General features: G+C 42.9%; 1 protein-coding gene across 1 annotated transcript; it reads right to left on the reverse strand.

Annotated features, from left to right (window-relative positions):
* Window positions 1-17,263: 17,263 nt before the first annotated feature.
* On the reverse strand, window positions 17,264-17,712 carry LOC308505927 (thymosin beta-10). Its single transcript, XM_081068752.1, has one exon. The coding sequence runs from the start codon at window positions 17,643-17,645 to the stop codon at window positions 17,511-17,513; it is 135 nt and encodes a 44-aa protein (XP_080924878.1). The 5' UTR covers window positions 17,646-17,712; the 3' UTR covers window positions 17,264-17,510.
* Window positions 17,713-72,089: the final 54,377 nt, after the last annotated feature.

Here is a 72,089-nt window from a genome sequence, read left to right on the forward strand (position 1 = left end):
CGTGTGCGAGGCCAGACGAATTCAAGCTACTCTGACAGTCTCTTGGTGTAAAGGAGGAAAAAAGTATTGGATGACCTTGTGTGTATGTGATGAGGAGAAGGAGCCCCGAGAGATTAGAAAATGAAGAGGGGCTGGAATTTTATTTTAATTGGTCTCACATTTCCCGGGAGAACTTTTCTGATAATAGGATCTATCCCATTTACATCTCTGCAGCAAAGCTTGGAGAATTACCACACTGAGGAGGAAGAGAGGACAATGTCGACCCAAGCGAATTCTGAAGAAAACCTGGCCCTAGCTTCCAGAAATCCTAATTGTAGGCAACGTTTTGGCCCAGTCTCCAAGAATAAAACAGAAGCTGAATCCATTACTCAAATTTTCAAATTAACCAGAGGACACATTGAAAAGCCGTTTCTTGAGTGAGAGTGAAAACCTGGTTCAAAGGTGATATGTTGGGTCTTCTCTTGACAGGACATATGAGGGCTATATCCTGGAATCTTGAGGCCCAGGTCACGTCTTCAGCTACTCCTGGATCATACTGCAAGGGACGGTAGAACAGGAGCTGGGAACGGGTCTGCAGAATCAGCAAAAGCAGCAGGGGAAGGGGGCAGGAAGAACCCAGAAAACATGCCTTGGAGACAGTAAGTCTCCACACACACAAGAAGGCACCCACCTGAGACAGAAAGGGTTATTACGTCCTTCCCTGCACCACACCACTGATGTCCTCAGACAGTCTCCAACTCTCTGTAGCAATCTATAGCATGCGTCAGTATGGGTGGAAAAGCTCCTTCTATCAAGTTTAACAACTTTCTGGTGTAACTTCTGAGAGGGCTGATTGCTTATTCATGCAGAAGCAAGACGCCCAGTTCATTTTGCCTGGTTTTGCTGGTCTTTGTTGGGTTTGGGGCGCTGTTACGGTAGCTGCAAATGGCTTCTCAAGTGACATTTGCTGACATTCAGTGAAGTACATTTATCAGTATTCACCAGCTCACCTCTACACATGCAATCCATTTTGTTTTGTTCTTCATAGTAACCTCCTTTCCAACAGCCATGCCCTGAACATGATAAATGGCAAGGTGGCATATTTCTCAAGCTGCACTCAAATGTCACTGTGAAAAATCTTTAATGGACTAAGTGTAGCTCTTCACGTTACAACTTGTCAGGTACTGAGAAATTCTAGAGTTTCTCCTTAATCCACAAGTCTTTGGAACCACACATCTGCAAGCAGAGACTAATTATAAGCTACACCAGTCAGCCCTGGCAAGCAAACACCAAGGAGAAAACATCTGATATCAGCTAATGCTTTTTTTATTATTATTCTCATTCCATTTTTGCTACTTCCTTTCCTACTCAGAGAATATGCCAGGTCTGAGCAATCTGTTACTCTCCTTAAGTGGGTGACAGCCCCCACCAGCCCCCCATGCAGGTTTGTAATCCACTTGTACCCTCAGCTTTCTCCATAATAGCTTTACTCTTCTCCAAGTCTCAAAATCACTAGGACTTCACCGCCCCCCCTGCTCCCTGAAAAAAACCAAATACCATGATTCTGAGCCATAATTCCTGGATCCTAATGTTGGCCATAACGGGGTAGCTCAGAGGCATTTGAGATGTCTGGCTAGAAGAGTCCTTTCTCCTGTCTCTCTAGCCATCCCTTGTCAGAGTGCATGGCCCTCCTTCCAGAGGGCTGAGAGTTTCACGTCACCACCTAAACGTCCTGCTGTTTTCCTCCCCTGCCTGGGTGCTTGTCCACCATCATCATGAAGCTCTCAGGGGAGGTGCCTACAATCACTCACTCACCCCTGAACATGGCTTGCTCACTCAGTTCTCTTCTTCCAAGTGGTTTCTATTCCCTGGTGTGTGCTCAAGGGGAAATCAGCTCTCGTCCATCCTCAGGGGAGAATCTGTTGATTTGCATGTGTCTGAAATGTGTTCTCAAAGAGCATCATCATCAATTTACACTGATTTTTACAATCAATGTTTGAAGGTCAAAGGGGTTGGGACAGGGGGTAACCTGATGCCAACAAAAACAACCTGGTATTACACCAAACTGTGCCAGCCAAGTTCATCTTTGGCCAGATGCTAAAGATTGAGATGTCATTGTTTTACTCCTGGTTCAAAAAAGCCCTACCCATACTCGAATCTTGACATCTGCTTTTAGACCCTTTGTCTGTGTACCAACAGGCTCTCCTGTTTTTCCCCAAACTTTGTCCTTAGCTTTTCTTCTCCCTTGGGTTTGGCTTCCTGTCTCTTGTGTTGAGTAACTGTCCCCTTTGGCTCTTAGCCCTCAGGACAACCCCCAAGTACAGGTTTTGGCCACATAGAGGCTCAAAAATTTAATAGTCTAAAAATACACAATTTCTAAATATCTCTACTTGTACGTTTTTGTGTTTATTGTGTCTCCGTTTTTAGTTCTTTTTGAAATCTTCCTCTTACGCCAGATCTGGGCTAACAACTTTGCTTTTTCTCACACCTTAGTTAGGCTAAGGAAGGGCAATCAGTGGTGCCTCCAGCAGCCAGGTATGGTCGGGCAGAAAGAGTGTAGGCATCTGCGAAATGTGGGCCCAGTGAGGGTGAAGGGCAGAGGACCCAGGTAACTAAACTACCTGGAGATGGCATGCATACCGGACTGACTCAGGCCCTGGTATGGCCAGACTGATCACTCTTAGCAGGCAAAGGCTTATGACAGAAGAAGAGAAATGTGTCGGTTGTCCATGTAATTTGAGCAGGGCAGACCATCAAACCAGATAGGAGAGGGGGAAAATGTATTATAACTTTGGAACCCACTAAAAAGCCAAGTACAGGATTGGAAGTGATTTTTGAAGGCAATGGCTATGTATTTATCTGCATGGATGTTTTGTGCATTCCTGTAAGCTGTTTTGGATATAGAGGGCAAAATATAAGAGATAGGTACATCCTGTTTTCATTATTAGCTATTCAATAATGAAAATTAATGTTTCATTAATTTTAAAAAAAAGCTTGAGACGTTCTTTCCAAAATCAGTGGAGATTCCATTATGTCTCATCTGATGATGAAATATCTGGGTTGGGTGTTGGACTTCAGATGACACCTGAGTATCCTGGAATGAGGTGTGTGTGTGTGTGTGTGTGTGTGTGTGTGTGTGTGTGTGTATGTACATGTGGGAAGTGGATTCTGGAAGGATGAGGAGTAGAGATGAGAGGGGGCACCTTTCAGAACGCAGGAAACTATAAGGATGCCTGGCATCCAGTTTTTCTCACCCAACAAATAAAACAGCCTTCATTTTAATCTATAATTATAGTCTGCACATAATAATTAATACAAAATTGCTTTGTAGACATTCTCATAAATTCTAGATATTCTTCCTTTTATTTAACTATTTCAGAACACATTTAACTATTAGGAGGAGTTTCACGAAGTCCTATGGTTGGGTGCGTTCTCTGTATGGTGAAATCATCCATTACAAATAGAGCAAGGTTTGCTGCCTCTTGTCACCCTCCAATGGTATGTCCTGGCTAAGGCTGACATCAGCACTCTGAACCCAGGACCTCTCTATCCACCCTCGAATGCAGAGAACAGCACAAGCAAAGGCCAGGAGGTGTGCAGATGTCCAAAGAAGGTATTTTACAGCCCCTGTCTGCAGTGAGGGACATGGGAGGGGCTATATCCACAGGAGCAGCAAATACCATGAGGGTCTTTGCCGGTTTCTGACCCTTCCACAGAGGGTGGTGGAGTCTGATGGGGGTTGGGGGCACTCACACAGGAGCCTGTGCTGATCGGTCCCATCAATAACCACCTGCTTCAACACAATCAAATGAACCAAATCACCACCATCACAGATTCCTCCCTTGAATCTTATGACTCCTTCCAGAAACCGTCCCATTGACCTGCTTCTCTGACATAAAACAATCCCAAAGAGCTAAAGATGTTGTCCAGTCTGTTTCCTGTTCCCACTCCTTCAATGAGTGCTGTTCTCAAGGATGTGCCAGTCACACAGGCCTTCTATTTTGGAACATGACAACCCCCCCCATCCTTCCACCTTAATGCCTTTGCATAGGCTCCTCTCTCTGCCTGGAGTGCTCTTTCCTTACATTTCCAGAGTTGGCTCCTTCCTGTTGAATTGTTCAAATGGCACCTTCTTAGGCTTTTTCAGAGGAACCCATCTAACTTGGCTCCTAAGGTCACTCCATCACATCAGCCTGTTTTATTGTCTTCACGGCACGTCGCTTCTTTGGAAATGATCATCTTTTATTTGTTAACTTGTTTATTTCCCATGTCCTTCATCTAGAATGCAAGCCCGTGGAAGCAAGGACCTCACCTGTCTTCTTTACTGCTATATCCTTAGCATCTAGAACTGCCTTGCTCTGTTAGTGGGTGCCCAATAATTATTTGTTAATCAAATTAGCCTTTACAGAAGAACTCTTCGACTCAAGAACACACGAGGTAAGAATCTGTCTACAGGGATAACTAGGAACTTCTTCAGCCCTCCACCAGGAAGCCCTAGGGACACCATAAAAATACACAGGGCTCAACAGTAGACTAAATCAGAATGTTCAAGGATGAGTCCGGACTTTCATGCTGAACAAGCATCCCAGGCAATTCATACGCAGCTGGCCGGTATGGGTGATCAGTGGCAGCTGCAAGCCACTGAACTAAGCATCAATCATTTGTTCCACAAAGAATCACTGGAAAAATCTGTGGTACACAGCTCAGTGTGGGACTCAAAGAATGTCCTGGTGACAAGCAAGAGAAACTCAGTGAAACAGCATCATTAAAATGATGGGGACTTTTGGTTAAGGACACAAGATTATCTCAGGAAGCCAAGTAGCAGAAGGAGTAGTTGCCTTGGAAAAGTCTGGGGTCACCTGTGGAAGAGGCACCAGAACAGAGGTGGCCATTCTCTCCCTCACTTTCACCTCATTCGCTCTTGCCTCTGCTGAGTTCACGCCTCTGCTGAGTGGTGTTCTCTGCTTCTTTGTGCACTTGGTGGACCAAGGTGCCCTCAGTCCTAGGACTTCAACTTCCTCACTTGGGATGATTAGCAGACCCCTACTTGTCTATCACCCAACTCCAAACTCCCTGGAGGGAGAGTCTCTTTTTCTCATTGGGTCAGAAGTTGACCCAGGGGACTGATCCCTTATGTGGTGGGGACCTATTCTCAGAAGAGAAAGTTGTGGATTAGTGTACAATAAATTTGGAATGAATAGCTAGCACTGGGGTGTGGAGTCTTTAGCTTATATCTTCCATGGGATGGAGATGCCAGAATTTATCAGCTTTCTTTCCTGGGGATGGGCCTCAGGGAAGTGGAAATAACTACGAAGGCATTGATTGTCTAACGGAGGGTACGAAGGATGCCATGAGAGTTGAAAAGACTGCACTACCCTTCTGTGGGTTTCACGAGGCATGGAGACAAGACAGGCAAGACATTTGGGCAGCTATATGTCATGAGAGCCATTTGAACTTGAGGTGAGAACAGAAGGTCCTTGGGCGACTGAATCTACATGGCCTGGTAATTGCTTAGTAAGTTCACAGATGACTTTAACAGAATTGAGGACCCAGGAACCCTCTCTGGAAGCCTTTTCCTCATGGCCCTGGGAGATTCCCTTGTCTATCTGTTTGAAAGCTCATGCACACTGTTTTCTTCTTCTTCTCATTCCTAGAAGATCAACTGGCCAGGCCTGGGGGGTCAAGGGAATGAAGGGTACATAATTCAGATCTAGGCAACAGGGATCCATAGGTCTGCAATCAGAAGCTTTGAGGACCAGGACTTTTTTGGGGGGGAGCTTCACAGGACCCAGTCATTTAACCTGAAGGACCCACCTTCCAGCATCCTCTCCTTAGAACTCCCCTTTCCAGTGAATCAGATTTCAGCTTCATTTTTCCAATTCACTAGCTGAGTTAGGGTTATTGGGCAGGGAATCAAACACCCAGACAGGGGCTTGGTTCTGCCTCAGACAATGGTAGGGTTTATGAAAGCAATGGAAAGAATTCCTCGTGGGGTTTGGGCCTGGTCAGTCCACTGGGCTAGGGACAAACAAGCCAGGTTGGCTCATGGCTTGGGAGCAAGGCTGTGGGAGTAGTGCTGTCATACTCCTGAGGGTCAAGCCATAGGATAAAATGTTTCAAGCCCCAATTGTTGGTCCTCTCCCAAAGCAAGAACCAAGCAGTAGTCCTTCCCTACTTCTCCATCCGTCTCAGAACAAGAGAAATCACTGGCAGAGTAAAACAGAATTAAGAGACTTCGTTTCTAGTTCTAGCTCATTCATTGCATCACTCAATCATTCAGCAAATAGTCACTGGGTGCTTATTCAGGGGCTAAACTCAGGGGATACACATTGAGAGAAGCAGCACAGTCCCTGCCATGACCTAAAGCACAGGCTCTTCCCAGCCTCAGTTTCCTCGTCTGTAAAATGAAACGGTTGGACTAGATCAATGGTTCTCAGAATTTAGCATGCATTCTAATTACCTGGAGAGATTGTTAAAAGCGTTTGGTTGGCTTTACCCCCAGAATTCCTGATGCAGTAGGCCTGAGAATTTGTCTTTCTAATAAGTGTCTAGGAAATGGTAATGCTGCAAGGCTGGGGACATACTGTGAGAATCACTGGCGTAGGTGATCTCTTAGGCCCCTTTTAGTTGTCACAATCGTGATGTAGATGGTTGGTGGTCACTGGGGTGGCCAAAGCAGAAAGGGATTGTGGAAAGAGCCTGCACCCGGAAAAACCCCATGTTTCCATTTACCCCTGCCCTGCTTAAGGGTAAATAGATCAGAGATAAACCTCAACAGAGCCACTAAAGCATTTGCCTCATTTTTTAAAAACAATGATTAAAAAGTCATTTCTTAACATGGAAGTTCAATCAGATGCTGGAGAAATTATTTCAACTTTCCATAGGGGAAAAAAAATTCTCCACTAAAAAGCTGCAAGGGTATTGATGTCTATTAAATATTTGCTTTTCTCTCTAACCCACACTAGACTGAGTAATTTGTGTTTGGCAGTAACCAGCTGCAATTACATTAGTCAATCCAAAAGCCCAACTTGCTCATACAAAATGCAAACAAATTAGTTAAAATGGCCTAATTAGTGGACTGTAAAAATACAAACTGAGGCTGGCAGCTTGATGCGTGTTAGTCCAAAGCACCGTCTCCCCTCACTGGGAAGTCTGGAGCTAAGGGACCATGGGACTCAGCTGATTGTTCCCAGCTGATTGAAGGTCTTCTCTTGCAACTTCTGATAGCCAATGACCCAGCTGAACCCCAGTGATTTTGCCTTAGGTAACTACATCCTCTGCTGGCCCTGGACAGGGTCTCATCTTTAGCCAAGTAGGTGCAATGGAAGAATGTGGAGTTTGAATCCAGATGAACTTGAGCTTGAATCTCAGCCCCACCAACTCACCAGCTATCACTTTAATCAAGTCACTTAATTTCCTGGAGCCTCTAATTTCCTTTTCAAAAAAGGAAATAATGCACCCTGTGTTGAAAAGTGGTTGTGAGGCTTAGCAATTATATACCTACGTGCTTGTAGTCGTCGCTCTGTAATTAGTTTAGGTCTGGGTTTCCTGTGCGGAATATACCGGAATCAGCATGGCCCTATAGGCCAGGATTCTGATTCAGATTTGGGGTACCCAAGGGCAGTTTTGTAGAGATTGGATAAGTCTGAGCTAACGATCCTCAGGGCATTGACCAAGGTCAAAGATTGAGTTCAGGGTATTGGGATGTAACTCAGACAACTCGTGTGCTGCATCCCAAGGGGCTAGAGGCTGTCGCCTTATAGATGCATGGGGCACGGAATCAGAGAACTGGAAAAGACCTCAGACCTCATGCAGTCTAAGAGTTCAAGCCCTCAGTGTACATCACAATTTCCTGGGGGAGCTTATAAAAAATGCTGGACACTACCCCCCAGAGATTCTGATTCAAACAGACTGGGAGGGACCCAGGCACCAGTGTGTTTTAATGCCTCCCCAGGTGATTCTAAATGAAGCCCAGGTTAAGAATCATTCCTCTAACCAAACCCTTTATTTTTATGGAGAAAACAAAAAACCAGCAGACAGTGAAACAAAAATTTAAGAAACAAACAAATAAGCAAAACAATGACAACTCAGAGACTCAGAGAGACTTAAATTATCTAAGGTCACACAGAATTAAATTTTCCTAGTTTCACTCCTTACCCAAATTGTTGGGTCAGACCAGTGGCTCTGATGAGAAGGAACATTTTCAGGATACCCGTAGAGAATCAGGGCTTTCTACCAGGCTCCTCAAGGAGGCTAGACTTTGGTGGCAATCAACATCTTGTATTTTATAACACCTTCATGCCAAAGCACATTTTCAGCTCAGTTATAGTCACAACATCAGCCAGATTGAGACTGGGAGTCCCAGAAAAGTGCTACCATTTGTTTCAAGATCACATAGCCAATCAGTGTGAGACATTAGACTGAGATACCCAGGGGATGGGTGTCAGAGAAATAGAGAGTCCCTGTCAACTCTGGCCACGAGACTTTGTGAATTATGTCAGAATGGTTCCCATCCACCACCAAATTACACACTTATTTGCAGAGGACAAGAGAAATAAGTTTTCCTGAGTGAGTGGAGAGAATTACTGTGCGACCCTTACCTCAGAAAGAGAATTTAACCCTTCAGGGACTCTGTACCTCGTTTATTTTTGTTTCCTGGATTTAATGGGTGCTCTTCTGAATCCTTCTGCCTCTGTTCTAATGGGCTCTGCCCACTCCAGCAGAGTGGGACACCAGGGCACCCAAAGGCCAGACACAGGGAGAATCTAAGAGCTCCTCATACTGAGGAAAAGGGCACCGAGGGTTGGGTCTGACCCCATTCTCCAACTCCAGGCGCCCCTTATATTCATCCTTGCTAGCCCAATTCCCAGAACCAAAATCTTGGAGAACACGAAAATACAGTGTCATCGATGACTGTATGGCTTCAATAATGTCATAAATACTTATATTTGTGCTTCTGTAAGTGCTCTGAGAAGCAATTTGGTCTTGGACATATTTGTCTCTAATTGTGTCACGAATCAAGCTGAGGTTGGATCCCTGGTTTTACTTACCTTCTTAAGTCAGATGTTTAGCTCCTTAGTACTTAGCCTTTATTTCCTCAACTCTGGTAACACTTAAGGTTAAACATGTCCTTCTAAGAGCTGCTTTAGCTGCTTTCCATAATTTTTGAAATATATATTTAATCTTTCAGAATTTTCTAATTTTCCTTCCTAAAGGTCTTCCTCAGGATCTGTTGGTAGAAAAATCATTTTGTCTGAAAATACTTTGAAATGCAATTTTTTTCTAAGTATAGACTTTTAGGTTGCTAAGTACTTTCTTTCAACACAAGCAAGATACTGTTTTACATTGTCTTCTGGCTTCCATCGTTGCTATTGAGAAGCCAGTTGCTACTCCAATGATCATTCCTTTGAAAACAATGTTTTTCCTCAACGAATGCTTTTAAGATTTTTTCTATTAATTGAGATTCACTTCCTCAAATTTTTAACTTGAGACTTTTTAGATCGCTCAGGGAGTATAAATTTGACATGTAAACCCATGGAAGAGCTGGCTTATGGTTATAAATTGTCAAAATAATTCTCCTCTATTTAGGGTCAAAGTTGGATACACGTGCTTTTCTTTTTAATTCCTGCGGTGGGAATAGAGTCTAGGTTATTTCTTATTTATCTTTATATTGAGGTTGCAGCAATTTGGGCTCTCAGTTTTATGCATAGGTGATCTGTACTTTAGTCCCCTCTTTAGGTAAGTGCTAGGCTTTTCCTCCTCTCTCCCTTGCCCTGTGAAGCTATGAAACAAACCAAAGTTTACATGGTTGGGCAAATGACCTCAAGGTTAAGGCCAATTTTAGTGCTACATTTATTTCTCTAAATTGTCACTTTCATCAGGTTTTTGGACTGAATATCCTGCGTTTCTTTCCAGCTCATTAGCATATTTAAAATGTTCTTTTTATTTTATCCAGAATCTATAGTTGTTTTCATTGGGAAGGTTGATCAGCATGTTTAGTCCACTGAATTGTAAAAAATAGACATTTTCTGATCTGAGAAAAACAACTGGTCTCTCTAAATCTCAGTCTCCTCATCTATAAAATCATCTATTTCCTAAGGCTATTAAAGGATCAATTGAGATGCTGTATAAGAAAGATCTTTCAAACTAAAAAATAAAGCAATAGACCAATATTAGATCATTTCACGAATCTGTAAAAGAATGGTTTTTTTTTTTTTTTCATTAAGAAGAGTAAAGAAAGCTAGCATAGGCTATAATCCAGGTCAACATTCATCTAGTCATTCAACAAATGCCAAGCATCTTCTATATGACACTTTTCTAGCATGGGGATTACCTGAGTCAATTATTTCCTGAGGGGTTAAACCCAAGACAAAATTGTGGTTTATTTAAGAATTTTTTTTAAAAAAAGCGGTTTGCTTATATATCCTTTTTCTTTCTTCATGACTGACATAAAACTGACATGTCTTTTCTAGTACATCTCCATTTCCTTTGCTGGCTAAAAAATATTTGTTTCTTTAAGAGCTCTTTTAAAATCCTGATAGCTTCTGGAACTTTTCTCAAGGACTGTTTCCATCTTAAGCTACTCGTCTGCGTCCAGGGGCAGCCCTGTGAGGAGCTAGGCTGTCAGTCTCAACTGAGAATTGGAAAGCCTGGGTTCTAGTTCCCCTCCCCACTACTTGGCTGTTAGCACACCCCTCAGTGCTAAGGACCACACATCCCATCCTTATAAAAAAGGATGCTAATGACAATAGCATTGTGAGGCTCCAGTGAGGTAATGCATATGAAATTACCTTACACTGTCAGGGAAAGGGATTATTATTGTCCAGCATTAGAAATGATTTATTCTCATACCACCCCTCCCCGTACCACTACCATCATGACTAATAATATCCCAGGCCAGAAAAATTTTTGCAGGGAGCATTCTCTTGGAATCCAGGATCTGGGAATGCTCAAAACTGTGTATAATGGTGGGACACGTTCCTGTCTGGCTGCAGGCCCCTGGCTCCAGGCAAGAGTCGCATTCCTGCCGTCTTTGCTGCAGCACCTGAGTCCTTTCCTCTCCCCAGCTGGGCTGCCTCCCAGGAGAGGAGAGCAAGGAGACCTGCTTCCTCTGTGCTGGACGCAGAGTGCCAGAACCGGCTGATCTGCAAAGGGCTGTGGTATCAGGGGTCAGTGTCAGGACGTGCTGACTGCAGAGGACACAGTGACAGGTTGAGCTGGGGCAGTAATTAGACAGTGAGAGCTTCCTCCAGCAAGTTACAATCAATAGGTCTGCTTACCGAGGAAAAAAAGATTAAAGTAAAGCAGATGGTGCAAGATAATAACATCTCCCTCACTTAACTCGCATTTTCACTGGTCGAAGCACTTTCTCCACCATTTTCTCATTTGGCCCACAGCACCTCTATCCTCTGATCCTCCAGTGTGTGTAGCTGTCCAATTTTACGGGCAAGAAGGCTGAGGCACAGAGATGGCAGCTAAGCAGCCTTGCTGTAAGAGCTGGGACACGCATCTCCATTCTCTTTGTGCTAGCCTTCCTATCACTATCTCAGAGAAAATACAAACATATTACGAATTCCCCACATGTTCATTGAGCACCGACTATGTACCAGTCACTGTTCTAAGCATAACGGATACAGCAGTGAACAAAACAGTCCTATTCTCATGGAGGTTCCATTTTAATAAGAGACAATACACAAATAATTGAACAAGATAAGTTCAGACAGCAGTATGTACTATAGACAATATAGAAGAATGATTTGATAGAAAGGAACCAGGGGGGCTAGTTGAACCGGGAAAGAGCTCTCTGAGCAGGTGACTTCTGAGCTGAGACCTGAATATCAAAAAGTTGCTTGAACATCAAGAAGAGGCAGAATAATGAAGGAAGGGAAAAGAGCAAATACAAATATATAGCAAATGAACAGTGCAATGGGCCTGTGGTCTTTCAGGACTGAAGGAGGAGGCTGAGGGAGAGGAAATTCTCTTGTGTAACACAGGGATGCTGGCCTGGAAAATTAGAACTTTCCTCTGGAGCCCTCTTCACATGCTACCAACGTTTCTTTACTCCTGGTCTCAGATTGCCCATCTGTGAAATGGACGCAGTAGTGTCAGTCACTGTTATTGACACCTTCAATTGGAGGCCACAGTGAGGAGTTGTGAAGTGTTAGATAGATGTTATCCAACCACACCAGCAAGAGACTGGTTTAGTGAATATTAAATATTTCCTGTTTTAAACGATGTTACCAAGACAGCTAAAGGGTAAGCCACTCTATCCCACTCAATTGGAATCGATTCAATTGGACTGTTTGCCACATAACACCATCAGCTTCCTAATGCTTCCTTTCAATGACAACACTATTTCTTAACTGTACATGGTATACCCCACTGTAAAGAGCCCTTTGATAGGTCTTATTAGATATCTACTAGATTCTAAGCCCCCTGAAGTCAGGGACCACTTCTTACTCATGTTTATCTATAGATGAAGGGTGTAATAAATGCAGTGGAATTAATATGTGAAATACACAACTTTATCCCCCTCACAATCCATCTCCCCATCCCCTGCTTCCATGTGGGCAGGGTCATTACTAGCATCCTAACGTATCAGATGAGGAAACTGAGGCACAGAGAGTTTGAGAGACTTGCAGTCTCAACCCAGACTCACCTGACTTGTTGGGAAACTTCTCTTGGTACCTATATCCACAGGAGCAGCAGAAGCATTAACCAAATGTTCAGAGGCAGACACAAAAGTAGACACTTCTCTGCTCAAAAAGTCTGAGTCAGGGAACTTGAATCTAGGGATCTAAGTGGAATTGGCTACCGAGAACTTGCAAACCCAGAACTCAGAAGTTCTGTGCAGGAAGGCACTAATGTCATTATTCAGGTTTGGTGTGCAGCTGGGTAACCAGGCCAGAGAGTTACCCGGGCTTGTCAAAGTCACCAGGTAGTGCAGCTATCATCTCCCTTTACAAAAGGTCCCTGGTGGCCAGACGTTGGGGTTTCATGTCATTTGCATGTGGATTGCCTAGATGTCAGTCAGTTGTCGACCCCTGCCATGAAAGTTGCAAGCCCAAGATTTTCTTTAGGGAGGGAGAAACGGAATAATGAAACCAGGTTAGCTGTGTTCATGATGCTGGATAAAATGCAGGCAGTACATTCAGAAAGAAACACATTTGGACATCATGCATTTTATCAAAACACAGACTCCTTTTGAGTCTTTTAAGATAGTTCAGGCGCTGAATAGACACAGAAGCCTGAGGGGAGCCCAGTCTTCAGAGCTCCTGGAAGGCCCTCTCCTGTGCTCTGGTTCTCAGCCTTAGCTAAGAGGATCTGGAGACTTTAAAAAGCATCGCTGCTTAGGTCCTGATTCAATTGTTCTAAGAAGTGGCCTGGACACTGAGATATTTTCAACCTCTGCGGGTGATTCTAAGGGGCAGCTAAGGTTGAGAGCAATGATCTGTAAGAGGCTCTTCCTCATGAGCAAAGGAGGAGGACACTATTTATATCAAAGAGGAGAAAAGTATCGTTTCTGCCATAGCTTGTCCTCTCTGTGCTGAGACAGTCATGTATTCCAAGGTGACCAAATATCCAATTTGCTTTCCCAGGTTTGACACTGAAAGTCCTACTCCCCAGGAAGCCCCTCAATTCCAGCCAAACCAGAAGGCTGATCACCCTACTACCTCCAGCCCCGACCCAGGTTGGCTCAGTTCTTTTGTACAATGGAAGACGGGGGATTTAGAGCCTCTTGGCATGGCATTCAGGAGAGCGGGGAGGAAGCCTCAAAGGGAGAAAAGAGGCAAGTTGGAAGAGGGCTGGTGCCTGCGATCCTTCCAATGGAAGGATTCATGTAAGTCAAAAATGTTTAATATGAATAATTTTTTTCTTTGGAAAACTGAAAAGGTTGCCAAGTTTCACTCTAGGGTTGAAATAATATTAGATACTAGGAAGTCCTAGAGGCTGAAGTGGCCTTGAATGATCCAGTCCCCCCAAGAATCTACACACATTGCGTGAGAGGGCTTGGAACTTGGTGGAATTGGTCTGGTTTGATGCCCTTTCTCCTTAGACCTTGGAGCAAGGTGGCTCCCAGGTGACAGCTGAGTCATACTGGCATCCATCATACACCAAACCTTTTATCGGACACCTTTTATTTGCCAGGCACTGTGCTTGGGCTCATTCTGAGGGTCAATGAAGGTGGTGGGTACAGGCACAAAGGGATCCTGAAGTGACTGCAGAGAAGGTGAAGGGGTTCTTTGAGGTGGGGCTGAGTTGGGGGAAGCTGGACTGGCAGAGATGGGGTGTCTGGAGAAAGGAAACCAGGTTAGCTAGATTCACAGAGGGCGGGACCTTGTTTTACATCATATTATAATGACAAACCATGCCAGCTTGAAAAGCGTCCATTGGCCAGGAGTCTGACATAATTAAATGTTGAAAAATCACTTACAAAATGACCTCACAGTCTCCATCCTGAAGTTGATCAAACAAATGGTTAGAAATAGACAATTTCTTTCTTCTTTTTTTTTTTTTCAGGCCTCCACGCCATCTCAGCCTTGCCATCCCTAAGGTACCGAATCTGAAGTTTGCGATTAGCCTTTGGTGCTCTGATTTTTTAGAGGAAAGGAAAACACCTATTAAAAATGTTCGTTCCGGGCGGATGGTTGCTTCCTGCAGCCTCTGGTGCCAGAGTAATGCATCTAGAATCCCCAGTCCTTGCCCAAATCTCAATGGCTATTAATTAAATTTCTACAAACAGTTTGTTTTATCACCTCAGTTAGCTTGTTGACATATAATAGGTGCTGCTGAGAGGTACAGCTAGTTAATGATTTTCTTTTACATATTGATATTAGTACCTAGAGTGGGAATAGCTCCTCTTCAGAATATGATTACTATTTTTAAATCTTAAGCACAGGAGGGAAATCCATTTCTAGAAATTAAACAAGAAGTTCTGAGAACTTCTATCTTCCGTTCCTATCCAGACACTAATGCATCTCATTTACTTTGTGCTGTTCCCTCGAGTTATCTGTGTCCCACAGGCGACTCTTGCATGTTGCGTGAACTATCTATTGAAAAAAGCTCGAAGTGTGCTTGTAACCGTGCCCTGAGCCAGGATGCAAGGTAGGGAGCAGACCAGAAAAAAATTCATCGTGGTTATATTTCAAGTTGCTTGGCTATTTTAATTCCAAGAGGAAAGAAACCATGTCAGCTAAAGATGGAGCTATAATTAAACTGATACGGCGTTCACTATTGCCTCCCAACCTGCTGACTTGTTTCTTTCCCCCCTTTTTAAGCTACATGAAATCAATTATCCCCGCAAACCAGTGGTAAAGATTGTTTGCCAACCACTTACTCCTGAAGTGAATAAATTATTTGGAATTCAATATTGCTGTGAATAACTCTTCTGATGGAAAGCCCGGTCCGATTCTCTGGGGATGGGTTCAGGAAGGCACACCCGCTGGCCTCTGTCTGGAATGCCAAGGGCAACATCTTACAAATGCTAGGGCAGGGGAGGAGGGCAGGACAAAGCTGGCTTCACCTCCAGAGTGGCTGCCCCTTAACCTGTGTGGCTTTACACATAGTGACAAATGTGTTCCCAGCATACCCTAGAGTGACAGCTGTGGGGAGAAAGGGGGACAAATGTCTTGGTCTGAAAATCCCTCTTACGTGTGGAGGATGCCAGCCACCTGGAGCAGTGATAGGCCGTGTTGCGGACAGGATCTGAAATGGAATTGATGCGATGTCATTTTGGCTCTCCTATAACGTGGTTATCTTTTGCCAAGACTTCACGTCTGATTAGTCTGCTTGGAGGGGCCAGCGGACTTTATCAGCCTCACTTCCCGACACTCCGTCAACTCCAGAAATGTAGTGAAGGAACGTAAGATGAGGTGTCATATCTTCCTATCAAATTCTTTTGTGAGCAGCCCATGAGTCCGGTGCGTCCTTTGGAAAACATTCATAAAGGATGGGAAATGAAGCTTCAGCTCGCTTCAACCTGATGATGTGTTCTGCAACGCCACCTTCCTGGGTTCGTGTCCCCTAGTTGGCTCTGGCCTGTCTCTCCTGCAAGTTCTCTTTGTCAGCCACACTGGTAGGGGGCAGGACAGCGGTGCCAACGGCAAGCACTGCTCCTACCCCCTTGCAGTTCGCAGGAAGGGTGAGGCCTGCTGGAGATGGGCAAGGCTGACCCTACTGATATCTGTGTCTGTGCATGGGGCAATTGTTCAGTAAACTGCTGACAAAATAAATCCTTCCTAGCTGCCACCTCTTTACTAGTTGGGTAATTTTGCCACTCCAGCACCAGGGTCCCTGGCAGGACCTGGACCACACAGGGTTTTCTAGGGGACTGATCCTGCCAAGCTTCCTGGCAAAGGAAGGAGGCTGGCTCCTGTGCCAGGTTTCACACTCTCAAATCCATCCCTCACCCCTGCAGCTGCAATGGCTGTGCCTACAGCAGCTCTGTGACCTTCTCTCATCCTGAAGAGAAAAGATGTGTGACAGCAGCCTTGACCATTAGAAAAGTTATGATGTCCAAGAAATATAAAATTGGCACTGGTTGGTTTTCCCCCCCGGCAAATGCCTTTCCTAACTCATCTCCCACTTCCACCTGCCCTGTAGTCACCAAGTACTTCTATGACACCGCGTCATTCCATCAGGAACAAGATCCTAAACTCATTTATCATGGCTTGTTAGTGACTCAGTGCATGGCCCTTGACCCTAGACAAACTTTGATTTTGAAAGAAGAACTGCAGAGACCAGTGCTTCATCTGAGAAGAATGAGTCTCTCGTGGCAGAATTGCAAGCACTGAAAGGTCTGACATTTTGGGACCCTGGTGAGGTAGTTGCCAGGGTCCCTTGGATCATGTTCTCTCAACATTAGTGTCGTAATTGGGAAAATGGGGATTATAATAACAGGGTTACTCCTTATTCGTGTCACTCCTGTCGCTTATAGGATGTGGTGACTGAGCACATGCAGAAAGGGCCACACAAACTGTCAAGTACATGACATAATACCATAGAAGAGAACGTCGTTTCCCTTAGTGAATAAACTCCAGACCTTCCACAATTGAGACCAGGAAGGAGAACCTGCCAGCTGACCTCGTAACATGAATTCCATCCCACTGAATTCCATGTAGGCCCCAAGGAATGCTTCTGCCCTTCTAGGCTCTGTCCTCGGAGGGAGGGGGAAGAACAATACATTCTCCTTTGTCTCTTCTATCAGACAGAGTTGGGTTGCAGGAGGCAGAGGCTGCTCAGTAGACTTTAAGCAGGAAGGTATTTTTTTTTTTTTTTTTTTTTGCCACGAGGTGTGTTTTATTTTCTTTAATCATACAAATAATTTTCTACAATATCCCAGGGCAGTCCGGAGAATTTGGCAGTCCGATTGGGGGGGGGTCCCCTCAGAGACCCACAAGCCGATGGGATGGGCGCGGAGTGCCTGGGTTCACAGTGCAGCTTTGTCGCGCGTGTCCATCTTGCAGGTGGCTCCTTCTCCACATCACGACTGGAGTCTCCAAGATGACGGGGGTGGGGAGTCCTCCAGGTTCTTAAGAAATTTCACTCCGCTTCTCCTGCTCAATGGTCTCTTTGGTCGGCAGGGTGTTCTTCTCCTGCGTCTCCGTCTTCTTCAGTTTGGCCTTATCGAAGCTGGCGATTTCCCCCATGTCGGGCTTGTCTGCCATTTTCTTAAAACAATCCCTGGCCTTCGCTTCGAGCCGAGATTTCTGGCTACCGCTCCCGTCGCTGCAGCAAGAGACCAAGCAGGAAGGTATTTAACAGAGGGTGCTTATAAACCCATGAGAAGGGCTGCGAGAGCCAGTTCTAGCCTGGCTCCAGGAATGACTTCCAGAACACCACAACAGAACTGACGGTCCAGGGAGCGACCATCAGGAAGGTCGAGCATCAGGAGGCCAGTACTGGAAACAGCCTAACAACTCATCATCGAGGAGTGAGCCAGGAATCAGGGCCACCCTCTAACACATCTGCCTCTCAGCTCCACATGCTGGGATCTGCTGCAGAAAAGCCTAGTATTTCTATGACTGTGCTTGATGGGAGCAACAGCCAAAGGAAGGAAGATGACCCCCACCCCTCACTTCACCTTCCTAACCTCATGGGAACACATATAATTGGCAGAATGTACTTGACACCCAGCACTCCAACTGCAAAGAAATCTATAGCTTTTGGTTTCCCAGCCTTCCCAGTTTGTGAAGGAAGAAACGGGAATGGACGCTGAGTGCCATTCACCATAGAGCTTCATGTTCTACCCGTTAGCACAGCAGAGACAGGAAGGAGCAAGCTGAAGACTTCAGTAAATTGGAAAAGAGGACAAAAGGGAAACAAACATAGAAAGTGTAAGGAATTCAAACAGCCAACCCAGCTGTCTTGTCCACATTCATCCTAGTGTCTTAAGAAAACTTCATTCTAGTCTCAAAGATTAGCACCTCTTTGCAGACGACTTGCCTCAGCCCCCTACATGTGGCCTATTGGACTGTTCTAGGTGACAGGCTCCACTCCAATTCCTTTCACCCACACTGCATTCTTTCCAGTTCATAGTGACAAAGAGACGGAATCCTTCAACTAGGGCTCGTCCTTTGCCCTTATTTCCCCATATGATAGCTATATTTCTCCCACTGGTATTGGCAACCAGAAGTGACTCATCCTGCGGTAAAACCCAGAGGTAAGTGCATGAAATAGCAGGGATATGTTAGCTAGGATGCTCTGGGTTGCAAGTGGAAAAACCAAGCCAATCAAACTAACTTTAAAAGTGACTTGGATTTATTGCTTCATATAAAGCCCAGAGAGGATGAGCTTTAGAGGCAGTTCGATTAGTGCATTGACCCTATTTCTCTGCATTTCTCTTGGCTTTATCCTTCTCTGTATGTTGGCATGGTTCATAGGCTGGCTTCCCTCATGACCACAAGAAGGCTGCAAAAGCAATGAGTGCAGAATACTCTGCATTCACTCCAGGGAAAAGGGAGGATAGCTTCCCAAAATAACCACTCAAAGGTCTTGAGTTTTTCTCTGACTGAATCACCTTCAAACCAGTCACCGGGGCCTGGTCTAAGTCTGCTGTTCTCTGAATTCCTTATGCTGTGGATGGAATCCATTTCACCCAACCAATTTGTGTGCTAACCACTGGGGAGGGGTGGAATGGGGCTGGGAATACAACCCAATGTCCACATTCCGGGAAAATGACTTTCACCTTGCAGACCTGGGACCCAAGCTACAAACTAACCACACATTGATCCTAAGGTATGAACAGCTGGAGACATGTGCATGGGCCTCAGGGGCAGGAATGCCCATCCGACACCTATGGGTAAGGTTGCTTTTGGGAAGCAGAGTCAAAAGTTGAGCTCACGGGGTTCCTGGATAGTACGTCTCGTAGCCATAATCTGCCAGGCTGAAACACACGTGAAATCAGAACACAGGAAAACAGGTTTCTACATGTGTGCAGCACCCCAACATCCAACTTGACATTTCTTCCCTCTTCACCCAGGAAACAGCATAGAGAAGGTCTGTGTTTGGAACAAGGTGGACGAAGGTTAAACCTTAGCCATGCCACTTAGCAGCTCTGAAACCTTGGTCAAATAACTCGTTTTCTGAGCTTCAGTTTTCTTATCTACAAATGGGGATCATGACACCTAGCTTGTAGGATTATTGTGAAGAATGAACAGATACGGTCAGTGGATACCTGGAAGAGTATCTGTCATGGTGGTATTTCTTAACCATATCGCCCCCCTTGACTCCCAAGGGATCAACGGATCGAGATGGGTATCACCCTGGTAGATCTCATTGCCTGGCTTCTTCTAATGTACCAGGAGCCCCTCTTAGAAATCCAGGGATGAGCTGTTGTTTAGAAGAATAAGGACATCAGTCACAGGTCAGTATTGAAGCCCTATTATGTTTGTGCCTCGTACTATTCAAGGTGCTGTGAGTTGGCCAAAGAATGGGAAATCAATGTTCTTTGTTTTTAAGGAACTCAAGTTGGTTGGCACAATAAGATTTATGCCAATGAGGAGCCAAGGAATCCTGTCTTTGGGCTTCCCTGGCTTTTGGTGCTCTTCTGGAGCAATGTCAAGGTTAGAACTGTCCTGTCCTATAACTCTGCCAAGGATAGTCCCAGTATGTCCCATGAATGCTTCCTTCACTCTGGACAAAACTGTAAAGACTCACTCCTCCCCTCTGGATGAAATTGGGAACATCTACCTGCAGTCCACCTACACCGAGGACAATCATGAATTCAGCACAATTCAATCAAATCCAATCAAACCTACACAATTCAATACAGCACAGTATACTACAACACAAGGAACAACCCAAACTAGAGCAGGTATGTGTGTACACATGTGTGTGCACTTATGTGTGCACAAGAACCTTCTCATGGCTACATGCTTCTTATTTCCTGGGTGATTTTTATTAGCAGAATAAAGCAGAATTAGCACCTTTCTCATCAATAGCTCTTTCCTCCAATGTGCTAGGAAGAAGTTGTAGCTAGGTGAGTCCTCTCTCAGTGGGCCCTGCCAGAGGCTGGCATTCAGGGACCTCTCAGCCTGAATGTCACCAGGCCTTTTGTTTCCCTTTTACAAACTGATCTCTCATCTTTCTATATAGACATTTAAAAAACACTTGACTTTTTACAATACAACACATCATGATTCAAACCCCTTTTTCCCATTAAGACATTATTCTGGGAATGTCTCTGCTATTTTTAGGACCATTGATTTCTTTTTGAATCATTCTGCCTGCGTTGTTCGTGATGCCCTCAGACAATACTTTTGGTCTGACTCTTCTATCGACACCTAGCAGAGGCACCCTGCTGATCAGTTAGCAGACGCAGCCGGAGGGATGGGGCTGGGGAGGAACCTCAGTCCCCCTGGCCCCTCCCCTTCTTCCCCTGCAGGAATTACCATGATAACAATAACGACACCACCGCCCTGCATTTACACGGAACATTGTACTTTTCAAAGAGCATGCACCTTTCAATGAACAAGGCCTGAGACCTTTCAAAGGATGAGAACAGAACAGTGAGCCAGAACAAGTTTTGATTGGGGTAGGAGGTGGGTAACAGGACACGTATCCTGGGCTTTTTTCTTGTCCGTTTTGCACATCTCTTGAGGAAGGGAAATCTATTCTGTTGATCACCTCACTTATTCCCAGGCCTGGTCCTTGTGGTTATAATACTACTCCATACTCCTTGGCCTAAGTGGGGACAAGCACCAACCAACCCTTAATACAGCTAAGAGCCCAGAGTTTCTTAAAAACCCTATCCATTGAAAGCAAGCAATTTCTCTCTTCACTTTCTAGGTAACTTGAATTGCAACCAAATGCAGGGTGTTGAAACAAGACTTGTTCTGGGGGCTGTGGGACAAGGCTTCCATTGGAAGGTAGCTGTGGTATAGTGGAGAGAGAGCTGAACTTGGTGTCAGGCAAGCTGGCTTTAAATCTTGGCTCTGCTACTTACTAGCTGGATGGCAATGGTAAGAGGAAATGGCGATACCCAGTTCTGCTTATAATGAAAACTAACTGACATAACTGAACATAGATGCAGCTGGTAAATGGAAAAGTGACATATAAATGCAAGGTTGCAGCATGAGGCAGAGGAGAGACCTTGGGTCTGTAGGTAGGTACTTCCGGTTTTGAATCCTGGCATTGAAAATTACCAACAGTTTAATCCTGGGCAAGTTACTGAGCCTTTCTGAGCTTTAGTTTCCACATTTGTAAAACGGGACTAACAGAACGGAGAGAAGCAATGTGAGGCTCTGAACCCTGTGACTAGTGCTCAGCAAGTGCTTCCACTACTGCTATTGTGTCTCAAACCATGTTCCAAATTCACTCCTATCTCTAGAAGAGAAGAGCAGGCCATGTCCATAATTCATAATGAAAGATTTTTCACACCAGCTTGTGCTAGGTACCACAGACCAGATAACACAGGTGCACTAAGCAGTCCATCAGCCCGGTGTCCTTGGGAAACTGTTTAGGGTAGAGGCCACAATGAGCTCAATTACTAATAATGATTTAGAAAAAAAGATAAGGACAGAATTGCTAGTGGAAATGAGAGCTTGGCTTCAGGGGGGTTGAAAGTCTCCATAGCATTGACTTTTGCTCCCTGGCTCTCTACCTGCAGCAACTTAGTAAGGGATTTGTTCAGATTTGACCTGCTTATCCGCTGAGAATTTGGGGTCACATTTTAAAGTTCGTTTTGCCAGGCCAGGTGAGTCTTGATGTAAAAAAATGACATTTATCCTGATACTTAAATTGCCCTGAGGCTAATGTAGCACACAAACTCGGATTTTGCGTATGATTATTTGATGCAGTGCACACTTTTCGTGAATGTATGGGGACACAACTGCCTCTAAGAAAAGTTGGTTGTGGTTTCAGAAAAGTAGGATAGAATAGAAGGTAACATGGAAAGTCTTTGAGTGGAATGGTTGCTCCACTACTTATTGCAAAACTAGTGGAATCCAAAGATATTTGCTCCCAATTAGAAATACAGGCATTGCTTGAGTCAAGTGGCCACAAAGAAACATTTCAACTTCAATGGTAAGGTTAAGTGACAGAAATGAGTACTTATGTTATCAAAAAGATATTTAAAAAAAAAGTCATAGGAAATCTATTCATCATAGTCCCAAACTGGAAACAACCCAGATGTCTATCAATAGTAGAAGAGGCAAATTGTGGTATAGTCACGCAGAAGAATATTACAATGCAACGAAAAAGAACAAACTACTGATAAACCCAACCACATATTGTTGAGGGAAAGAAGCCACATACACAAGAGTACATACGATACATAGGATTCCATTTCTACGAAGGTCAAGAACAGGCAAAATGAATCTTTGGTGACAGAGGTTACCTTTTGGTGGTGGTGGAGGGTAGTATTAGCTGGAAGGGTACATGTACATACGGGAAACTTTTGTGGTGCTGAATTATAAATAGCGCCTTTCTGAAAAGTGATTTGGAATACATTTAAAGTAGCCAAACAGTCCCCCTAAATTTGTGGTTTCACATTTCAAAGAAGATTTCACTGTAGCCAAGTAAGCATAGGCTCAGGGAGAAGCCCAGTATTTGTACTAATTTCCATTTAGTCATTAGCCTCCAGAATTCTATCGTATGGAACGTTCATTAACAGGTCGTTGTTGAATGAACAAACAAATGAATGACTGTTTTTCAACTATTTATGACTTTACATCAAAACAAGCCGTTTGCCAGCTGACCCCTGCTTTCTGATTTGATCGATCCCTGGGTCAACCAATATATCAGTGGTTCCGACTCAGTAGGTGAGACACAATCAAAGCCTTCTCACAAGCTAACGTGCTGGAGGCTTCGGATAGATGATGTGAACATTCCAGGCCTTGGTTCTTGACGAGCTGAACTTATTCTGCTCTTTGGACTTGAGGCCTTTGAACTAAAACGTGCCCTTGCAAGATTTCCCGGCTTCCTTGTTTGGACTGGAGAGGAATGAGAAACACGATTCTTATGGTATTTCAGGATCTTGTCTTCCTGTCCAGTTCCTAAAGGAGGAAGTTCAGAGCAGGGCAAGGGTTCATTCCAGTCTCACCATTTACAGGCCATCCGGCCACACCTTTGCCCCGAGCACGTATCCCCCAAGAGTTTATACCCTCCACTAGCCCAAACCCCTTTTTCATTGTCTTTCTAATACTAAGCAGTGCCTGCTTTTCTCTCTCTCTCTCTCTCTCTCTCTCTCTCTCTCTCTCTCTCTCTCTCTCTCTCTCTCTCTCTCTCTCTCTCTCTCTCTCTCTCTCTCTCGCCTTCCAGAAGTATTTTGTAGCCTGGCTTAAAATTTTATCATCTTTTTGAGCACAAACAATTATCACAATAATAAAGGTCTCATGATGATAGTTAATAACACTGTATTGTATAATTGAAATTTGCTAAGAGAGTAGAACTTAAATGTCCTCACACACACACAGAAAGGTAAATATGTGAGGTGATGGATGTGTTAATAAACTCAATGGGGAGAATTGTTTTGTAGCGCATACATACATCAAATCACCCCACCGTACGCTTTAAATATCTTACCATTTTGTCAATTATAACGCAGTAAAGCTGAAAAAGTAAAAAAATAAAGAAATAAAATCTTGGGCATTTGAGTGGATCCTACTATTTTCAAAAGTTTTCTTGTGATCCTACAAAATAGATTACAGCAGTTGTTATTTCCTCCACTTAAAAAAGTGCAAGAAATGGGGCAGCCAGATGGCTCAGTTGGTTGGAGCGTGAACTCTGAACTACAGCGTTGCCGCTTCGATTCCCACATGGGCCAGGGAGCTGTGCCCTCCACAACTGGATTAAAAGACAACAATTTAGAGCTGATGGGCCCTGGAGAAACACACTGTTCCCCAATATTCCCCAATAAAAAAATTTTTTAAAAAGTGCAAAATGGGCTCAGAGAGGTTTGTAGATTTTCTCAAGGTCCCACAGCAGTAATGCAGATGAGCTGAGGCTGGAATCTGGTCCTTCTCATTGTGAGCCCATTCCACCCTCTCTTTGGCTTCCCTCTGCCTGATTCAGTTCACAGCCTCTGACCCTCACCTCTGACCCTCATCTCCCACTTGGAAGACAGAGACTGTGGAAGTAAGAAGGCCCCGAGTCACCAGGGAGGTTTCACGAAGAATAGGCTTTAGCACCTATTAAGGGCCCAACGTGGCCTCTGGGGTATTTTCTGTATCCCCAGGACCTACCACAGAGCTTGAAACAGAGGAGTCCTCAGTAAAAGGGTGCTTAAGTCACTTAGCCTCGGGTGTTGCAAGCTTAGTCCTCTTGAGCATCCAGCAAGTAACAGAACCACAGAGTAGGGAGGATGGATTAGAGACCGGGAGCCTTCCTGGAATTCTCTAATAACAATTACAATTGTTCTTATAATAATAATTACAATTGTTATTATTCATGGAGAGCTTACTGTGTGCCAACAACTTAAAAAGTTTTCCGTGAGTTACCTCAGTAATACAATGATGTTGGGAAATGGGCATTTTCTATCACAGTTTTACAGGTGTGGAACCAAGGCTTGCCCACAGTTGCTCAGGCAGTATATGGGGGGGTTAGGATTCCCACTCAGGCAGTCCAATTCCAGAAACCATGCTCTTAGCCTCCCAGCATGTTCCCCCACAGAGAACCTGTCCCAAGGCCAAGGGGATTCTCAGACAGCCTGATGCTTCTGGGTGCCTTGTTCCGTCGACTGATACCCTGATCCTTAACATGTTCTCCTGCCTTCAGCAGTTGATAACTTTCCTTCCATCCCCTTGTCCATCCTCTCCTTACTTGCTTATTTAATTTTCTCCCTTTATGTTCCCCCTTTCCCTCCTCTCTGTCCTGGTGTTTCCTCTCATCTTTCCAAATGTCTGCCCCATGCCTCTCCCCAACCATCTCTCTCTCTCTCACTTTGCGGCAATGTTGGCACAACCATAAGTCGAAGTAGAAAGTCATCTGGAGGAGAGCTTGGGTGTCCCCAGAGCCATCAGTTTTCTCCCACACAGCTTAAACCAACCAGTCCAGGAGGTCATCCATTCACGTGTAGTGGGCATGCAGTGGTGAGGAGAAGCAGACATTAACTGAATAGCCACACTGCAAATGTAAAATACAACTGGATTGGGACAATTAAGTACAGTGGCACCTCAGCTAGCCTGGAAATAATAATAGTTAGCAAAATCTTAAGCAGGACTTAACCATCTGTCACTGTTGTAGGTGATCTCAGTGTCTCAACTTATTTAATATTCACAATAACCCTCTGAAGTGGATATTATTATTAGTCCCATTTTACAGATGAGGCAACTGTAGCATAAAGAAGTTAACTGATTTGCTCAAAGTCACAAGTTACTCTGTTTCCCCGAAAACAAGACCCCGCTGGACCACCACCTCTAACATGTCTTTTGGAGCAAAAATTAATAGAAGCCTGGGTCTTATCTAATATAAGACCCAGTCTTATATGGAGACTGGGTCTCCATATAAGAAGATTTATATAGAAGACCATAATAGAAGACTGGGACCCAGTCTTATATGATAATAAAATAAGACATACTAGAGCTGATGGTCCGGCTAGGTATTATTTTGGGGGAAACAGGGTAGTAAGTAACAGGATCAGAATTTGAACCCTGCTGGTGGGCCCCAGACCAGAGCCTGTTCTGTCAAGCGCTATGCTATGTTGCTAAGTCAGGGCAGGCTTTCTTGAGGAGGTGACAATGAGGTGAGATATAAGGATAAGTAGAGCTGTGATTGGGCTGCCATAATGAAATACCTTAGACTGAGTGACTTATAAACAACAGAAATTTATGTCTTACAATTTTGGAGGCTGGGAAATCCAAGATCAAGGTGCCAGAAGATTGCGTGTCTGGTGAGGTTCCACTTCTTGATTCACAGAAGGTTATTTTCTCCCTGTGTCCTCTCTTCCACATGGTGGAAGGGGCAAGGGAGCTCTCTGGGGGCTCTTTTATAAGAACACTAATCCCATCCATGAGGGCACTACCCTCATGACCTCATCACCTCCCAAAGACCCCTCTTCCAAATACGTTGGGGAGTAGGTTTCAACACATGAATTTTGGGGAGACATACATTTTCCATCCATAGCAAACTGGATCATAAAATATGCAATAAAATGTTGCCTTTCCCTCATGCCACGTTCATGGTAGATATCACTGACTGATTACAGTACCCCTTTTCTCAGAGTCCTCAAGAAGGTTCTCCAAGAAGCCCCTCCAGATTGAGCAGAATTGGTCCCAGAGTTGAAACTTTCTTGCTCCCCTAGGCTTTGCTAATCTGAAACCAGCAAGCAACCTAAAATCACTGTGATAGCTTTGAACCACCTTCTCTGTGCCAGGAAACCAGCCACCATTGATTAGGCACTTCTTGTATACAGCAATTTGGTTTTCCCAACATGGTAGTTACTTGAGCTACCTGGACTGGGTCCTCATTTTCTGAGAAGAGTGACCAGGAAGGGCAGGGGAACTGGAAGGTCTGTGAGCTTCAAGGGGAGTTGTTTGGGCAATGAACATCACCTGTGGACCTTGCCTCACGCAGAGAAATCATGTGTGATTCATACCCAGCTTCATTGTTGGACCACCTCAGGTTCTGTCCGGGGGTCTTTGGGTCCTCACTGACTCACAGCCAAATAGAAATGATACTGAAAATGGCAGTCATGGCTAGTCCTAAACATCAGCTTCTGAGCAGAGAATTCAAAACATCTGCTCAAGTGCTGACCTCCGCACGACATCCCTCCTCGCATTCCCACCCTGACCAGCTGTTTGTCAGCAGAGCCCAGCTCCCCGTGAAAACCCGGAGCAGAGGGCAATGTGTGTTGGGAAGCGGGGCTGCCGCAGCCCAAACAGGGCCCCCAGAATCGCTGACATCTGAGATGGTTCCTCCATCTTACTTACATCCTCACATTGTAAGTCAAGCACTCACCTTACAGATTGTCTTTTAAAAATACATACACATTTAATGCGGTTATACGTGTATGAATAGATCAGTATGATATAAGTGATATTTAGTAACCGATAATTACTGCGTGCTAGCCATCTGCTATTCCTGAGGGTTCCAAACCCTTTCATAAAAGCAAAATGATACTCCGCAGCCAAATTATATAACATTAACAGAATATTTTATATGGGAAATGCTGTATTTCTTTATTTTTCATTCAACGAAAAATGTACACAGTCAGTAACAAGCCATTTCAGCTGCATATTTATCCAAAACATTTCATAGGCAAAAAAAAAAAAAATCAAGTGAGAAAAATAACAGTTCAGCCACATGAGGGCTAGGAAAAACACATTAGAAAAGGGCTCCTCATTACAATAATAAACCAGGGCCCAATTAAGGCTGCCACATGCAGGGAAAGGACCCGAGGGCGGGTCCATATTTGGCAGGGAAAGCCAGTGCTCAGGAGGTTTTGCCCTTGACTTTGAGAGTGACCCCAGCACCCTAACCAGCATTCCCAGACAGGGGGCTGCCTCAGCTGCCCCACAGGAGACATTAACAGTAGCCACTTTTCAGCCTCACAATCTGGAAAGTACTTCGTCAGTGTAAGCAGACACTGCTTTCCAGGAACGCCTGGGCCCCGGGGTCACAGCCCTGTCACCCTCACTACCCTGGCACTTTCAGTGGGCAAATGCATGAGGAGCAGAGAGGAATGCACAAGCTCTGAGTCCCACAACATGTCCTGAGAAGACACATCTTGCTATTCATGAACCTGGGCTCTGAGCCCCCTAGATGGGGGAGAGACAGGGCACTCCTGGTTAATGGCATTTGCCAAATAAGTATGATATGTGGAGCCCTGGGGGGCAGGAAGGGAGGAGGGAGGGAAGAGCTTGCACCTGGCTCCTGCAGAGGCCACATCCTGCAGAGGGAGAAAAGTGTAGCGCAGTGCTCAGACAGTATTTCCCTTCTCTGAGCCTCAGTTTTCTCATCTGTGAAAAGGGAACATAACTACTTTTACGGCCGTTTGAGGATTAAATGAGATTATATATGCTAAGCACAGTGTCTGGCCCGTAAGAGTCACTTACTAAATGTCTACTATTATTATGATTAAGCCTGTGATCTAGTTGAGTAAATAAAATATAAGTCCATGAACCAGCAGGGTATAATCATGGAACAACGTGGGAATGAGTGCAGAACACTCAAGTACGGACTAAATTTGAGGAGTTGAAAGGTTCACAGAGGGAGGAGGTGAGCAGATGGCAAGTGGGGCTGAACCATGAAGGCTGCTTGGAAGAGGCAATTTCACAGAAGAGCTTCTCTGGTTCAGATCCTACAGGAGGTCAGGTCTTTTGCAGTCCCTGGCAAGGGTAGGGGGCCTTGGGAGGCAAATTTAGCCCTCAGGCCTCGTGCTTACCCCCACGACGCCAGCAGCCAGGTCAACAGTGGGGTCTATTTATGGTAACTTGGGCCCAATAGAATAGTAGAATAGGATTTCTTCCAGGGTGGATAATGGAGAGGGGCAGGGAATTCACAGAGGCACTTAATGTCTCCGTGTCAGCAGTTTACTTCTAATCAGTTTTCTCAGAATTGCTCTGTCCTTGCTTGCAAAAACATCCAATGTCTACCTCCTGACTTCTTAAAGAGGCCATGGCCTTTCTCATACAAATATTAAAGAACTTCCCAAATAACAGAAAATCTATTTTTAATAGTTACACGGCTATTTCCCCTCTCGCATACATATTCACTCAGAGAGGGAGATGGGATAGGGGAGAGAGAGAGAGAGAGAGAGAGAGAGAGAGAGAGAGAGAGAGAGAGAGAGAGAGAGAGGGAGGGAGGGAGGGAGGGAGGGAGGGAGGGAGGGAGGGGGAGAGGGAGAGGGAGAAGAAATGGAGGGAAGGGGACATATCGGAGGAGAGATAAGGACAACAAACGGCAAGACAAGGAAGTGAGTGAGCAGCATTTCTGGCCGAGCACCAACTGCTGCTACCTACCAGAGAAAGCCAGCAGCTGTGTGGCAGGACTGCACCCAGACTGAACGGGGCACCCTGCTGACCCAGCTGCCTTCCACCTCCCACCCTTCTACCTGGAAATTCAGCTCCCCACAGCTGTTGGATCTGAATACCCACATCTGTGTGCCCATTTGTCCAGCCAGCCTGGGTTTGATCATGACTCACCAACTGAGGTTCAGATGCAGGGGCAAATCTATTAGACGATCGGCGCCTCTGGAGATCTCTCTGGTTTGTAAGGCAAGTACAGTAAAAGGGAGCCTATTTTCCTGCAATTTGACATGTGGCTGAAAAGTTCAGTTTAAATTCAGTGTTACACTCCAATGTTATCATAAAGATACTAGCTATTTAAAGGAGCTCTCCTTTTAAGAATAAATAATTTATTTTAGTTTCTCTGGTTCAGGAAGTTGGCATTTAGATTTTGTGAAAATGGGAAACCTGTATGTTGTGTACCTTGTGAACACAGCTAATTAAAACGAGTGCTAGACAAAGGCACTCGTTTTGTCTGTCAAACCGCAGATTTCAAAGGAAACGCTGGAGCCACGCTGGATGCAAAGAGATGGCCTTGGTATTTACTGAGCATTTTCTATATGCTCACCCGATGCAGGAAGTCATGGGGAATATAACAGAAAACAAACTCCACCTGGACAGCCTTGTTTCCTTGTCAATAAAACGAGGAGTTGGATGAAATGACGTGTAACATGATTTCTAACCCTAGAGAGTTTTATGATTCTGTGATGTGATCTATGCCCTAATGGGGCTGAGAAACTTGCTGGGAAAAAGGATAACACACCTTCCAATGAAATAACAATGTCGCAATGACGAGAGGTCAGGGAGGGAGAGGCCATGGGGGTTGGAGATCTAGAACTCTTTGCTTCAGTCTGTGGGACATGGCAGTGTCTTTAATAATGGAGAAAAATCTCCAGAAGACCAGTGGAGAGCTGAGTCAAGGGGAAGGGGACAAGCTTGGTGATGGTAGGGGTTAGAGAGGGTACCTGCCTAATGGGGTTGTTGGAAGAGTAAATGAGTTGGTAGATCAAATGTAGAGTCCAACATAGCACCTGGTGCACAGTAAGCACTCAGCACACACCCAAACACAACTGCTACTGAGTGACTGCCACATTGGATTGTCATCTGCTTACACCACGTGGGTATAACCAGAAGGAGGAGGGAATCTCACAGGAGCTGCTGGAGAGGAATCCACAGGGTGGCTGCCATGATGGACGAGCAGCTCTCAAAGATGGAGAAGGGTGCAGGTCTGGCACCAAGATCCCTCTCCATTTAGTTATTTTTGCATAAAAATGGCTTGCTAAGCCCATGTAAACAGCAGCCCCAAGATCTTGGAGAGCTCTTTAGACAAAATTTGGACTAAATTAACTCTTGGCATGATCAAGAAGATCTCTTATTATTTTGCACATTTTTTGTCTTTATTATTATTAACCAGGAGACAAAATTGCTTATTGAATCATGTGCTTCATGCTATTCTCAAGAGGTCAGTGGGTCCAGCAAAGACTGGATTCCTGAAGATGTCCCTAAACTAAAATGCCAAGAGTTCTCTTTAAATAACTTGCCTGGCCTCTGTGACCAGCTCTCATGAAGTTCTATTTATCTGGATAGAGACCCAGCCAAGGATATTCACTGATATCTCTCTTCTTCGAGTTCCAATTTATACTATTATTAACTGTAGCTATCATTTATTGAGCCTTTACTTTGACTCGGGTACATAAATAGATTACTAAATCAGATTATAAACACCTTACATTAGTCCTATGAGATAGGTTTATTATTATGTCCATTTTACAGATAAGAAAACTGAGGTTCAGAAGGGATAAGCAACTTGCCCAAAGTCACACAGCAGGCAACTGAGACTAAAATCCAGGTCTGTCTGATTCTGATTCTTAATAACTATACTCTCCTAGATGATGAGGCAATTGAAGATCAGGAATAAAAAGGGCATATGAGGCAGGTGGATGAGAAAAAAATGGAAAGGTTTTCAATGCCCCCTTGGAAAGGATAAAGGAAGATAAATGGAGCAAACAGCGCTGTAGAACCACACCCCTTCGGCTTGAGGGTGGCAGGCACATGGGTCAGAGGAGTTGGTACCACATTCTTTGACAAGATGCGTACCGTGGACAGAACTCATATCCCATAATCCTGGGTGTTGAGGGTCCACGTGGAAGTGGAAAAACCCAAACACAGAGCACCCCCAGCCTTTGCTGTCTCAAGCACCCGGATTCATCAGGGTCTTGGGGGAGGGAAGAGAACCTCTACCCCAGGGAATCAAGGCCCCAGACATTGGGGGCTGCTGCCCATGACCATGGCGTAAGAGAATGGAAAAGCACTGGACATTTGGAAGGAGGATAGGTAGAAAATAAAGTCCCTCTTAGGTATGCATTATCGGCAACAAAGCAAAGCAAATTTACAAGCATATTATAGAAACTGTGGGAGAAGGAAATAAAAAAATGTCTCTAGTGTACAAGGAAATTGGACATGGAAATTGCATTCTCCTGCCGGTTATTATTAATTTGAGCTGTGTAAAATGTTATTGATACTGTCTTTGTTACTATCTTCAGACTGCTTTATCTTAGTGATTACACAAATATTCGAAAGGCTCCCAAGGGTTCATTCTCAACCTCCTCGCCCCAATCCTATTTTTCCTCTAACATCTTAAATTTCTTAAACCCCAATCCTCTACACCAGCAGTTTTCTTCATGCCTGGAGAGCCGACTGCATATATGATGCGATCCTGGCAGGCCGAAACTGGGCTTTCCCATCATGAAATCCACACTAGGCTTAGCCTGGAATGGACAAACACTAAGTGCTCAATAAATACCTGCTGTCTGATGAACACTTCTCAGTTTTGCCTCCCCTGGTTGTGTGACAATTCTGAGACTCACACTGGAAGACAGTAGGAGAAGGCAGTTGGGCCCCGTTTCTGCCAAGATGGGGCTCTGAGCAAAGGCCTGTCCCAGTGTGGGGGTGTCTGCAGGTTGGGGAAGAGCCTGCCAAGGATTTGCTTGCCAGGATTTGAAATTTCTGCATTTTCCCTGGGCAGCCAGAGTTGGAGGTGGATGGAGGTGGGGGTGGGGGAAGCCCACCACGGCCAGGACAATGAAAATAAAGAGCAAGCTTGCACGTCCTGGACTAAGCTGACCCCCTGTGAGATACAAAGATGGCTCAGGGCCTGCCTGGGAACAATTCACTTGGTGTGGACCTCAGACTTGGAGGAAAATTGAAGAGCCGAACAATTTCCCATTCATGAAGAAAATGAGGAGGCTGAGTATCTTTTCAATGAGTCAGCTGTAGGCAAAGGGATTTATTTATAATATTATTATTTGGTAGAAAAGAACTTACTATGGCCGAATGTAAAAAGTATTTTTTTGATAAGTTAAAGAGATTAAGAAAAATCAGGCCGATTTTGACAGAGAATGGTGTGTAAACGAGAGGTGTTATCAGTGAGAATCTGGCACCAGCTCCATTTTGTTATGGTGAAAAATATCAGTATTATTTACTAAGAAGATTAGGGTTGAATTGGAAGAGAGGCTGGTTGTTGTGTGCAGATGGAGATAAGATAAGGATTTTACCTTCTCTGCAGAGCCAAATGCAGTGCACACAGCACTGTTATCTCGGGGCTGGCAAGCAGGGGGATATTAAGATGTATGTTGTAATTACCAGTGGCAGGAGCAAATTTCATAGTGACTATTTTAAACCCTAATAAAACGCCGGCCTTTAATTATACAGCTTTGAAATCTTTTTCTCAGTTAATTGCAACGGGGGAAAATAAAATCAACCTCATATTTGAAACTGATTCTCACAGGGAAAGCCCTCCGCCTGGTGCTCCAGCTGCTTCTAAGGGCCACGCTACGGGGCTAGGGGTTGTCTTGGTTCTGAGTTTCCAGGTTCCACTGAACCCCTCCCTCACTGCGTAGCCCCCAACCTTGTACAGGGAGACAGAAGAAGAAAGAATGAAGTCTTTCTGTGTAGCATTTGATACCCCCGAGAAGCCATGTGCTCATTCCTTCTGGGAATAAAGTCTGATTTCTAGAAGCTGGAGGCAGGTGGGCCACAGGGGGGAAGAAAGGAGGGTTCAAGCAGGCCAGAAGGGGTTTCCACTCCACAGAGGCAGCAGGCCCCAAGCAACCGAGGCTAGGGAACTTCGAACCCTACTCTGCCTCCCCACAGGGCATATTGAGGCTGTCATCCATCTTCGTCCACACCTCTCCTACTTTCAGGTTCAGAGATCAAAGTGGGAGTTTCATGTCATTAACTCCTCCCTCTCCTTTGCCCTCCGTTAATAAAAAGAATAATATCACTACTACGTGTAGTTGTCATGGTTGTAATAGCTCCTATACGCGAGGCACTGCCCTAAGTACTTTTTATTCCCGGTAAACTTCCCAACAGGAGGCAGGTATTTCTATGACTTCCATTTTGGTCTATATTTTAGTACTGGGACTGAGGTCCAGAGAAGTAAAGAAACTCGCCCTGGATCACACCCAGAGAGGCCATCCAGGTCCATCTGACCCCAGAGCCCTGCTTGTCATCAACAAGGGCAAGCTCACCTCCATCTGTCTTGTCCTTTTCTTCCTCTCATCAACTCCTGCCTATGACTGTCATCAGATATCTGGACTCCCTGCTCAGAAATGTTAAGGCCCCCTCACTCCCTGCAGGATGACAGTGGAACATCAAGCCGCCCACAGACTCTACTTTCTGGTCTTGACTACATCTCTTCATTCATCATCCACTTCTTCCTCACAGGAAGCGTCACTGGCTGCTGAAAGGAACCACATCTACTGGCCTGGAACCCCCTGGAAGCTTCTCTCCATTCAGCTGTTCTTCAAATCCCAGTGCAAACTGCACTATTGCCTGAAATCCAATCCCTCCCAGCCCCCATGCAAGCCCCCTCTGTGCTCCTGTCATGTCCCGGCTTTGCTGCCACTGTACCCTGGTCACACACACACACACACACACACACACACACACACACACACACACGCCATTCGTCTGAGGCCCTAATAGTGTTTTCTGAACAACAATTTGTCAGTTATCCTTTAGTATATGTGTGTTCTGTCTTACCAGGTGGGTTGTAAACTTACCACTGGCAAGAACTATATGTGAATTTCTTTCATAATCCCAGCCTAGATTTGCCAAAGATGCCTTTGAAGGGAAAGGGGCTAGTCTTGTATCTCGGTTCCATGAGGTGGAAAAACCAAGAGATGGCACAAACTTCACTAGATTGCATCACGTTCTATCCCGTCACTCTAATCTCCTCCTCTGTGAAATGGGGCCAGGAACACACACCCTACAGAGTGCAGTGTGTTGGGCTCCAATGACTATATGGGATGGGAAAGACTTGTTCAGGAAGTACACGAACATGGAGTGTTGGAAAATAATTACCTCCTTCTCCCAGGGGTTGCCAGACCTTTTAAAGTCCATGCTGTTGGCTGGCACCAAAAAGAAAATCTCTCACTCTTTGCCACTGACCCCTGGACCCTGGCCACCATCCATGCTGGGGGTAGGCAAGAGGGAACCATGGTGTGAGCTCTGGAGGAATTGGGGGTATCCTCCCAGAATTTTCCCTGGGTCTGATGTGAGGCAGGGAGAGTGCGGGGCAGAGGAAAGAGCCCAATCAGATACTCAGTTCTTTGTACCATCTCTCTTTCGGGGCGTGGGGTAGAGGCAGGCCCCTCCCCCCCAGAAAGGGCACCAACCTTGCAACGAAGGAAGGGTTTATCAAAGCCAACTAAGGGACCCATTAGTATGCCTGCTGCTGCCAAGCTATTATTCCCTGGAGAAAGTTGCCTTCAGATAGAGCACAGACAGTCAGATATACTGTGTTCCTAAGATCCCTCTCACTGAATTCCCTGACGTGCTCCTAGAGCTGGGCATAAAGAATTTTTATAAAGTAGAGCCTCCTTTTCCATTAAATGACACCTTATCTTCTCAGAGTTAATCTATTTAATTTCTTATTGAACCTCTCTGTGCTTCATAGCTCCAACGTTTCTGTCTGATTCTTAGTGATCCGAAAATAGATACTTACACATACCAGGAACCCCTCCCTTAGAAGGTTTGGAATGACTCTTTCTTACAGAAAGGAAGAATTCGTTGCTTCACAATGGTTGTCACCGTTAATACACACATTTATCAAGGTCTGACTTAATGTACCAATTTGTAAATTTTAATTTTTATTATTGATAACAATAGCTAATGCCAGTGGTTTGTTGTTGTTTTTAAATATGCAAGGCACTGGACTAGAGCTCTTCACATGTGGCTTCATTTAATCTTTATAAAACCCTCTGAGGTAGAGACTATTATTATTCCCATTTTACTGATGAGAAAACAGAGGCCTAGAAAAGTTAAATAACTGGCAGCTGAACACTGAATCCAGTCTCATTCTAAAGCTGTGCTCTTAACCAGTATGTCATACAGTGTCACGTGGGGCCAGCCTGCATTAGTTAGGTAGTCTTTGTGTCTAGTGCACACGCGTACCTGTGTTTGTTTGCAGCAATCCCATGTGCTCCACTCTTGCAGTTCTTGGCCCTCTCAACAACAGTGACCAGGGCTTTGTGATTCCCTGGCTTTGGGAGGTCACAGCCCACTCAGATACAGTGCCTGGAAGCAGCCCTTTACCCAAATACTAGCAGGAGCTGGCCAGCATGCGCTCTTGGTCACAGAGCTCAGAGATTAAATACCGGGCAGGCATCTGTCATGGGCGGCTGCAGCTGGCCCTGGGGTTGCAGCCTTTGTGGGTGCTGGCTGGTGTTGGGGCTCTTACTGTTCCAGAAATGATTAATACTCTGATACTATCTTGATAGCTTTAGGAGACACCCCTCTGTGGACTGGGATGCTACTGGTTGATATAAAATGATATATTTTTTTCAATCTATTTCATGGTGGCAGTAATTCAGACAAGGAAATGTCTTGGCCTACTACTGGAGCTTTATGCTGCTTAGAAAGAAGAGAAAAAAAAAACCCACAGAAAATGATGAAGAGAGTTTTTCAGAGAACTTAATACGTTAGTAACTGGGAGCTTAGAAAATGAATCACTTTCTAAATTTCTGATATTGAACAAATGGTTTTCCCTCCCTCCTGAACAATCATGATTATCTCTCCCTCTTTCCAAAAGCCAGGCAGCCCAAGGGGAGTATGGTGAGATAGAACACACCCAGGGAAAAGTTGAAAATATTACTGTGTTTTTCTGATGTGTTCACCCAGAAGCAGCTCTATTTGTTGGTTTCCTTGAACAATTGTCCATTATTTTTGCAGCCTGCGCTAAAGGGATAGAACACATATTTTGAAGCCATAGACAAAAACCAATTTTTAGATTGTGTTATATCTTTGCTCCTCCCACATTTACAATGTTCTTAAGTTGCTTTGTCCCTAGCTAGAGCACACCAGGACCCAAGTAGTTCTTTAAAAGTCTGGCTACGACGGTGGCCTTTTTCCATGCCATTGCTGCCCTCCCTTGGTTGTACATGACAAATTGAGGCTGTTGGTAATAACAATATTTTAAGGCCTTTCTGAAGCTTCTGATTTTGCAGCAAACATAGACTGCAACCAAGTTGGAGTCACCCATTTGCCAGTGGGAATCTGTGGTCTGATATAAATAGCCAGCAAGTAGCTAGTAGCTGTTGATAGATAGAAGGGTCTGAGGCTTTGAGGGGATTTGGTGACAGGGAAACTGTGATCAGAGAACAAGCTTTAGCATTTACTGTAAATCCTTCTAAAACATTATTTTTATCAAAGTTATATAGGTACAGAGTTGAAAAGTAAAAAATATAATTCTATAAGGCTTATTCCCAACTGCCTTTTCACATTCTCAAGAGGCCACAGTTGCAACTCTTTCAGCAGCTTTTTCTATCATTTACTTCCATTTATCTAAATAACCTGTTTATGCTATTATTTCCACATTTTCCAATTTGGGACACTGTCTGCTAACTTCCTACTAAGGACGAGGAGGTTTGGGATTTCTTACACCTTTTCTCCCTCCACCCCATTCACATTTGCTCGCCCCCCCCCCACCAATATATTCTTGGCCCCCATGCTCACAACAGAGTTATAATTTTTTGATAGGTCAATGTTTAGTGTTTATATTACTATGATTAGGAAAATAATTACTTTGGAGCTACATGTATTCTATGGTTATATTTATTACTTGTACTTTGCTTATTTTCAGTAGAGTAAATAATTCTCTCTTTTCCTTAGTTTGGTATATATTTGTCACTAATTCATCCCTAAATGTTGTAAATCTTCTCTCCATATGTTTAAAATATTAGGAATTTTATCAATTTTATTTTTGCCCTAGACTTCCATCTCACAGCCTCTAGTTTCTTGGTTCAGGTTGGAATGGGTGTTTCCTAGGCTATCGTGCAGTTATTGTCTTGGGATCTTATCGTTATCCCAGTGATTCCCTCAGCTTTTCTCTTGTATTAGATTCCCTGTTTCTGGTATCCAAGGTCTTCCTCTTTTTTGGTTCATTCCTTCAGAAGCTTCACGGTAAAAAAAAAAGATATGTAAGATAAGGGCGGGGGGTGACTTTTCTGAGCTACTATATGAATGAAAATGTCATTCTGAACTTATGCTTCATAGTTTGGCTAGGTATAGAATTGTAGGGTAGAAATAATTTCCCTCCAGCTTTTTAAAGCATTTCTCTACTTTCTGGGATTGCATACTGATTCTGAAAATATTAAACCAACAAAATAATATCAGTGATTATCGTAGTAATAACCTACTGCTAGATTTTAAGAACTGGAGAAAAGTTGAACGGTAGGAGATCACTTTCTGTCAGGTATACAATATTGATTATGACAATAGGAATGGTAGCATTAACTTACTTTCTTTAAACTCCCTTCCTTGCTTAATGACCTACAAAGTCTCTCCCACTCCCCTGTCTGTAGAATCAAAGTCAGTCTTCTCTAAACAGCTATCCAAGCTCCTACCCACCTAATGCCTTTCTAATATGCCTACTCTTGTTCAGTTCAGTAAGCTAGTCTTATTATCCCCTGCTCACTTTTCCTCTCTTCACCAGCTAGGAATTTTCTTCCCTGAAAGTTTCTTTCTTAAAATAAATCCTATACATCTTCAAGGACTATTTCAAAGTTCATCTTCTCCATGAGATCTGGTTACATTGATGTGCCATATACTCTGGATTGGCTCATTCAACCTTCCCTCCAATCTCGTTGTATTTGGAGAGATTAAAAAGATGAAAACTACATTTCTTAATTTTCTTGCAGCTTAGGTTCTAGATTGGAATTCGGTTCTGCCTAATTATATATACTCACATAAGATTTGGAATTGACTTGAGTTGATTTGGAATTTGGATTTGAATTATTCACCATAGCATCTGAAGAAGAAAACGAGTGAGGCCAAAAGTAGAAGCAGAGTTTCCCTACAAGTTAATCCTTAAGGGATCAGTTTGTCAAGGCTGACTAGTTGGGTGAACCAAGATCTGCCTCCTTCATTCATTCGTCACTCAATGCATGTTTCCTGCATGAAGAAAGAATTAATGATTGCTAGAATGCTACTAGAGATCTCAAGGGAAGCTACTCATTACCCCCCACCCCCAGATAAAAAGAAAAAGAAGGGAAACTCCTTCAGGGGTGGCCGAGGAGTTGATGATAGATATAAGGGGTGGATGATTAATTAACCTTGCACATCCCATCCACAGGGTCCCTTGTCCAATTCTTCCTGGCTAGAGGCATTTTTGTTTTGTTCCTTTTGGAAGCAAGTTTCTCTCCCCTCAAACGTCCCTCATTTTATCTGGTGTCCAGTGCACTTCCCACTTGCAAGTGTCATGGGAACATCACTCTATAACAACAACACTTGTGTATTCTCTCAAATTGAGTTGTGTGAAGTCCCGTATTGTTCTCCAGGGAACTCATGCATATCTGACATTATGTCACTTCTGACACAGAGAAGAAAAGGAGGACTCTGTTGAGAGCAATTGACAAGACAAGGACAACATGTTCCCAAGTCAGACAAGTCAATATTACAGCTACTCACAAGGAGTTCTTTGGAAAATGACATAAATCTAAATGTTACCTCAAATCCCATTTGTAAGGCAGCGACAAATATAGGATCAGATATATAAATAAGTGTTTCCAAACTACACGCAGCAATTAATGAAATGGCTACTGACTGACAGTGTGCTCACTAAAAATCATGGGAAAGGAACAGAGGAAAGCAGGAGAACCAGAACCAAAAGCAATAACTAACTTACATTAAAACGCACGAACATGATTGAACATCTGCTATGCGCTGTTTTCAAGTGCATTATCGTACTTAATCCGTATCTTGTGAGTTATATATTATCGACTCCATTTTGCAAAGGAGGAGATAACAGTCAGAGGAGTTAAGTAACTTGTCCAGTGTCTGAACTAAGATTTGAACCCAAGCTGCTTCATTTCAAGTTATGGGCTTGGTTTCCATCTTTGCTCACTTACATGGCTTCCAGAGTATAAATCGGTAGTAAGAACCAGGGAAGGAGCTGGAAGAGGCACCATGTCCACTAATGATTTGAGGATGAGTGTCAAGGAGAAAGGTAAATGGATAAGTATTATTTTTACTGGGAAACGGAGTATCTTATGACCTATGGTCAATTCTTTACTATAGGGACACAGACGGAAGTTAGAGAAGCAGAAGCGTCCTTTAGTTGGAAAGATTCATATGTATTTCTCAGGAGCCTTTTGATCCCGGAAGAGATTCTCTTCCGACTGAAGTGGGTTAGGGAGGCTTCCACAAACTTGGAGGCAGAGGGGTTATCGGTTCCTTTATCCCAGCTCACCCAGGGCACCTCCATTGTAATGAATTGGGTACACTGGTTTTTCCTATACAAAATAGATTAAAAATCAGTATGGCAGGGCACGGCTTTGAATCAATTGTCTCATTAACATTTTTGTCATTCGTGTGCATCCAAACGTCCATTGCAGCATTATTTACATGGCTAAAGTGTGGAGGCAGCCTGAATGTCCATCAATGGATGAATGCATACATACAATGGAATATGGCTCAGCTATAAAAAGGAATGACATCTTGCCATCTACAACAGCATGGATGGACCTGAAGGTTATCGTGCTGAGTAGAGCGTCAGAGAAAGACAGATGCAATGTGATTTCACTTATATGTGGAATTTAAAGAACAAAATAAACAAAAAAACAAAACAGAAACACACTCATAGATACAGAGGACATTTTGGTGGTTGCCAGATGGGAGGGGGTTGGAGGGATGAGTGGAAAAGGGGAAAGGATTGGGAAGTACAGGCTGGTGGTTGTGGAATAGTTATGGGCATGTGGAGTGTGGCATAAGGAATATAGTCATTAGTATTATGGTAGCTATGTGTGGTGTCAGATGTGTGTTAGATGTGTTGGCGTGATCATTTTGTGGGTTATATGGATGTCTGGTTACTGTTCTGTGCACCTGAAACTAGTATAATATTGTACGTCAACTGTAATTGAAAAGGGAAAAATTATTTTAAAAAATTTTTCTGTCGTTTACTGACATATTTATTCAGTCAGTTGGTGAGTATTTATTGAGTTTCAATTCAATACTCGGCTCTGTTCTTAGCCCTGTAACTCATAAAAGAAAAGAAGCTACTTACTCTCTACCTCGAGAAGCTTTCCATCTTAGAGAAAAGACTAGAAACACACAAGTCAGTTAAGGAACAATGCATAGTAGGAATAATCAGATGCTCAAAAGAATGATATGGGCTGTATAAACACTGTATTATGTTTCTTTTTAAAGTAAATGGGATGGTTAAAATGGCATGTTTTACGATATGGATATGTTTTTAACATGCATGGACATACACAGTAAATGGAAACTTGAGGCTTTCATAGAACCTGAGATAAAAATGTTTTATAGAGTCCAAACTGGTATCATTAATCATCCTAAAATCATCAGGGACAATGGCAATCTTAATTCAGAACCCCACCCAACATGATAGCTAACATATTAAAATGCATTCACACCCACACTAAATACATGTGTACATGTTTTCTGTACAAAACATTTTTCGTAAAATGCTTTTTATACTTAAAAAATTTTGCTTTTAAAAGTATTTGTCTAACTCATTTACATCATAAATGACAATTGATTTCTGGTAAATGATACCTACCCAGGAATTTGGGGAAGGATCAAAATCTGATTTATAAATTATCTTCAAATATGATATTTTTATGAATAGTAAATTTAACAATGACAAAAATATGACATTGTAGATGTTGAATCTAGCAAATATTAATTTTGATTTCCAGGTTTTCTTTTAGAATCAAGAGTCAACAAATATGTTGTACATGTGAATGTTGAAAAGACAACATTTAGGCCCTGGGGTTGTTTCCAAGTGCCCAGAAAAATGACCTAGATTTGGTACAGAGAACCAAAATAAAAGGAATGCTCTAATAACAGCATACAGTAATATGAAACGGAAGCTTCCGCTACTCATTTTTCCTCCTCCACTAAGAATCACAGAACATATAAAAAGCACAACTATAAAGGGTACCCACCAGAATTGGTCTTTCACCTCATGTGCTTAGAATTATTTAACTGTGGTGAAACTCAGAAGCAGGGGAATGGACGTCGTGGCCACAGTATAAAGATCCAGGACCCATAAAAAGTGAGGCTACCAGAGAAGGAGGATGTAATATACATGGCTTGGTCATTTCCAAACAGCCTACAGTTTTTAGCAAAGTGATTGGGACCCCTCTCCCAACCTTTGCCCCTCAACTCTCCACAAGTTTTGACATCTGTAAACAGAACCATGTTCTAAACACTAAATTTTAGATGTACCTCAATAGCGCTTTCCAGCTGAAATATATTTAGAATGTCTCACCTTTCTATCTGGTAATTATGGCCCAAATGAATGCCTCCTACTAATCTCTGGAAGGAGGAAGATAGCATGGCTATTCTCCACCAGGGCTGCAAGGCAGACTGTTTCACAGTCCTTTCCATTTACCACAGGCAGGGGACGCAGAGAGAGGGAGGAAGTGGGTGAGGCTTCGAGGCTCAAGGCTACTGTGTGAGCCAGGCTGTGCTGGCCTTGTGGGTTGGCAGTGGGTTGACGTGAGTTGATATAAGAGAGAAATATAGTGCACGGTTCGACCCAGAGGGGGCTGCAGTTAGTTGGGGAGACACATGCAATGATTAAACACAACCACCAATAGGTGAATAAGGAAGTCCTGTATTGTGTGATTAGTCACAGCCACTCATGGAGGAGAGGGATGGAGCCTCCATGGAAATTACAGTAATTGAACCAGGCAGGGTTTGTCCCCTCTCAGGCATGCTTGAGGCTGTTTATCTACCCTGTTGAATCACTCAGCTTTTCCAAGTTTTATCTCTTTATGGACTCTTTCTGCTCTTCCCCCTCCCAGAAATATTGGCAAGCCTCTCTAGTCATTTGTGTGTCTTTACATTATCAAGGCCAGAGGTATATCTTCTCTGATAGATAATGGCCCTCAGTTAAGACTAGCAAAAGCTATTTTGCTTGATGTATTAGTGCCCTATTTTAGAATAATCTTATTCCCTTGATTCTTTAGTATTTACAATTTTTGTAAGTACCGATTATATTTTCTAAGTCAAAGTGGGGTAAAATTAGTGCATTGTATCCTGTTGTTGCTGCTTTCTGGAATAGTCAGTCTTACATATTTGAACAATACCACCCTGGTGTAATTTTAAAAGGTAAGAGCTCAATTCTTTAAAAAACACTTAGACGGGCAGTGTGAGCTCTCTCTGAGGATCCTCACATTAGGAGTGTTTTACATATATCACACAAAAGGAAAATGCGTTCTGAGGGGACTGGGGCTCATCCGAGCTGAGAGCGAGACCCGCTGAATTGTGGTAAATGGGCCCGTTTCTGCCAGCTGCACACTGTCAGCCAGGTGACATTTGAGGCTGTCTTCCATTAACGGGCTTGTGGTTTGGGAAGCGACTGGTCGGGGCATGTAAAATGTCAGGCCCAGTCAGAAGCAGGGACCCTCCTCGGCGTTCCCCAGCTAATAAAGACTATGCATTTACCATGCAGCGGCTGTCAACTCTGTAGCGGCCCTCAAGGGCTTTGGACCTCACTGCTGTGGATTATCTACAACTCCTCCAATAAAGAATTGGTGAGATACAGGAAGCAGTGGCGTTTGGTGTTCTGATAGTTGAGTAGAGGGAGAAATGAGTATGAGCTGGAATAATCAGGGAAGGCTTCCTGCAGGAGTCGGACTTCTGCAGAGCCTGGAAAGGTGACCAGGATTTAGATGAGCAGAGCAGAGGACAGAGACAGAACTTGACCATGCACCTGAAATGCTCTGATCTCAAGCGTGGCCTTCATTTGGCTGTGAGAGACCGTCATCCCCTTGGAAACTTCTTAGCTGCCACCTCCCTGTCTGTTGTGTTGGACCGATCACTTACTGAGTGTTCATCCATGGTCACAGACTATGCCTCTCCCCCTTTTGAAATCTTAAATTAAAAAACAAAAAACAAAAAACAACAACAACATAAAAGCGTAGAGGATAATATTTTGAATGCCCAGCTCATCCCCAAATATTGTATTACATCTACTCTGATCTTTTTATAATGAGATGACTTTTACAGAAAACATACTGTTCTATGTTCCTCCCCAGTCCCATCCTCCCCAAAGGCAACCACTATAATGAATTTGGTTTGTATCCAGTAAATGTTTGTATACTTTTTAAGAGTGTGTGTGTTTGTGGTCCTATTCAAAGATTATTTCCCTTTATGTTTTCGTCAGGAAGTGGGTGCTGCAAGTATTAGACTATAAAACGGGGAATTGGCGGAGTGCAGGTGGAAGGATAGAGGAGGCTGGGAAGTTGCGGACCCTTGTTTCAGAACAAATATCCCCCATTTTTCCTTGGGACATAGACCATATGCCTATTGAGGCTGTAGCAGTAGGAAGAAATTCAGAATCTTGGTTTGTTACCTGCTTCTTGTGGCTTTTGATAAAGTCCTACAAGAAAAAGATGGCTAAAAGGAGCCCTAAAGCAGAGAAAAGAGGGAAACTGAGCAACAGAAATGTCAGTGTCTCGTGTCTGTCAAGTTCTCTCCTGACAAGCTGATCTTCAAAATGGTTAGGCCAATTTGCTTTCCCACCAGCATTGTGTGAGAGTTCCTATTTTTCATATCTTTTTCGACAATCGAAATTTATTTTCTGCTAATCTTATGTGTGTAAAATGATCTCTCATTGTGATTTTAATTAGAACTCCTTGATTATACTGACGTTGAACCTTTTAAAATGTGTTTTTAGGCTATTCAGGTTTCTTCGTACATGAATCATGCAGTTTTCTATTTGGTTGTTTGCAGTTCTTTTTTTCTAAATAGTCATCTTCTGATTGTGACATACGATGTAAGTATCTTCTCCCAATATACTGCTTTGCTATTAGTTTATGGTATCTTTTGTTCCACAAAATTTTACATTTTGATGTCACCGTTTTTTTCCAGTCTTTTCCTTTATGATTTCTGTGTGTGTGTATGTGTGTGTGTGTGTGTGTGTCTTCTAAAAAAATCATTCCTTATTTTATGATATAAATGTATTTTCCTCAAATAGCTTTCAAGTTTTATTTTTATTTTAATCTGTGACCTATATTTTAGAGCACTTTTAGGTTCATAGCAAAATTGAGCAGGGATGGGAGGCTGGATGGCTCATTTGGTTAGAGCTTGGTCTCTCAACAACAAGGTTGCCAGTTCAGTTTCCACATGGGATGCTGGGCTGCGCCCCCTGCAACTGAAAATTGAAAACAGCAGCTGGACTTGGAGCTGAGCTGCGCCCTCCACAACTAGATTGGAGGACAATGACTTGGAGCTGATGGGCCTTGGAGAAACACACTGTTCCCCAATAACATTAAAAAATAAATAAATTGAGCAGGGAGTAAATAGAGTTTCCAAATGCCCCCTGTCCCCACACGTGCACAGCTTCCCCCCCACTAACAACACCCCCCACCAGAGTGTACATTTGTTACAACTGATGGACCTACAGTGACACATCATCGTCACCCAGAGTTCACAGTTCACATTCCAGTTACTCTTGCTGTTGTACAGTCTGTGGGTTTGAACAAATGTATAATGACATATCCACCATTATAGTATCATACGGAATAGTTTCTGTGCCCTAAAATCCTCTGTGCTCTGCCTCGATTAATTTCCTGTATCCAATTTCATTGATTTGGGCTCTAATTTTTATTAGTTTTTTTCTTTCTACTTTGGATTTAATTTGCTCTTCTTTCTGTAGCTTCCTAAGGGGGAAGTTTGTTGATTTTAGATCCTTCTCCTTTTCTAATATATGTATTCAATGCTCTAACTTTCTCTCTAAGCACTGCTTTACTGCATCCTGGAAATTTTGATAATTTATATTTTTATTTTCATTTAGTTCAAAATATTTTAAAATTTTCCTTGAGATTCCCCGTCCCCCTACGCATGTGTTACTTAGAAGTGTGCTGTTTAATCTCCACGTATTTTGGGATTTTCTAGCTCTCTTTCTGTTATTGTAGTTAATTCTGTTGTGATCCGAGAGCAGATATTCTATGATTTTTAGTCTTCTAAATTTGTTAAGATGTGGTTTGTAGCCCAGAATGGGGTCTCTTGGTGAGTGCTCCATGTGAGCTTGAGAAGAATGTGCTGTTGTATGATGAAGTAGTCTACAGGTGTCGATTATATTTAGTTGTTTGATAGTGCTGTTGAGTTCGACTACGTCCTCACTGATTTTCTGCCTGCTGGATCTGTCCATTTCTGATAGTGGGGTGTTAAGGTCTCCAGCTATAATACTGAATTCATCTATTTCTCCTTGTAGTTCTATCAGTTTTTTTCTCATGTATTTTGATGCTCCATTGTTAGGTGAATGCACAGTAAGGATTATTACCTTCTTGAAGTATTGATCCTTCATTATTAGGCACTGTCATTCTTTGTTCCTGAAAACTTTCCTTGTTCTGAAGTCTGCTCTGTCTGAAATTAATATAGCTACTCCCACTTTCTTTTGATGAGTGTTAGCTTGGTACATATTTCTCCATCTTTTTACTTTAAATCTATACGTGTCTTTATATTTAAAGGGATTTCTTGTAGACAACATATAGTTGGGTCTTGTTTTTTTATCTACTATGACAATCTCTGTCTTTTAATTGGTATATTTAGACCATTGATGTTTAAGTTTATTAGTGATATAGCTGAATTAATATCTACCATATTTGTTAGTTTTCTATTTTTTGCCCTTGTTCCTATTTTTGTCTTCCACTTTTTTTCTGTATTTTGTGGTTTTAATTGAGCATTTTAGATAATTTCATTTTCTTTCTTCTTTTAGCATATCAGTTATATTTCTTTTTTTAGTGGTTGCCATATAGTTTGCAATTTATACTTAGAACTAATCCAAGTCTGCTTTCAAACAACACTATTCCACTTCATGGATAGTACTAGTACCTTATAATAACAAAATACCCCTAATTTCTCCCTCTTGTCCCTTGTATCATGTAGATTGCTGTCATTCATTTCACTTACATACGTGTACATAAGCATATATACATATATAATCAAATCCATTGTTGCTATTATTATTTTGAACAAACTGTTGTCTGTTAGGTAAATTAAGAATTAGGAAAATAAGTTTTATTTTATCTTTACTTATTCATTCTCCAGTGCTCTTTCTTTTCTTATGTAAACCTGAGTTTCTGACCTATATAATTTTTCTTCTCTCTTGTAGATTGGTACAACTGCTATGGAAGGCAGTGTGGAGGTTCCTCAAAAAATTAAGAATAGAATTACCATACGACCCAGCAATCCCTCTCCTGGGTATATAACCAACAAATCTGAAAACATTTATCCATAAAAATATATGTATTCCAATGTCCATTGCAACTTTTAACATTTCTTTCATGACAGGTCTACTGACAACAAATTCCCTCAATTTTTGTTTGTCTGAGGAAGTCTATTTCTCTTTCACTTTTGAAAGATAATTTTGCAGGGTATAGAATTCTAGGTTGGTGGATTTTGTCTCTCAACATTTTAAATATTGCACTCTACTCTCTTTCTCGCATGGTTTCTGAGAAGTCAGATATAATTCTTATCTTTGCTCCTCTATAGGTAAGGTTTTTTTTTCCTGCTGGCTTCCTTCAGGATTTTTTCTTTATCTTTGATTTTCTGAAGTTTGAATACGGTACACCTACATGTAGTTTTTTTGGCATTTATCCTGACTTGTTCTCTGGGTTTCCTGGATCTGTGGTTTGGTGTCTGACATTAATTTGGGGAAATTTTCAGTCATAATTGCTGCAAATATTGCTTCTATTCCTTTTTTTCTTCTTCTTCTGATATTACCATTACACATATGTTATACATTTTATAGTTGTCCTACAGTTTTCAGATATTCTATTCTTGACTTTTTGTTTTTTGTTTTTTGCTTTTCAGTTTGGAAGTTTCTATTGTTGTATCTTCAAGTGCAGAGATTCTTTCCTCAACTGTGTCCAATATACTAATGAACTCATTAATGGCATTCTTCATTTCTGTTGCAGTGTTGTTGATCTCTAGCATTTTTTCTTGACTCTTTCTTATAATTTCCATCTCTTTGCTTACATTACCCATCTGCTCTTGCATGTTGCCTACTTTTTCCATTAAAATCCTTAGCATGTTAATCATGACTTTAAAAAATTTCTGGTCTGTTAATTCCAACATTCCTGCCATATCTGACTCTGGTTCTGATGCTTGTTCAATGTCTTCAGACTGTGCTTTTAGACTTTTAGTATGCTTTTTTGTTATTATTGGTGTTGAAAGGTGGATGTGGCACACTTGTTAAAATGAACTGTGGTAATCGGCCTTTAGTAATGTAATGGTAAGGTGTTGGGGGAGGAGAAGTATCCTACAGTCCTATGATTTGGTCTCAGTCTTTTAGTGAGCCTGTGCCCCTGGACTGTGAACTTCACCAGTGTTCCTCAGTATCTCTCAGGATGCTTTAGTGTATTTCAGAATGTTTTTTTTCTCTTTCCTGTACTGCACAAGAGGATTTTTTCTCCAGTATTCACTAAGAGAACTTCATAGAACTCCTGGAAGTATATCTCGTGAAAGTGTAAGGATCTCCCTGGAGTTTCTATAGTTTGGGCTTGTCTACACTGAGCCTCCAGCAATTCATCAATCACAGTTTAGTGTTTCCTACCTCAGCACTGGTTCCCACAGAGGTTTCTGCTTCAGTATGTTGTGATTCTACGTATCCGTCTGTCTGTCTCTCCAATTCTGAGGGCAGCAGTTTGCCCTGTGGCCTCAGTTCTCTGACAGATTCAAGAAGAGTTGTTAGTTTTTCAGTTTGTTTAGCTTTGTACTTGTTGTTAGGATGGTGTGAAGATTTCTAAGATCCTTATATGGCAGACCAAAAACCAGAAATCTCAACTTTAACTTTTTTATATATTAACTCTTTAATAAATCTGGAATTAAATTTTGTGCATGATGTAATATAGATATCAAATTTTATATTATTTTTATGATTAGCCAAGTAGTACACACCAATTATTGAACAGTCCATTCTTCCCACACTTATTTTTCAGTGCTACCTCTGTAATATATCAGGATCCTACATATACTTGAGTGTGTTTCTGAGATTTCTATTTTATTCCATTGTTCTTTCCATCTTATTCTTCATCAAGGCCACACTGTTTTAGTTACTATATTTTTATAATAATAGTTCTAGATTAATATGCTGAAAATTAATTTACTGAAAGCCATTTTCCATTTGTAACAACTTCATTGAGTTATAATTTACACACTATAAAATTCATCCATTGCAAGTGTACAATTCAATGATTTTACTAAATTTATAGAGTTGTGCAATCACCACAATTCAGTTAAGAACCTTTCCATCATTCTATGGTTTCTTCATACACTTTTCTAATTAATACTTACTCCTACCCACCACCACCCCAGCCTTAGGCAGCAAATGACTTGTTCTTTGTCTCTAAAAATTGGCTTTTTCTAGTTTTACCATATAAATGGAATTATACAGTATTCAGTCTTTCATCTGTGAAAGCCAATTTTTAAGTCAATCCACCTAATGTCCAATTTGTCAAACTTATATTTACTAACTTACCAAAAATTTTAAGATATAGACTTCTTGACTATATTAAATAATATATTCTTGAATATATTAAAATATAATATTCTTCCTGAGACTGATTTCTCAATTAGATTTTATATATAGAATTTATATATATGTATATATATTACAAAGTACATTTTTCTTAGCAGCATTTGAATGAATGTTTAATTTGCCAAAAGTTAATTTATGAGACTACATTTCTGAATATATTTAATGTAGTCTTGAATGTATTCATGTATAAATTTGATCTTTTCTCATGTACACTGCTTATAAGAATATAATAAAGACTATGTTATTATAAAATCATTAATTCATAAAGATTATATCCTTGACTATATTTATTATGTTGAATATATTCTTGCTTAGAATTCTTATAACTGAAGTCAAGAATATTGCTTAAAACATATTTGTAGCTATTCAGTACACCTTGTAAATTCTGTGACAGTAATTTGTGGCATTAATTCTTCAGTAAATTGGCTTTTGGCAAACTGGCCATTCATTGAATTGGCTATTTGAGAAATTGATGTTTAATGAATTGAACAGCTTCGTAATATGTTTTGATAGCTTATGGAGCAAATCCCTTATCTTCTTCTTTTCCAGATTTATCTTGGTTACTTATGAACTTCTCCTCTTATGTATGAATCTTAGAATCATATTAAGTTCTGTGAAAAAATCCTACTGGAACTTTGTTTGGAATTACACTGAATATTAAGTCTTGATAAATAGCTTATTATTGGTGTCTAGAAGCGCTAATAATTTTGGATGTTGGTACTGATTAGGTCTAAGACTGTGGTTTTGGGATTTTCTATGTAGATAATTATATCTTATACAATAATCGTGTCTCTTTCCTTCCTTATAACTATTTTTTTCCTTTTGTTATTATTGTATTCTCTAGAACCTTCAGTATAATCTTGTGTAAGAGGAGCAAAAGAGAGCATCCGTTGTCTTTTTCTTGACAACAAAGGAAATCCCACTAAACTTCAAATATTAAGTCAGATATTATTGTAGATTTTTGGATGATATTCTTTATCAGATTACAACAGATCCTTTCTATTTCTAGTTAGATAAACATTTTATTTTAGCTTAGTTTAGTTTAGTTATGAAGAAGCATTGGATTTTATCAAATATTTTCTGCATCTGCTGAGATGATCATAAGATTTTTCTCTTTTAATCTGATAAGTTACATTGATACATCTTCTGCTACTGAGTGATTAACCCTGCTTGATGAAGACATATTACTGCTTTTAAACACTTCTGAATTTGATTTGATTTTGTATTTTTACATGTCATAAGGAACACTGTGACTTTCTGTTTATTTATCTCTTCGTTCCTTTCCTTTCCTATGATTTTCTATTATCCTACTATCCTTATCCCAGTTTAATACCAAGTTTAAACTAGCTGTGTACGATGAACTAGATAGCTTTTTCTAACTTTCTATTCTCTGGAATAGTTTGTTTTGATGATGGACTTAAGTACTGAGTCAATTTATTTAATAATGATTACAGGTCCCTTAAAATTAGCAAATTTCCTTGAATCATTTTCGCTAATTATCCATTTATCTAAATTTTCTAATTTAATGGCACAAAGTTGTCTATAGATTGTTTTATGATTTAAAAATTTCTATTGCATCTGTAGTTAGGTCCCCTTTTACCACCCAGTCTTATTATTTCTATATTTTCTCGATTTTCTCCTTAATCTACCGTGTTTCTCCGAAAATAAGACCTAACCAGAAAATAAGCTCTAACATGATTTTTCAGGATGACATCCCCTGAACATAAGCTCTAATGCATCTTTTGGAGCAAAAATCAACATTGACCCAGTCTTATTTTCGGGGAAACATAGTATTAATCTTACAGGTATACTAAAATCTCCCACTGTAATTTGTTATTTAAAAATTTTTTCTTATAATTATGTCAGTTCTTACCTTATATGTTTTGAGTCTCTCTTATCAGGTACATATAATTTCGTGATAATTATACCTTATTTGTGAATTGGTTTTTCCCTTATGCAATATTCCACTTTATCTCTATATATGCCTTTTGCCTTAAATTATATTTTGTCAAGTGTGAATAGTTATTTTGATTAGTATTTGCCTGGCATATATGTGCATATTATTTTTGAAATGAGTAGTATCATATATACACATAGTTCTGCATGTTGCTTTTATGAAAAATATTAGTGGAAGAAAATAACATGCACATAAAAAATCCAAAAAAATGTATGCGTTAATAATTATAAAGTGCACACTTGTGTAACCACCACTCAGATAAAAAAATAGAACACTGCTGACACACCTTATGTTTGCCTTTCCTTAATTTCCATTCCCTCCCTCACTCCCTGCCTGCACAGGGAACCATTATCTTGATTTCTTCATTGCCTTGTTTTTCTTTACAGTTTTGCCTCCTGTGAATGTATCTGTAAACAATAAAGCTTAGTTTTCCCTGTTTTTAAATTTTATACTCATGAAATCATATTGTATATAGTCTTTTGTGCCTTGCTTTTATTTATTTTTTGCTCAATATTACATTTTGAAGATTTCTCCATGTTGTTGAATGGAATGTACTTTGCTTTCTCCACTTACAATAGTATGCTATGTATGCTAATGGTATAGCATGCAATCTATAAGCTACAGAAATCTTGGAGATTGTTGCAAAGTACTGCATGTCAGGACAATGATTTATTCAACCAGGCAGGGTCAGAAAGCAGACCTGTGAGAACCTGGAGAACAGGTGAGATGAGAGGTAGATGGGAGATTACAGGGAATCCTATGAATCCTTTTATTTTTTTTTACATACAATATCCTATTAGTTTCAGGTGTACATCATAGTGATTCAATATTTATATACATTATGAAACCATCCCCATGACAAATCTAGTTACCATCTGTCACCATGCAAAGGTATTACAATATTTTTGACTCTATTCCCTATACTGTACATTACATCTCCCCTGACTTATTCATTTTGTAACTGAAAGTTTGTACCTTTTAATCCCCTTTACATATTTCACCTGTCTCAGGACCCAGCCCTGCCTTCTCTGGTAACCACCAAGTTTGCTTCCTGTATCTATGAGTCTGTTTCTGTTTTGTTTTTCAGATGCCACACATAAGTGAAGTCATATGCTGTTTTTCTTTCTCTGTCGGACTTATTTCACTTATTACCCTTTAGATTCATCCATGTTATCGCAAATGGCAAGATTTTATTCTTCTTTATGGCTGAGTAATATTCCACCATGTATCTCACCTTATATCTATCTATCTATAACATCTTCTTTACCCATTCATCCATCAGTGGACCCCTGGGCTGCTTCCATATCTTGGCTTTTGTAAATAATGTTGCAATGAACATAGGGGTGCACATGTCTCTTTGAATTAGTGTTTTCGTTTTTCTTCAGATAAATACCCAAAAGTGAAATTGCTGAATGGTATGGTAGTTCTGTTTTTATTTTTATTTTTCTGGAGTCTCCATGGTGACTGAACTGTTTAACATTCCTATCCACGTGCACGAGGATTCCCTTTTCTCCACATCCTCGCCAACACTGACTGTTTTTTGTCTTTTTGATGATAGCGATTCCAACAGGTGTGAGGTGATATCTCATTGTGGTTTTGATGTGTCTTTTCTTGATGATTTGTGATGTGGAGTGTCTGCACATGCCTTTTGGCCACCTGTATGTATTCTCTGCCTTTTTTTTAAAAATTGGGCTATTTGTTTTTTGATATTAAGTTGTATAAGTTCCTTGTATATTTTGAATATTAACCTCTTATTAGATGAATAATGTGCAAATATCTTCTCCCCTTCAGTAGGTTGCCTTTTTGTTTTGTTGATGGTTTCCTGCAGTGTGCTATGGATCCATGTTGAGGGCCAAAGCTGACTGTGGTTGGTACAGCTCTGGAGGTGTTGGCTGTTACCCTGTCATTAATCTCTCTTCTGCTATGTGTCTCCTCCCCACTCCATGGATGGACTGGAAAGCTGCTCATCTCATGGAAACAGGGATGACGAAAAGGAGAGGGAATATTTACTTGCCTTTCCTCCGACTGTATGCAAGTTTGAAATATTTTTGTTTCTTTACTGTTAATAACATAATAACCTATTTATATTTATCACCACTTCTCCTACATTACAGAACCCTCTTCCCTTCCCCCAGTCATCACGGAAACATTAGAGTAATACCCTTTTCTCAGTTAACCTTTCCTTCCAGGATAGTATATTTTTGAGAGGAAACATTTGATAAAGCTCAGAGTAATTTTAAATACATGATTTGCCATGTTAACACTTGTCACTTATCATATGCACTTTAGTTCGACCTCTCTGCCATTCTGTTAACCTTCAGAGGCAGCGTTAAAGCAAGCCATTTGCAGTTGCCCTGTGAAAACTCTGCATTTAAATTGCTTTTCCTCCCTTCCCCAAATTTTCCATAACTATAAATAAATTTAATTACCATTCCGAGAAGTGTAAGCAAATCTTCTATTACATTTTTTAATCTGTTATCTCCTTCTTGTCCCTCCACCAAAGATACAGTTTATCACGCAGCTTCCCTGCTCCTAGTGGGACTCATCTCCTCTCAGCTTTCCTCCCACTCATAAAAATCTGAGTCTGTTTTCCCTTCCATCCAGTTGGGTTTCCTGAGAGTTTCAGTCCAACCTAGCACTCCAGGGCCTACCCTGCAGACATGCACATTTCTGTAAAGGAGATCGTAGGGAATTGTCATCTAGGTCTCCTAAAATGCCTTGTTGGCATCCTCCTCCACGGGCAGCACCCAAGACTGTGTCCTCATCATACCACATGTGCAAATTTCCTTTTGTCCCCATGAGGTTGGGTCCAAATGACACCTTGAAAAGGCACACTAATAACAATTTACCGTGAAGGCTTTATTCTTTTCAAAGCACTTTTTAATGCATTATTTCATTTGTTCTTTTACAGATTATATAATAATGTAATCAACTATAGTTGATAAATAATAGAGTGTTATCAACTATATATTTCATTTGTTCTTGACAAGATCTTCATAATATATTATCTCCCAGATTGGGAAATTAAGGCACATTCCTAGTGCGTGCGCGTGCGCGCGCGCACACACACACACACACACACACACACACACACACAGCCCTCTGTCTCTATATCTAGAGTTGCTTCTTTGACTCAAACCCTCTACGCTTTCAGGCGATCTTATTCTCTCCTGCTTCCTTCTTCACATCCAAAGCTCCTCTATAGTGACAGCAATGGGGTTGAGAGCAGGGCCTGCTAGACTCCTTCCCCAGAACTGCGAGGGCCAAAGCAAGTATGTCTGGGTCTGCATTCAGGTCTCTGGAACTTTCTGTGCCTGCTGGTCCCTTCCTCAGTTTACCTCCCAGATCCTCACTGCACCTGATCTCCTCACAGTCCCACACAGGGAATCAAGGGTCCAGTTTTACTTTATTCTTTCTCATCCATGCCACCTCCGGTCATATACCACCCCTCAAGTACCTCCCTTCTTGAGGCCAGGATTCTTGGAGGAATGATCTGGCTGCCTCACTGCCCACTCATGGTCTTCAGGCCTATAGCATGAGCTGCCATCTGACCTTTACATTCTGGAACCCAACCCAGGAGTTGGTCCTTCTAGAATTGAGCAGGGAATAGGAGGGAGCTGAACATGTTGTTCAGATGGAAGCATAAAGATCCAAGGAAGAGAAAGACTAAGAAGCACTAGAGAGGACCCAGAACCTTCATTCTAGGCAGAGTAACAATGGCAGAGCAGGGGAACCACCCCAGACCTTGTATCTATTAAATGGCCTGAGTGTAGCATAAAGTCATGCACGGCATTCAGGGAAAGTGTCAAAACTGCTGCCTGCTCATAGCTAATAATAGTAATAGGACAATTGTAACGATAATAAAGAATTACTTTGTGCCAGGCACACTTTTAAGTACTTTACATGTAATAACTTATTTAGTCCTCCATCAACCCTATGTAGGAGATAATGTTATTATCCATATTTTACAGGTGGGAAAAATGAAGCACAGAGAGATAAGCAAATTTTTTCAGGCCACATAACTAGTAAGTGGTACAGTAAGGATTTAAAGTCAGGAATGGGGGCTCTAGAGTTTATCCTCTTGACCATTATACTTAAGAATCAATGATAGCAAGACAAAAATTAAACCTAGGTTTGATGCTTTTCTAACTTGAAATGCCTTCAGTTGCAAGTATCGAAAACTCCATCTTGAAATGACTTATATATCATGGATGAACCTTGAGGACATTGTGCTGACTGAAATAAACTAGTCACACTCCTGTGATAGGATTCCACTTACATGAGGTTCCTACAGTAGTCAAACTCAGAGACAGAAAGTAGAATGGTGGTTGTCGGGGACTTGTGGGAACAGAGAATGGGGAGCTCATGCTTAATGGGTACAGAATTTCAGTCGGGGAAAATGAAAGTTCTGCAGACGGATGGTGGTGAGAGCTGTACAACAACGTGAATGTACTTAATGCCCCTTTCCTGTACACTTTAACATGGTAAACTTTATGGTATGTATATTTTGCCACCATTTTTAAAAGAAAAAAGTGACTTATACAACAAGGAAATTTAAAATTATCACATAGCACACAAAGTGCAGAGGTAGCACAACTCCATGTGTGTGGTCCGAGGCTTGGTGACATCGCTGAGGACCCAGAGCCATTTCATCTCTCTGCCCTGCTATTTCTGGTGTGCATCTTGCTCTATTTAAGGTCCAAAGTAGTTGCTGCAGTTGTCACATTTAAACATGACAAATAATATATAGAGAAAAGACTGTTTCTTCCTTCCTGGGGAGGAAGATTTCCTTAGGAGAAAGGAAACATTTCCCAGAAGGCTCCCAGCACATCTATCCACATGTCACTGATCAGAATCACATAACCTGCTCATGTCTGAAGAGACCGTAATTACCATCTTGGACCAATCAGGATTTGCCGTTTGGAGCTAGGAGCAGAGCCAGCTTCCCCGGAAGCAGAAGGAAACACAGAGGAGGGTGGAACCAGAAGAAAATGGGCTCTGTTAGAAAGATTGGGAATTGGGTGGGAAGAAGATGCTGAAAAGATACTCAACTACATTGCTATGATTTTGTAAAATTATACTTAATAAGATCATTTGTTAGTCACGCTCACCATGATTGTGTCACACTCACTAAAATGTCTCATGGATACCTGTCAGAATGGGCTGTTTTAAGTTTTTAAAAAATATATATTACAACACTATCTCTTCTATAGCTCATTTGGTACAATCACCTTCTCATAACAGCTTGAAAATATAAAAAAGTAGCTGGGGTTACCATTGCAATTCTGATAATACACTACTAAACCCCCTTTTCATTGGAGAAAGTTTAGGGCAAGGGAAGAAGGAAGGAGATAAGAGGTGAACCTAGATTACAGTGTCCTAAAGCAGTGATTTGCGACCCAACCCCTACCCCTGCCAAGGGGACACACAGTGGACCTTAGTGGGTGAGAGTCTTGGCTCCAGAGACTGGGTTCAAAACCTGGCTGGGACAAAATATGAACTGCTTGACTTGGGTAAGTGACTTAATCTTTTTGAACCTCAATGTCCTTATTGTAAAAGAGGGATGAAAGCAGTGTTGGACCATAAGACACATAAGGGGTTGTTGTAAGGAACTGATAATCCTAGACTCTTCCCTTTCCTTCATCACCATATTCCTTCAATTGCCAAGTTGTCCTGGCCCCTCTCTAACACTTGGGACATTCATCCCTTTCTCGCCATCACTACGCCGTACTTGTGTCACCATCCTGTACCTGGACTTGCTGTAACAGTTCCCTAACTGGCTTCAGTTGTCTAATCTTCAGCCTCTGCAATTCATTTGCCCTGCAACTCTGGGAGAAACCTTTCAGAAGCACACATCTGATCAGGCTGTCCCTCTGTTGCTGACAGGATGAAGCCAAACTGGCGTGGGCACCAGGCCGTGGGACTGGGTCTGCCTGGCTTCTTGGTCATGCACCTCCTACCTGTTTCCAGCTCCAACTGTCCCTGCACTTCTTGGGTACACCTTCCACCCTTGTTTACAGTTCTTCCTTCACTGGAAATACTGTCCCTCTTGCTTGACAGGCAAATAATTGTTCTTTTAAGTGGAGTTTCGAGTCAATTCGGTCCAAATTCTAATCTGAGCTCTACCACTAACCAGCTGTGAGACATGGAGCAGGTAGCCTTACCTTTCTGAGCCTCAAGTTCACGATGGATCCAATGCTCTTACAGGGAAGTGAGAATTAGACAACAGGCAAGGAAAGGGTCCAGGACAGTGCCCTGCTCCCGGTAAGTGCCTCCAAAAGACAGTCATTACCAGCTAACCCAGCTCAAGTATCACTTCCTTTTGGAAAAATTTCCAAGCCCCTGGGCTAGAATAGTCCCTTCTTCATTTCTACATAGAAATGAAGTATAGGCCTTTGAATAGGCCTACTCCAGCATCTGTAACGTCTATTGAAATGAGTCAAACACTAATTTGTGTTCAAGGTTTCCCCCCATTGCACAGGGCAGACGCCTACTTAAATGTGTGTGCATCATGGACCAATTAGCGACACATCAATGGCTTTTGTGGCACATCACTCTTGTGTCCAGCCCCAGGCCAGGCTCTAGCACAAATTTCTCCAGGGAGATGCCAGAATCAGGGCTAGATTTGGGGGTAAAAGCCCATTAGGTATAACAACCCTTCTATCAGTCTGTGTCCCCCGGGTAACCTGGTTGGACCCCCAACACACCTGGGTGACCCCACTGTCCTCTCTGCCCACTAACATCCAAGACTGGAGGGGAACTTATTGAAACACACATGCAAACTCCCAAATTGCTTTTCCCTCTCTCCTTTTCTCTGGTGAACAGAAAGTAGCATTCCAGGGCCATTGTGTGTCCGAGCTCTCTCCTGAGTCAATTTGTCAGTCTCATTTTCAGATGAGGCAAGTACTTATGCACTGACTAGACCTACAGAAAGGTCTCCAGGAAGGAGGGGCACGAGGAGCTGGCTGTGGTGATTAGGGGTCAGAGTGTTGCATGGGTTCCTGAAAATAGTCTTCATGTCTACAACTTCTTTTTCCCTGAGCCTGTGGACAAGTCTGGTTTACCTCCATTCCTCCCCCGCAAGCCCACTCCATTTTTATATGGCTCCGAGGTTAATAGCCATGTCGTGTGGGGTCATAGAAGACATCTGTGTCTCAGATAATATGCTTACGGTGATTACCACACATAATTGACTGACCTTCCCTCATTCTTTCTCTGCTGCAGGCCGAGGCTGATAGGATGAAGCAAGCCACAAGAGTTTATTTTCCATCACACACCATTGTGCTGCTGAGCAAATATTTTCGCAAGCTTTGAATGAATCACCTTTTCAAGCTCGAGGTTTTCAGAGTTAAAATAGGAAGCCAGGCCCAACCTTAGAATATTAGATTTTTAAATCATCTTTGGGCCACACTACTTAGAGCAATATTACGGATCTCCTAGAAAACCAGGTGAGGGGTATCAACATGGCAGGATCCTCTTCTCTTCTACTTCATCCTTCCTCATGTTGCTTTGCAGGGAGTGTGGGAACTGTGATACTTCTTATTTCAGTGTCTGGGTCTTTAGAGAAAATTTAGCCCTTGGGTGCCCAGCTCACACAGGTCCTAAAGGGCAACTGGAGGCCAGCCTTTTGAAATCAGCTCATCCCATTGTATCACTGGCCACACTCGGCCCAGCCGCCAGCTCCTGCATCCACCCGCCATCACAGGGCCACATGTGATGTTCTCAAGAAGGAATATCCTACGCTCTCAGCAAATGGATCTGTCCTTCTGCAAATACTCCTGATCCCAGAAAGACTGTAAAACTAGGAGACTGAAATGAAAAACTTCCCCAAAGCAAACTTCAAAATGTTACATGAAGATTTTAAAACTTTTTAATAATGTTTTACCTGAGCTCTATTCCATCTATCTAGCAATTAATCCATCAGCCTTCACACAATACACACCTACAGGAAACATGATTACATGTCTCTGGGCTGGATTCCACTGTGAATTACTAATGTGTTAACACTCGGGAATTCCAAGCTCCTTTGACTTTCAGCATTCCCTCTCCGCACCCCACCCCTCCCAAATAAGTTCTTCTGTGTCATGGAAGATAAGGTCAGGGCTCGATGACTTCCCTGGGATTTGGACCTGGCCCCAGAGGCCCAACCAGGGTCTAACTCTCAATGACACCACCTCTCCCAGATCTAAAATCTCAATGTTTGCACTCTAAAACTCACATGAACTCCCCGAATCTCTATAACACTACATCTCAGGAGGATTAACTGGAAAGCAAGAGTCAACAAGAAAGTTTTCTGCCGCAGTTTATCACATGAGTGCTGCTCCAGAGTTATTTTAATTTGTGCAATAACTTAAATTGAGTTCTCGTTGCCACTTACAGAAATCCACCTGGAATGATCAATTCACCAACATGTCACATAAGTCATCCCTACCTTCTGTTGGTAGGGAGGAGAAAGGCGGGAAGTGGGGAGCGAGATTGCAACCGCTTAACAGAAAAATTACACATATTCTAAACATATGGGTGATCTTTAGTAAATCTCAGCATCACTTCATAATTATATACTACAAGTTTTAATTAACTAAAGCTCTGCAAATCATAATGCCTTATTAAAATGCAATTAATCCTTTGATTAAAAAACAAAAAGCACAAGTATTTACAACAAAAACACAAGTAGAATAATTACAAATATCATGTACCCATTTCTTTTATTTGGGTGTCACTTATGATGTTGCCTGCTCCCTTCATTAATTCAAACACACACATTATCTCGCATCCACAGCAGCATGAGTGACAGTGGCCACCAAACACACAGCACTATATCCTATTGATTTCGGCAAATCCTGAACAATGCCATTTGCATGCTTGTTTCTGTAATAATAAAGATATGCCATTCAGAATTAAAGCCCGGCCAGGCTAGTGGCAACTAATTGTGTTGTATGTAATGAGTGCAATTTCAATTTGATATCACCCTCAGCTTTTCTTGCCGCACTCGCTAAGTACTTTCAAGTCTTTGTGGGGAAATAATTGATTTTTTTGTGCTGTGGGCACAAGAAAATTATTATGATCTTTTGAATAATGCCAAAGAAAAGACCATGAATGATTTAAATTGGTATATGAAGAAGGCTTCGCTGTGGACTGTGGCTTGACTGACATCTTGCAAACGCAGTATCTAGATTAGCAGTTTTTAAGGAGGTAGAGAATGTGAAACTAGTAAAACAGAAAAGGTTGCTATCAAGATTGGGTGATGGTGGGGTGTTGGTAGTGAGGGTTGTTCCATTTTATTTGTTATCCAGGGAGGACCAACCAATTGGGGGTGTAAGGCATGGCACGATTACATAATTGCCTGGCCCTCATCACTGAGGGTATGTTTCCCCTGATAAATGACACTTTAGCAATGGACAGATAGGAGAGGGCTGAAGCAGGATTGTTAGTGCCACTACAGTGCAGATGGGCAGAGCCACCTGCGCTGGGCAGGTCCCAGGACCTAGAAATGCAAGTTAGTAAGCAGCTGTTTCTGCCATTCAACTCCAGGAAGAAATTGGGAGTAGGGTGGTAAGGGAGCTACTTTATTTATTCCTTACTCTTCCCATTAGGAACAACTATGCAATCCTACGGTGAGCCTGACATGGGTCTCGCAGAAGAGCTAACGTCCCCTTTTAACCTGGGATGATAACAGGGAAGGAAATGTAAACCCAAGACAAGTTTCCTTTGTGCCCATAAAACCTCGGATTTGCAAACCCAACTGGGACAACTGGTTCACCTCCCCTTTCTCCTACCTCCCGGCCTCCAGCTGATACTTCCGTCTCCAGTGTAGCACAGCCTGGACGTTGACAAGGAAATAAGCACCTTAGAAGGATAGATCACCAATTCAAAACACAATTCCACCTTAAAATGCATCCACCTTCCAAACCTCATTCTTCAGAGGAGGGGGTGTTGTTAATTTAGTTGGTCATAACTAAATAGTTTCTAATCTGGAGCAGGAGGCTGCTGGGAATATTGGACAGTTTAAAGGTTAATCACCATCGCCTGGTTACACAAGTGAGGCAGAACTAATTCCTCCAAAGGCAAATGGCTTGCAGTTTTATCAGCAGTGCAGATTAGAAGTGTTAATATACAGAACAGAATGGATGCTTAAGGGCCGGTTTTCCCCTTATCGGCAAACTTTGCAACAGAACTCAGCTCCTGCACAACCTCTGCACTTCTATAATAAGGCCCCTTATTTTGCCTCTCGAGCAGAACTATCACACAATCCTGTCCAAACCACTGCCACCAAAATCAGGGTATTACAGACCACGGCTAATGGGAAGATCACTGTAATGAAGGAAAAGATAAAATACTTTGGCTGTTGGCCTAAAATGTGGATCAACACAACATAGGAAGCTATCTTGCTATGTCACATTCTGAGCGATTTACATAAACAATAAACTCAATCCAACTACCCATACCCCGCCCCGCCCCCCCGCCAAAATACATCTTTGTTTACAGTAAATGCAACCTAAAGCCAGACTAGAGGAGGATGGAGAGGTACTTTACATAGGCAATATGATTCGGCCAGCAGTTTTGCGACGGTGCAGGAGAGCAGGGACTGTGTATGTTTCTTCTCTTGCAATCAGCAGGGAGAAAATTGTTTTTAATGTTCTCCACGCTTCCTATATCATAGATATTTAAATATTTGGACCACTCAATATGCTAAAACGCTTGTAGCAGCCAAACAAATTGACTGCCACATTACTGCTAGGGCTGCAGGTGCCCTTCCAGGGGAGGAGAAAGGGGAGGGTGTGGAAGGGGAGGGTTAAAAGGCTGCCAGAGGCTGGTGCCCAAGTGACTTGGTGGGTTTTCCTTTGGAGACAGGGAAGGAGGGTGGGTGCAGGCGTGAAAGGCTGGTGTGTTAAGAGAGCACAATTGGAGAAAACCAACCTAATCGAGCAGGAACTGACATGTTTCCTTGATGGGAAATCTCTTACCATAACAAGACCAAACATTCCAAACACGCAAGGAAGAAACTGTCTGGGGTATGGAGGGTGGGCATGCACTAAAAGCAGGTCCATCCAGCTAATGTATCCCAGATTCAGGTTTATTTTGTCCCCAGGTATACAAGGCAGCCTGGATGAAACCATCTCACAAGCATTGTTTAGTGATTTTTCACCTCTGGCTGCTGGCTCTAGACTCCCCGCCCCCAACACCTATCTTTCCCGAGCCCTGGGGTAGCTACAAAACAGGGGTTCCTACCTGCTGGTTTCTGTCATTCTCTTATTCAATCTCTCACTCTTTTTTTGTACAAGCTCCTATAAGAAGAAACCATGTCTTTTGTTTGAATGGCCCACAGCACCTGGAAGAGTTCCTATTAGATACTTCCCAATTTATACAAACTGACTAATGCACTCAATATATATGTACTGAATGCTGTAGAGGGTACAGGCTGCCTACAAGGGACTAGCAAGCTTAAGGGGGAAGGCCAAGACTAACACCTAAAAGTTCATGGACTTTAGGGAAGAAATGGCCACATGATAAAAGAGGAAATGTCATGTCAACTACCTTGCCAAGGCAAGAGGTGCTTTGGGAATTGAAGAGGGTCAAAATGATTAGGGGCCTTGAACTGGGCCTGTAATTCATTCATGTGTGTAGTCATTTGTTCACTCAGCAAACACTTGTTCTGCTCCTAATATGTCCCTAGCAATGTTCTAGATACTGTGCATACAAAGATGAGTAGAGCAAGGCCCTGCTGTGAGAGGCCATGGGTGCTGCTCCATGGCCTCGGTTACCTGCGCAAACGGTTACCTGTGTTCACCTGTCTGCAACGATGAATGCTTCCAGGCCCTGCCTGGTGTCCACTCTTCTCTCCTCAGCTGCCTTCCTTCCTGCAATCTTAGCCTCACACAGGACCAAGTCTGATCAAAGCAGGTAAACTTGCAGAGAGTCACAGAAAGTCCCCACTTGCTATTAGCCCAGGACAGACTCTTGGAACTGGGCCTTCTCCCTGATTCTATGATTCTTCCAAAAGGTATTTATTGAATGATTATTAGGAGCCAGGTACTGTGAGAGGCACTTTTGTATGGCGACAGGAATTAATATGTAATAATACTCTCTTCACCCAAAGAGCTCTCATCATTTTGGGGAGGAACACACATAAACAAGGCCACCACCAGTGTGGTAAGGGTTCTAAACCGCAAGAAGACTTCACTGCTTCTTTTTGATGTGCCTTATGGAGAAAATAAGTTTGGTCAGGTACGAGTTAGAGTGCTGTTGGCCTTGAGTTCAATGTTAATGAATTACTAATACACATTAAACAAGGTATCTTTAAAGAGAAAAACACATAAAACAAGATCATGCATTGACACATTAATGACAATTGTGACCAAAGGCTTGTAGGAAGCTAACTCCATCCCGTGGAAGCAATAGTTCAGAATCTACTAATTCAGTGTTCAGACTTCACAGAAGATAACTACTGCGAATAATAAGAATCGACCACACGCAGAGTAAGGGATGTGTGGAGTTTGACAGAGTTTGACATTTTAGAGTTGGAGTACTCCAAAACTTGTAGGAAGTGGTTTGGCAATAGCTTCCCTTTTAAATAAACACTCAGACTGTGTGGGGCTTTTGGAAGCACAAAGATGCCCTGCTTTTTTGGACATCCTGCTTTTCCTGTCGTCAAAGAAGGCCCAAGATCTTGGCCTGTCTTGGCCCCCAGCTCTGGTTTTGGGATCTATTCGGGCGAGTCTCTGTCCAGTGTTTCTGGAACTTGTATGCACAGTCCCTGGCCAGTGCCCTTTTCTCTCTTCTGGCCCTTTGTGTCTCAGTCCAAGGACCCAGCTCTCTGCCAATTCTCTTTGCAGATGACAGCGGCTCATGTGTCCAGACTTCCACGCGTAATCTGCCCCTGATTTCCTTTACCCCCTGCACTGGCTCTTTCCCTGAAGTGCCTATTCCACTCAACAGGGCATGTCCAGTGGCAGATTCCAGCCCTCTCAAACTGCCCCTTTCTGCCATAATGGCCAGGGTCATGGTTCGAATCAGAGCTCAAAGGCTGCAAGAAACAGACATTTAAAGGGATGATTCCTAAAAGGATCGGGAAGCTTCCTTTTGTAGAAATAAATTCAGGCCTCTTTGGAACTGAAGCTGGTGATGAGGAATCCACAGGGAGCCAAAAAGATTCCCTGTCCCCTCTGTTTCTTTCTGACTCTCTGCACCTGTCTTTCCCTCTTTCCATCCTCCTTCCCTCTTTTCTTATCCTTAGCTTCCCTCTCCTACTCTGCTTTATTCTCTTTGCAGACCATCTTCCTCTGCTTCTTCTGGCCACCTCCTCCCCTCCAATTCTGGCTTACATATAGCTTGGGTTTGCCTGGCATTAATTCCAACTCCCATTTACATGGCTGTTATCTCAAATGTCCACTCCCAAATACTCTTAGTTTGCATATGCAAGGGAGAATCTGATTGGCTGAGTTCACTTGCTTATATGAGCTTCTCTTAAGTCAGGTGCTCACCCCTGGTTCAATCAGCTGCAGCTAGACGGAGAAGAGGATAACATAAGACAAGTCATGGCCATCTAAACCTGCTCCACGGAGGGCCTATGGGTAGAACTTGGTTCCCAGAAAAGGGGACAGAATTCCCAAATGTGTAATGTATAGTCATTTCATAACTCAGGCCCTGTTCTGAAATATGAGGAAACTCTATGGTTGATACTAGGGATCCATATTTAATCTTTCCTGCTGCCTCCTTGTTTCATGGAGAGAGTAGGCAAGTCATTTATGAAACTTAACTTTGAGGTTTAGGACTGTCTTCCGGGGACAGAAGTTCAGACCTCTGGACCAGCGAGCTCCGCTCCTGTCTGATCTCCCCACTGTCCTTCATCAGCATTTCAGAAGGAGGGACAAAATCAGCAACGTAAACTACTCTCTCCATCAGGGAGGCCTCGAGTGGATTGAGGGCTTCCCAGGGAGTGATGTCAGAGCTTCTATTGCACAGAGGGGTCAATCTAGGGAGACGGAGGGAGGATTACAGGCGCTGATCTCCAGGCAGGAAGACTTTCAGAAGGTCTCGCTGATGTTAGGGATGTCTGGACCCAAGGTGGGGATGAATGAGGTCATGTCCCAAGGCCAATCTTCAGCCCTTTCTTTCCATCAGGTGTGGCATTGCTGGTGAGGAAGCACTTCTCCCCTTCGCGCCCCACGTTTCTGCCTCTCTGTGTGGAGCACCGAACTTCTCTCAGTTCTCTTTCCCACCCACCCAGCTGGGGCTTGGGGGAATATTCATTTTCTCCTGTACAGGTTCTCTCGTCACAGGAGGAGAGGAGGGAGGCTCTTAGAGCCTAATGGTCACTGTACATAAAAGGCTCATGAACACTTTGCCCACTTCTTCTTTTACTTCCTGCCTCATATCAACATAGCATTAGGATCTGGGTAGACCAGCCAGCCTATTAGTTAAGAAACGAAGGTACTGACACATTTACTGTTTTGTCTGTCTCTTCATTCTCTACAAATGTGCTCCAAATTGGCCTTTCCTAGCACTGCATCTATAGGTTCTGGGGATAGAATAGGCAGAGATTTGGAGAAAAGGAACAGTAGTTACCACTTTCAGCTGAAGCCTAAGCCATGTTCTCCAGCCCTGCTTTGTCAGAGCCCTGCTTTGGGGGTATCTGGTATTGCCCACAGACTCTTCAAGCTCTATTGTGTTTCACATATGGCTACTGATCCTGGAGCCACTGCTCAATCCATCAGAATCTCGGAGAGGGTCTGACAGAGAAACAATTACCACGTGATCTCATTTATATGTGGAGAGTAGACCTTAAAAGTTCTCATCACAAGAAAAAAAATTGTAAGTATGTGAGGCGACGGATGTTAACTAATTGCGATCATTTCATTATATATATTAAATCGTTATATTGTACACCTAAAACTAATACAATATTATATGTCAATTATATTTCAGTAACTTTGGGGGGAGAAAGAGAATTTTGGAAAGGGGATTAGTATTTACTTCAATATGTTAGGAGACCCAGAATCTGAGTGTGCAGTGTATGTGGGAGGCAACTATTAATTTGTTTCACCAGTGAGTCTATCCCACATGTTCCCTAAATTATCACAAGTAAAAAGGAGGTATGCCTTAGAGACTTCTGTCTTTGTTATTCCTTGATGGAGGAATGAAAAAGTTAAAAGACAGACACTGGGATAAAAGTGTTTTGTTTTTGTATTGAAAAACTTTTTAAATACTTGTCAGCTTCATCCGATTTTCTCTACTACCATATAACATCCGAGAAATTTCGGTTATGCAAGGAGATCAGGTGCAGTGAGGATCTGGGAGGTAAACTGAGGGAGGTACCAGCAGGCACAGGAAGTTTCAGAGACCAGAATGCACACCCAGACACTTTGGCTGGTACCCATCTTCTGCTCTCAGATCCCCCTACCCACTACCTGGGCAGCATGATGAGAACTTGGGATGGCTTCCCCTCAGGGCAGTGGGGCAAGTGGTTGCAGGGCCCCAGCCCTGATGGGCTTTTCTCTTTTCTAGGGGAAAGACCAGGGGGACTCTGAGATGCTGAATATACCCTGAGGGCTTCCTAGCATTGGGGCCAGACCCTCTCCCTGAACTGCCTGTGCAGTGTTATGAGATTGTGTCTCCTGGTGATCTTTCAGGAAAGTGGAGTCAGCCCTACTTTGCTGCACTGGACAATGAGAAACAGCCAAGCTAGAACCTGGCCAGCAGTCAACCCATCCTTGGCTCACCTGCAACCACACACTCAGTTTTCCCCACCTTGCCCTTTAAAAAAATGTGCATAAGTATATATACTCATTATATAAAATTGGGAAAGTACAGCTAAGCAAAAAGAAAACAACCACCTGAATGGCCAACCACATGCTGGATGGCCACTGTCAACGTTTTGACATGTATATCCTTTTTCACTGTTTTCATGCATATGTGTGATATTTATTTACAAAAACATGAATCATATTACGCAACGTGGTTTTGTAACCTGTCATTTAACATCTAACAACATATTGTGACTATATACCCAGGGTAATATACATGGGTCCACGGTATCGCGTTGAATGGCTGCATAACCATGGTTGATTCCTCATTTACTAACCAACCCCATCAGGGGATGATTAAGGTTTCTCCATTATTCTGATGCTATTATAAGTAGGAGTGAAATAAGCAAATTCTTATACATTCGCCTTTGAACACCATTTGGTTATTTCCTGTCAATACATTCCTAGCAACGCAATTGCCTGAATAAAGCGTATATAATTGTTTACGATGTTACTGGATAATGCCAAATTATCCACCCCCACAAAGGTTGCCAATTTACACTGCTACAGCAGCATATGAGACGGCCCATTTCCCCATACATACCCATGGCAACACTTGGTGCCATCTCTGTTTCCACAGAACAGTGGTTGAAGAATCACATATGTATGTGAGGAGGTGGGTGTGGGCAGGGGCATCAGCTCCAACCCTAGCAAGTCATGGCTCTTCCCTGGACCCAAGTCTCCTGTGTGAAAGCAGCTGGCAAGCACAATCATGAGTCCTCCAGCCATGGAAGCCTGGGACGGTGGGCCTCCCCAGATGTGGCCTGGCCCCACTTGGAGAGTTTGCGCTCCTAACAATGACCAAGGTTCAGGCCATCTCTCCTGCCTCCCACCCGGCTTGCACCCCGTATCCCTTGTCTGGCCAAGGCCTTATTGCCCTCTGGGGTAAGTCAGGGCTGGCCAGGCTGCCGCAGGAAGCCTTTGGAAAGAGAATTACTAACATATGAATCTTTGCAGCTTCCCCAGAGAGCTGTACTTTCACACACACCCTCTGGCTCCCTCCTCGGGTCCCAGCTGGCTTTCTACAGCAGTTTTATTGGAAGTTGGGAGCTTCCTTGTCAGTAAGTTTAGAAAAAAATCTGTTAAATCACCCAGCAAGCCGCAGAGCTAATCAGAAACCACAGAACCTGGAGAAAGCAGAACGAGGTAGGAAAGCAAATGGCCCCCACTGTTCCGTTGATCTATTTCTCCCTTTATGCTGCTCTTTCTTATCTGCCTCCATGAAACGCAGTGTCTCTCTCCAGCTTGTGAGGAGGATAGCTTTCCCGCCAATCTGCATATTATGGTCCACACAGACTCAAGTCTCCACAGGGGAGGCGGTTGATTTATGGGGAATGGATCTTCAATCAGCTTCATTCCAGCCTTCTGAGCTCTCCCTCCACTCCCGTTTGGTTCCTAATTCATTAATCTCCCACCTTCTTGCATTTGCCTGATCCAGTTACTCTTACATATAAAATATAATTTTGCTCCTTTACGTACCACTGACTGACTACTCATTTGATACTAGGTGCCCCTGTACCTCGTACCAGGAGATGTGAAGGGGCTGCTATGGGTCCACCCGAAAGCCTTGCCTGACTCTTGGGGATGCAAGCATGAAGCAGCAGAAAGAGAAATGACAACGAGGGAGAGGTTTCCAGTCTCACCAGGCTAAGAAACTTTCTCATTTTCTGGTTCCTTTTTCATTATAGGGAAGTTTTCAAGCTTCTCCCAGCTGCATATTCAGCAAATGCTGTAGTATCAGCAGCGTCTCTGGGATCTCCATTCTTCTGTAGGATAATGCAGGGGAAGGTCTGCCAGGGGGAGCTGCCTTGTCTACACAACATGAACACTTCCTTTAGGACACGAGGACCAAGAGCTTGTCAGAGCACTGGGCTGGCATTTAGCACACTTTAAACGATGTCTGCTAAACTCCAGAGCCAGAAAGGACTTCAAGATTATTCTTATCCAACTGCCTCGCTTCTTTGTCTTTTCGTTTATTTCCCTTCCTTCCTCTCTTCCTCCCTCCCTCCCTGCCTTCCTTCCTTCTTTCCTTTCTTGTCTTCCTTTCTTTCTTTTTCTTCTTTTCATAGCCATCCAGGGAAGTTATTAGCGCAGGGGAAAGCACACTGACCTAGGATGCAGAACCCAGGAGCTTGAGTGCTAGCCATGGGAGTGTGCTACCTGGGTCAGAGCAGGAAGGTGAGGAAACACTGGTGGACTCCTGAACCCGGGTATGTGGATTCCTGAACCCTGAGGTGAGGGGCCCAGCCTCATGCTAGGGTCCCCAGTTCTGAGAGTCCTCACAGCACAGATTTTAATGACAGGGCAGGATTTAGGGAGCCCAGTGAGGCTTTGCTGATCCATCACAGCCCAGAGTTCTCCCTCTGGAGAATGGCCAGGCTCATACAGGGGTCCCAAATACAGGAGCCCCGCCTGGGTCCTCGTGCTCTTGTTCCCTTTGCCCTCACCTGTGCTTTCTCTCCCAGTGACTTCATCCACGAGGCCAGTCTCCTTCGTCTCTCTCAGTTCTTCAACACAGCCCTGCCCCTGGAAGACCATATTGGGCCATTAATCCTGCCTCCTCCAAGAAGACTTTTCGGATTACATCAGCCTACACAGCCCCTCACGGGCAGCACTGATGGACTCTTTAAGCGCGTTTCATGTGTCTCTCTCAGTCTGCCCTGAAAGGGGCCCTCGTTCCTCCTTCACTTGTAGGCTGAGTGCCACGTCCTCTGAGCCTGGGGTGACACAGAGCTTCTCTCACACTCGAGGCAGTTGCATGTCCACCTTTCCTCTGGCCACCAGCTCCTTTAAGTCAGGGCCTTGGACTGTTTCTTCCTTGTGTCTCTAGCATTTCACACAGTGCCTGGCATATGGCAGAATTTTAAATACATGAAAACACTAAGATACAGACTAGGGTTAGGGAAGGAGTAAAGGGAGAAGACGCTACGAAGTTAAAAGCAGCTTCTGGTCGCTCAGAAGGGTTATTTTGAGTGTTGTTTGGATATCCCTGGGGGGGGGGGGGCCCAAGACCCTTCCATGGGGCTCTGAGGTCAAAATTATTTTCAAAATAATACTAAAATATTATTTGCCTTTTTCAGTCTCATTCTCTCAGGAGTGCACATTCTCTCAGGAGTGCGTTTTCCAGAAGCTAAATAATGTGTGATATCACAGAAGACTGAATGCAGAATCAGATACGAGAATCCAGCTGTCTTCTATCAAACCAGACACTAAAGGGATTTGTAAAAATGCAAAACAATGCCACTCTTCTCCTTAAATTTTTCTCCTTTGGGAAAATAAAACTATTTTTTCATAAAAATATGCTATTTATGCTAACATGTAATTGGCTTATTATGGGTGATCTTTAAAATAAATTAAGAAATATTTTAAACATTTCTCAGTTTTAATTTCTAATACAGCAAATATCGACAGCTATAACCCAAATAAACAAAAGTTCTTTGGGGTCCTTAATATTTTTTAAGAGTAAAAAGTTGGAGAGTCTTTGCATTCGAATATGAATATTATTTGCTTGTCTGGTAGTCAACACTCCTTCCCCCTACCTACCTAGTTTCCACCTCTCTTTTATTTCTGGAACTGTGACTGTGAATTTTGGGATTACTCTTAGCTCTGGCTAATCCATACAGTATGGCTCCCAGTGGCCCTCAGTGGCGGCATGCTAATGAGGAAAGACCAGCTGTGTGAGGAAGAGAGCTTAGTGAGGGGTCCCTGGGCACTTTCTGCAATGGCCAGCATGCCTTTTCTTTTTCCTCTTTGTAAAAGCCCATGAGTCTCGCTTATCATCTCAGAAACTACTGTCTGGTTGCAAACAACTTGACCAATCCAACAACCAGCCCTTCTCAGCTCACAGGCCCTTTTCTCAAAGCAAGAACTGAGAGAATGTTTCTCAAGGCCTATCCTTCAGGATTAGCTGAATCCCCATTTTCACTCTCCCTTGGAGATGGCATGGGAGGAGGGAGAGGGAGGAAAAAGGGCATGCCCGTCCCAGAAAGCAGCTGCACTAGCAGAGGGTCCTGGTGTTGACACCCCACCTCCATTCAACAATACACACCCCATAATCCCCAAAACCACCTAACCCAGGAAACTGTCTCAAGGCCCAGACTCAAGCATATATGTGAGCTGGTGTTGCCCACGGAAAGGTAGAACAGCTGGCTGCTCAGTATCAAATCAATTAAAGCATTTCAAACACTGGAGGATCAAGTCACAACGGAATTGAGATTTGTCTGGAAGACAGAAGGCAGGAGGAGGGAGAACGCACGGATAGAAATGCCACCACCATCCACGTACATAATAATAGTAACTAACGTTTCAGGTTAGCACAGGCACACCAATGCATTTTCCTCACAACAAGTTAGCAAAGTAAGGGCATTATTATCTCCATTTTACAGATGAGGAAGCAGACTAGTTGGACTAATGTGCTACCTACTAAGTGGTGGGACTGAATTCTGACTCCAGAACCCTTGCTATTTAGGGAGTACCAGTCCTGGAGAGGGCTGTGTAGGCAATGGGTTCTCTCTGCTAATTATTGCTCCATGGAAGGGAAAGAGAGTGACTCTTCTGAAAGCCACATTAGCCGATTGCAAAATGTCAGCTTCCCACTTTGTGGGGTTACAGTGAAGTTGACTTCCCAAGCAGTGCATCCCGGGGACACACCAGGCAGTGTGGACAGCCCAGGCAAACATTCTTGAATTCTTTTATGGCAAGGTGGGCGAGTGGTGGATATATGCTTATACCTGCCTTAAACATATTTTTAGGTTAGACTGTTGGGCACACCACCTAGAGTTGACCTTGGGTGTCTGTATCCCTGCGTTTGTATGCTAGAGCCAATTCCAAAT

The sequence above is a fragment of the Rhinolophus hipposideros genome (genome assembly GCF_964194185.1).
Source record: "Rhinolophus hipposideros genome assembly, chromosome: 12".
NCBI classification, from domain to species: Eukaryota; Metazoa; Chordata; class Mammalia; order Chiroptera; family Rhinolophidae; genus Rhinolophus; species Rhinolophus hipposideros.

What these genes read in the sequence shown, in the direction of transcription:
- LOC308505927 (XM_081068752.1), bottom strand. Translation starts at nt 17,645, where the DNA reads ATGGCAGACAAGCCCGACATGGGGGAAATCGCCAGCTTCGATAAGGCC.